Source organism: Humulus lupulus, chromosome X (assembly GCF_963169125.1).
Source record: "Humulus lupulus chromosome X, drHumLupu1.1, whole genome shotgun sequence".
In the NCBI taxonomy this organism is placed as follows: domain Eukaryota; kingdom Viridiplantae; phylum Streptophyta; class Magnoliopsida; order Rosales; family Cannabaceae; genus Humulus; species Humulus lupulus.
Genome location: NC_084802.1, coordinates 59,837,074 through 59,909,162, shown reverse-complemented (window position 1 = coordinate 59,909,162; position 72,089 = coordinate 59,837,074).

Genomic DNA, 72,089 nt, shown 5'->3' with positions numbered 1-72,089 from the left:
TCATGGTGTTCCTTGCATCATGGTTCCTTTACCCCGAGTATTAGGCAGGCTGAGTATGAGCCTAGTCCAAATGAGGAGCCTAGACCTAATAAGCCCCATGAATTAGTAATGTTAGAATCTCCCCTACCCCCCAACAATCCAAGAGTTAGAGGTTGTATCTAGCCCAGTCCATAAATTTGAACTGATCGTAGTAGCTTCCTCCTCTAGTTAGGAGGGTAGAGTTCTTGTTTTGTTACCTTTTACTTTGAATTATTTTTTACTAACACCTCTTAGACCTAACTCTTTTGCTCGCTTTTCTGCAGACGAAGACATGAATCTAAAAGAGATTTTCAAAATAAAACATGTCGTAAAGAGGTACAGGACTTTGAAGAAAGCCACTCCCGGAGCTGGAGCCGCCACTGGGTCTCCTGCGAAAAACAAGGGTGATAGCTCCACCCAGAAGCAGTAGCAGCCCTAGGTCACTGTAATCACGACCCTAGAAGATCCTCCACCACCTCCTCGCAACCCTTCGCATGTCCCGCAGGTCATCCAAGCCATAGCCCCAACCACCACGATCAGAGGTCCTCCCATCTAGATGGGAAAACATCCAGAACCTCTGTGTGGTTCGTTTCAGGAGATCGTGAACCATCTAATGAAGCATACAAACTTGGTCAGCACTGAAGAGATGCATGCCATAGAGACAAGACCCTTGATGACCATCCTCGATTCTGTGTTGAGGATGATTTTGTGTTAGGATTGATGCCCTGAAAGCATGTAAAGACATTTTATTGATTTTAAATAAAAGTACAATTTTATTATATTTGAATGTTATAATTATTGTTTGAATTACTTATATAATAATATCAAGAAAATTCCATATTCATTTATGAGAATATGATCTTGTATTAGTACGAGAGAATTAAGATCATATATAATGAATAAAATAGTCAGTAATATAATAAAGTATGGAGTCTTTAATGAATTGTTACTAGTACGGTTTGCTAAGCATACGAGATGCGAGTAATCTAGATTCAGATTACTGATGTGGATAGACATCATAAAGGTGTTGTATATAATAGAGATTATATATGACATGATCGATGAGAATTAATTGTCTTATAAACTTGCCGTTTGATGTAAAGATTTAATTCTTATCATAATAGATGATTATTTGTAGATCAATCTAAATCTTGAGTATTCATGAACTCATGTTTATGTTTATTGGATCTTTCAATTCACTCGTTAAGGTCTTTCAGAATAATGAGGCTAATGAATTTTGTTTTGGAGATTCAATATCATGAATGCCTGGGAACATGAATTACAATAATGGAATCCATGCTTCCTAACAGATCGAATATCGGTTCCCTTAAGGGTTAATTATGGAACTGAATAGTTATTGAACTCAAATCTATAATTAGATTATAGATTAATTATTCGCTAGTGAATTAATGGTATTTAAGGATCAAGAGGTAATTAGAAAGGTAAAACAGTAATTTTGACCAGCTCTAATTAACGAACCGAGAAAAAAACTACATATATTGATTATATGAATGGACTACAAGAGAAAACTCTATAAATACTTAGAGTGCAATTTCATATTTATAGTGGAGTAATCATGGAATTAATAACTAAGATTATTAGATTAAATAGTTTAATTAATAATTTAGTTTATTGGAGCTTCGTATTATAGGTCCATGGTCCCGAGATCGCCTCTGTCCTACATTGTCAAGGGTAATCATGTCAAAAGAAATATTTGTAAAGAGAAAGGGCTAAATTACAAATGAATTAATTTTCCACTTCAAGGAAATAATTATGTGATAATTATGCATAATTGATTAATTGTGAATTAATTAATTTTTTAATTATGTATTTTTTATTTTGAAAAACTATAGGTTAAAATTAATATTATTCTTGTTTGGATTAATATGAAGAGGTAGAATAATAAATATCTTATTTACAATTTGATATTTATTTATTTAATTTAAAACTGATATTTTAAGATAAAGTTAATTTTGAATTAACTGATATTTATGTTGGGATAAATATATTGTCTTAAAGATTTATTAAACAAACAAATGAGAAAATCAGGGAAACCTTGATTAGGTTGGGCGACACACTGTGCAGCACAGTATGTGGTGCCTAACTCAGGGATTTTTATCTCTGAGATTTAAATTTTGAATTTTAAATAATTTTGTTTAATTGGTTATTTAATTATTCTTTTTAAATATGATTTAAATAAATAATTACATGTAAATATTGATTAGTTTTAATTTGAATTACATCTTTAATAAAATAAAGGTTATTTAATTAGATTAAATATCTTTATATAAGTCTGATGGTACGTGACTTTTAGAATAAGATTTATGATTATTTTTTAGAATAAAAATATAGACTATCTCTCTCTAAAGCGATGGTTTACTCAAAACCTGAAAACTATTCTAAACCTTCTCTCTGTCAAACCTCTCTAGATCTCATGTGTTGAGTACATCTAGAGAGTCACATAAATCAACCTTTTGAATCCTACGTGTCCACACATGTCTTTGTGTGTCTGAGGATTGGTCTGGAAGATCAGGGTGTGAGCTTTCAAATTGCTGGATTGGAAGATCGTTGATTTTATACAAAAAGATTCAATGACACTTGATAGGATACAAGAGGTAATCCTTCATCTGTTTTGTATGTGATTTAATATTTATATATATATATGATCCTGACTGGTATTAATATTTATTAAAATGAGTCTATATATTCCGATGCGTACCTTTGATTTGATCATTTAATACCAATAATTGGTACCAGAGCAGTATATACATATATATATATATTAAATATTGTGTGGGTTTCTTGCATTTGTTATATGTATGTTGATATGTATATTGAATGGATGGATATGTTTTTTGAATGTATGGTTGAATGATGGATCGTTAATCATATGGTGCTATTAGGTTAAGAATTTTATTGTTTTTCTATATCTTGTGTAAGCCATAAAGGGCGTCGGTTTTTTTGTAAATTTTATTTGTGAAATATGTATTTTAAAATTTTGTACACAAGAGATGAGAAGGACCCAAGCCCAGCTGCATGCACCAGCCTCGGGACAGGCCTGAGCCCTAGCCGCGCACAAGCCCCGCGGCTCCTTGCGCACACCCTGCGTGCACGCCCAGGCTCCCGAGCCCCTACTCCCGCGAGCACACGCCCAGCCACGCCCCTGTCGCGCCCCGATGCGCGCGCGCCTCTGCACTCTGATCTCCTGCCGCACGCATCCCTGTAGTGCACCCAGCACCGAGCCCCTGCTGCAGCCATGCACCCGAGCCTAAGGCTCAATGGTGTGCCACCGGCCCTAGGATGGCTAAGGCACCAATCTTGGTGCCCAAACCCTAGTTCCTAATTTTGTGCAAAAAGCTTTTATTTAATTATTTTAAATTATTTGAATCTATAATTATCTTATCTTATTTTATTTTATTAGAAAATAAAATATCTTTTAGTTGATTAAGATATTTTAATATCTTAAGTTTAAATAATTATTTGAATTTTATTATTTAATTATTTAAATTCAACCAAATTAAAAAGATGACAAAAATGGTTATTTAATTAAAAGGTAGTTTTAATTAAATAAATTAATTATAAAGTTTGTTTCTAATTAATAGGTTGGGCGTAACAAAGTTCCTAAAGATTAGCAAGAAAGCCTAAAGGAGGAGGAACATTCTTGGAGAGTCTTGAAAGCTACATAGGCTTAGATAGTATTCGGTTCATCATTTCTTGTTTATTTATTGTATTTATTTAAATAAATGTTCATTGATGTTTGATTGATAACATGATCATGCATTAGTCAATTACATGCCATTCATGAAACCCCACACATATCTCATTAATCATGCATCTTTTAGAAAAATGATTATCTAGGGTCATCCTATTTGTTTATATGAATTTCTTTGGAGAGACTAATTGCATGTAAACTACTAAGTATTAAATTAGTTACAACTTGGTAACTCACACCATAACAAAAGCAATAGATTTTATAGGCCTTTAAGATAACCAACTTTATGTAAAAAGCATTTTAGTAGAGTTAAATGAATGTAATGGGTAATTATCCAGATCACATTAATTATAGAAACATACTCTTTTATAATAATAAATGTATTTTGTAATTAATTACATTCATAGGGTTATTAATAAACTAGTAATGGAATTAATTGATTGGTTTAATAAAACATATTTAATCCAAAATAGTAAGTGGGAGAAGGTGAACATCTCAATGTGACCTATGGTCTCCATTATTAGTACAATACCGTAAGATATGAATAGGCCTCGAGGCGGCTTTGTTTCTATCCCCCTAAGGAAGGTTTCTATACATATTAATACCAAGGTTGGCTTCTTACGAAGATAGGAAAGAGTGATGTATTTTAGGCTTGACATATCCTAAGGCGACACTCTCTAAGTTAAGTCATGAATTAAGAAATAATGGGTTACACTTACAAAGATGCAATTAAGCTTTTGCGGTGGATAATTGCATCTTGACCAAAACAATGGTACTTTATATTTAAAAGAGAAAATAAATAGTTATTTTAGTTTTAAATTATACAGATAAGATTGTCTTATAAGCTATCTGAATGTACCTTGACCGACCCTAAGGCGACACTTCATTTGTTGGGTAGTTTTATCATGGAAAAGTAAATGCTAATTTATGTGTTTTAATTGCTGCATTCATGCATCATGTTTACTTTCCAAAACAATGATATTTTTTCAAATGATAATATTATTGTATTTTATTTATTTCAATAATGTCGAACGGTGACAATCCAATAACTGCTTTACTATCACTTGAAAAACTTAATGGTGATAATTTTATAAGATGGAAATCAAATCTAAATCTTATGTTGTTCTGTGAGAACTAGAAATTTTTCCTAACTAAGGAATGTCCTGAAGAGCACGCTGCCACTGCCCCGAAGAATGTTCAGGACAAGTATGATGCCTAGATTCAATCCAATAATAAGGCAAAGTGTTACAAGCTTGTGAGCATGAACCCATGGAAACTGCGTTTGAGATAATGCATTCCCTGTAGGCTTTGAACAACAATCTGATCAAAGTAAACATGAGGCTACTAGAACCTACACGACTACTAAGATGAAGAAAGGTGTTTCTGTACGTGAACATGTCTTGCACATGATTAACATGATGCATGAAGCAGAAAAGCATGGGGCCATCATTGATGAGCATACACAATTAAGTATCATACTAGAATCGCTCACTCATGCCTTTTCTGCGTTCACAGCCAACTATATTATGAATAAGTTGGAATTCAACATGACCCAGACGTTGAATGCACTGCAGACATTTGAGTCTCTTAACAAATCCATTACCATAGAGACTGAGGCAAATGTGTAGAGGAGAAACCTTCAAACTCTGAGGAGAAATCCAAGAAGAGAAAGAAGAACAATGAGAAGGACAAAGGAAAGGGCAAAAAGTCCAAGAAAAGCAAGAAGGCACCAAAAGCCAAGGAGAACAAGAATGAAAACAACTCCAAGAAGAAAGAACCAAAAGGAAAATGTTTCCACTGTGGAGTTGAAGGTCACTGGAAGAGAAACTGTAAGAAGTAAATATCTGAGCTGAAAAAGAAAGGTAAATGGTTTGCTTGTACTTGAAGCTTGTGTATTGGAAGACGATATGCCATCCTGGGTTTTAGATTCAAGAGCCACTAGCCATGTTTGTTCTTCTATGTAGATACTTGAGTCATCAAGGGAGTTGGTTGATGGCGAGGTGACCATGTGAGTTGGAAGAGGAGCGCTCATTTCAGCAAGAGCAAAGGGAACAATCCGGTTAATTTTTGGGAACAATTATTTAGTTTTGAACAATGTTTATTTTATTCCTGGATTTTCTAGAAATCTAGTTTCTTTATCTATGTTGCATGACCAATTTTTTGATATTTCTTTTAGTAATAATGCGATTGTTAATTTGAAGAATGGTTTCAAAATATGTCAACCAGAACATAATAACAGACTGTATATAATCAAACTAAATGAATGAATGCTCAATAATCCTGAATCATTTAAAGTAGAAAAACTGCAAGGTAACAAAAGACAAAAAGTTTCAAATTAGGATGACACATATCAATGGCATCTTAGACTTGGTCATATAGGTCTAGATAGAATAAACTGGTTAAAAAAAGATGGACCTTTGAGAGAACTAAGAGTTGGAACTCTTCCATTTTGCGAATCTTGTCTAGAAAAAACAAATACCAAACGTCTTTTCTCAGCGAAAGGCAATAGAGACAAAGAACCTTTGGAGCTTGTACAGAACGATGTTTATGGTCTAATAAATGTACAAGCAAGAGGTGGGTATGAGTATTTCATCACTTTTATTGATGATTACTCAAGATATGGTCATACTTACTTAATGCTCAGTAAATTTGAAACCTTTGGTAAGTTTCAAGAATTCAAAGCTAAAGCTGAGAAGCAGTTAGGTAAGACTCTTAAGACACTTCGATCTGATCAATGTGGAGAATATTTGGATTTAAAATTCAAAGGTTTCTTTCTGAAGCATGGTATTCTATCCCGACTCACAGCACCAGGAACGCCACAACAAAATGGTGTTTCTGAAAGAAGAAACAAGACTTTGTTGGACTATGTTAAGCTACTCTTCACTTCCTCTCTCATTCTGGGGATATGCACTTCAAACAACGACTTACATTTTGAATGTAGTCCCATTTAAGACCATTAGCAAAACGCCACTAGAATTATGGAATGGAAACAAACCTAGTTTGCACCATTTCCGCATTTGGGGCTATCCTACTCATGTTCTTAGACCTAAATCAGGGAAACTTGAATCAAGGTTAGAAGTGTGCATTTTTTTTGGCTACGCTCCAGAGACAAAAAGTAGTTATTTCTATAGTCCCAAGGATCAAAAGGTATTTGTTTCCACAAATGCAACCTTCCTTGAACATGACTATAACAATAAATATAAACCTTGGAGCAAGGTAGTATTGGAGGAACTCACAGTTGATAAGATTCCATCACAATCATCTTCATCATTAAATGATAAATGACAAATCGAGGAACCATGATTCTTGGAAAAAAAAAACTCGGTGCAACGTCGTAGTGGGAGGATTGTGAGACAGCCTATTCACTACGAACATGAGGCACATGTCCTTGTTTCTGATATAGACATGGATGATCCATTAACCTTTAAAGAGGCAATGGATGATCCTGAAAAGGAGAAATGGCAAGAAGCCATGAACTAATAAATGGAATCGATGTATTCCAATTCTGTCTGGGAGCTTGTGGATCCACTTGAAGATGTCAGGCCCATAAGGTGTAAGTGGATATACAAGAAGAAAAGAGGTGTAGATGGGAAAGTAGAGATTTTCAAAGAGAGGCTAGTAGCCAAACATTACACTCAGAGAGAAGGTGTTGATTATGAAGAAGCATTTTCTCTTGTGGCCATGCTCAAATCCATTCGCATCCTCTTATCCATAGCGGCTGCCAATGATTATGAGATATGGAAAATGGACATCAAGACAACCTTTCTAAATGCCTATCTTGATGAAAGTATCTATATGGTATAACCAGAAGGGTTCATAAAGAAAGGGGAAGATCAAATGGTGTGTAAGTTGTTGAAATCCATTTATGGATTAAAGCAAGCATCTAGATCTTGGAATATATCATTTTTTATGAAACAATTAAAACATATGGCTTCGAACAGAATGTCGATGAAGCATGTGTATATAAATACATCAAAGGAAAAGTGGTGGTTTTCTTAGTTCTTTACGTTGATGACATTTTGCTCATTGGGAACAATGTAGAGCCATTGTCGAACGTGAAGAAATGGTTAGCCGAAAAGTTCCAAATGTCAGATTTGGGCGAGGCGAGCTATGTTCTGGGAATTCAAATCCTAAGGGATAGGAAGAACAAGCTATTAGCACTTTATTAGGCTAATTATATAGATAAAGTGCTTGAAAGATTCTCCATGGAGAATTCCAAGAAAGGTCAGTTACCAACCAGACATGGAATTGCTCTATCCAAGGAACAATGTCCTAAGACACCTCAGGAGGAAGAGGATATGAGAAAGTATCCCTATGCTTCAGCAGTTGAGAGTCTAATATATGCTATGTTGTGTACTAGGCCCGACATATGTTATGCAGTTGAGATTGTAAGTCGTTATCAATCAAATTCTGGTTTAGAACACTAGATTGCAGTAAATCACATTCTCAAGTATCTTGGATAACGAGAGATTATATGCTTGTATATTCAGGGGTGAGTTGAACCCCACTGGATACACTAATTCTGATTTCCAATTAGACAAAGACAATCAAAAGTTGACATCTAGGTTAGTGTTCACTCTTGGTGGAGGAGCTGTTGTCTGAAGAAGCATTAAACAATCAAGCATAGCTGATTCAACCATGGAAGCCAAATACACAGTAGCTTGTGAAGCAGCTAAGGATGCAGTTTGGTTAAGGAAGTTTTACACTGATCTGGAAGTTGTTCCAGAAATCGATAAGCCACTAATCTTGTATTGTGACAACAATGGAGCGGTAGCTAATTCCAAAGAACCGAGAAGCCACAAGAGAGGAAAGCATATTGAAAGGAAATACCATCTGGTAAGAGAGATTGTCCAACGAGATGATGTGACTGTTATGAAGATAGCATCGGAACAGAATTTGGTTGACCCATTTACCAAGACACTTCCTGCAAAGTCGTTCATGGGTCGCGTGCGTAATATGGGATTAAGGGAGATGCCTCACTTGCTTTGAGAGCAAGTGGGAGATTGTTAGGATTGATGCCCTAAAAGCAGGTAAAGACATTTTATTGGCTTTAAATAAAAGTACAATTTTATTATATTTGAATGTTATAATTATTGTTTTTTTATTAATTATATAATAATATCAAGAAAATTTCCTATTCATTTATGAGAATATGATCTTGTATTAGTACGAGAGAATTAAGATCATATATAATGAATAAAATGGTCAGTAACATAATAAAGTATGGAATCTTTAATGAATGGTTACTAGTACGATTTGCTAAGCATACGAGATGCGAGTAATATAGATTCAGATTACTGATGTGGGTAGACATCTTAGTAAAGGTGTTGTATATAATAGAGATTATATGTAATGCCCCAAATTCTCTGATGTGGTTTAATGGCGGGATTAGTAGGCCAGAAGGGCCATACATGTTTAATTATGCCATTAAATGATGTTATACATGTATACGTGAATTATATTATAATATGATGTTAAATGTATGCATGTGAGTCCACGTTTTTAATTACAGGGGTGTGATGGTAATTTGGCCCGTTGAGGGTATGATTGTATATTTGTATGCATGTTGATGATATATGTTGAGACCACATTATAATGTGGGTTTGTTCGAGCTATTCGGCATGAGACGATCTTGGAATATTGATTAGCGGTCTAGTCACAACAGGTTTAAGTTCGGGGCTCGGGTTGAGTCTCAGGGTGGTTTTAATGATTAGAGTGTTACCGGGAAGTAATGGGTAACAGGATATGAATTATTGGTGTTTGAGATTATTGAGAATAGCGGGAATTGGAGAGTGTTAATTATGATTAATGAGATAGGAGGAAAATACCAATTCTGCCCTTGGGAGCCTTTAGAAACCTTAAATTGACCTAGGGGTATAATGGTCATTTCACCCCTAGGATAGATAAGCCATTTTGGCTGTGAAAGAAGAGAGCAAAACAGAGTAACTTGAAGCTTCTCCCGTATCTTCTTTCTCCTTCAACTTTCTTTGAGATTTTTGAACCATTCTTGAGGATTCAAGCTTGGGAAGCAAGCCTTGGGAGTTTGGGAGTGTGTTCCCCCATTGAAGAGCATCATAAGCTGAGCTTTGGGTAAGTTTCTAACCATAGAATTCCCTGGTTTGCCCTGTTTTAGTTCTGTTTTGCAGTTGTGATTTCTAGTTTGAGATCTTGGTTTTGATGGGAGTTTTGGCTAGGGTTCCTATGGTTGTGATGTTTGGGGTATGTTAGGATGGTTTTTGGGTTTATTTGGCACCAAAAATGGGATTTGGAAGCTTTGGAATCAGGTTGGAATCGAAGGAGATGAAGAGGGTCATTTCAGGGGGTTCCTGGTCTGGAGGTAGCGCTATAGCGCCCACCCTAGGGCGCTACAACGCTATTCAGGGGGCATTTGGGCATGTTGGAGGTTCTGAGTTTAGCACTGGGGCACTAGGGGTCAGCGCTGTAGCGCTACTCTATTCCTTCAAAGTCTTGTTATGGGTGTTTTTAAGGGTTTTTGACTTGGGGTTTCAATCCTTAAGGCCCGGGATCGAATCTGCTCACCATGTGGGCATGTTTCAAGGTCCTGAGAGTGGTGCTTAGGTCAAGACCCTATCTATGTTGATTTTCATTAATGGAGGTTATAATTGGTTGTGATTAGGTAACCGCTAAGGAACCAAAAGATCGATCGTTCTCAGGGGTCGTCCTTATAATATTTCTCACTTGAACTTGAGGTAAGAAAACTGCACCCTGTGTATATATGACATGCGTATTTGTTATTGAGGCATGTTGAATGATAAATGTGGACATGGATTGCATATTAAATGCTATTGATTGTTGCTTACTTGTATATGGCACTGACTAGTCAGGGACACTGACCTATGAGTCAGATATGGCATAAGCGTCCTGAACGCAAGGCCGAATGAAGATTAGATCTAGTCGATATCAGTGTTGAATTGCTCTAAGGCATTAACACTGGACCGAACCTAAGGTCGATGAACTTATAAGCGCTTGGCTAGTCTAAGACTAGTTACTGAGAGCCAGGGCATAAGGCCTAGGTGACCGTTTGTCACATGGCTAGGGTGCAATGTTCCAGGGTTATGACTCTATGGTCATGAGGGAGGTTATGTTGGTGACCCGTCACCATGCACCTATCCTGGTTAAGCTAATGAGAGGTTTACTTACCTGTAAAGCCCCGGTGACCCTATTGTCACAAGGCTGACGGGAGTTATTCCCATTTTAGTGACTGTTGCGACTGTCACCTATATGTTTGGACTGATGGTCCTGAATGATTATTACGATCATCGTTGATATTATATCATGCTTTATTGTGTTTTCTTGCTGGGCCTTGGCTCATGGGTGCTATGTGGTGCAGGTAAAGGGAAAGAAAAGCTCACCCAGCCTTGAGTGGAGAGCTTATGTGGTGATGTGTACATATGTGGCCGCTTGACCACCACGGCCAAGGAGTTCTCAGAGGAACTAGGGGGTTTACCCTATTTTTGCCGCTTAGGCCAGCGGGGTTGTAAATTTGAAATAGTAGTGGCCATTTTGAGTTGTAAATAACTTGTAAATGTTTTAATAAGCTCATGAGCAGTTTATATACTTAATAAAATATATCCTTTCCTCTTTATTGTTTTTCACCTTAACCTGTTAATAACACTTAGAACACATTTTTAACCAAAGGACTCGGGTAGCGGGTCAAATTTCCAGTTCACCGATCACCGTAACTGTTCCGGGGTAACCAGGGCGTTACATTATATATGACAGAACCGATGATAATTAATTATCTTTATAAACTTGTCGTTTGACGTAAATATTTAATTCTTATCATAATAGATGATCATTTGTAGATCAGTCTAAATCTTGAGTATTTATGAACTCCTGTTTATGTTTATTGGATCTTTTGATTCACTCGTTAAGGTATCTTAGAATAATGAGGCTAATGAATTTTGTTTTGGAGATTCAATATCATGAATGCCTGGGAACATGAATTACAATAATAGAATCCATGCTTTCCTAACAGATCGAATATTGGTTCCCTTAGGGGTTAATTCTGGAATTGAAATCTATAATTAGATTATAGATTAATTATTCGCTAGTGAATTGATGGTACTTACAGATCAAGAGGTAATTAGAAAGGAAAAGCGGTAATTTTGACCATCTCTAATTAACGAACCAATAATAGAGGACATAACTACATATATTGATTATATCAATGGGCTACAATAGAAAACTCTATAAATACTTAGAGTGCAATTCCATATTTATAGTGGAGTAATAATGGAATTAATAAATAAAATTATTAAATTAAAGAGTTTAATTAATAATTTGGTTTATTGAAGCTTCGTATTATAGGTCCATGGTCCCTAGATCACCTCTGTCCTACACTGTCAAGGGTAAGGATGTCAAAAGAAAGATTTGTAAAGAGAAATGACTAAATTACAGATGAATTAATTTTCCACGGCAAGGAAATAATTATGTGTAATTGATTAATTGTGAATTAATTAATTATGTAGTTTTTATTTTGAAAAACTATAGGTTAAAATTAATATTATTCTTGTTTTGATTAATATGAAGGGAGAGAATAATAAATATCTTATTTATAATATGATATTTATTTATTTAATTTAAAATTGACATTTTAAGATAAAGTTAATTTTGAATTAACTCATATTTATGTTAGGATAAATATATTGTCTTAAAGATTGAATAAACAAACAAATGAGAAAATCAGGGAAACCTTGTGTAACATCCTCCTAATCTAGGACCGTTACACTATGTATTTTAAATTGTGTCAGACTTGCTAATGAACTCATTTGGGTATAAACGTGTAACTAAGGTTAATGTCAAGGGTTAGGGTTAAATTTTTTTGTCAAAGGAATTGTTCACTTTTATTTAAAAAGTTTCATACATACATGGGATCCCAAAATACTACAAACAAATGTTTAAAATGGTGTATATACATTAAAAGTTACAACTGGCCAACTTAAGCGGCAAAATTAGGGCTACAACCGTAGTTCTTCTGAGATATCCTCAGTCGTGGTGGACGAGCAGCCGCATATGTATACACCACCACCGAAGCTCTCCAACTCATGGCTGGTCAAGCTTTCCTTTACCTTTACCTGCACCACAAAGCACCCGTGAGCCAAGGCTCAGCAAGAAAACTTAAGCATGTGCATAAATAGAAAATACAGATTCCCAGATACTTACCTAGCATGTCCAGCAGTAATAACCTACTCATACAGTCATTCAATTACAAATAAATGGTCATTGGACCAATCTGGGGCTGCTGCCCTGAACAGTTGACCATGGAGTCAACCCCGGGGCCCTATGCCCAAGATATGTGACCATAGAGTCACCTGGGGCCCTCGCCCTCAGCTCTGAGTAACTAGCCATAGAGCTAGCCAAACACCTCTGGTTTTCTAATGACCATAGGGTCGGCCATGTAATAGTACGTTGCTAATTTAGGCCTAAGCCTTTCGACCAGCGCCATCATGCTATTGCAGTCCTTGACTAATAAGCAAGCCCTGAACCAGGTATTCGAATATCAATACAGAAGCAAATATGGATAGGCATACCCCAACAAGATAACACGCATGCATGTTAATCACATAACATCATCAAGTAATCGTAATCATAGTAATAATCGTGCTTATTTAACGGGACCACACCTTAGCCACGCAAACCATGCGAACAGTCATGCAACACTTAAGCAAGTAAGAATATTAAAGTACGTTTAACCAATAAGTGAAACGATAACTTAAACATAAACACTCTTAGGGCCCAAGCCCTAATCATAATTATTATTAACAGTTGGGCCAAGCCCTGATCACATATAACATGTATTGGGTGCAGTTTTCTTACCCCAGGTCCGAGTATAGCGTAAAGTAAGAACGACCCTCGAGCACGATCCCGATTCTGAGCCCCTAGCAATAAACTAGTCACAACTATAATATAGGATCCCATCAATAACGAGCAAATAAAGGCTTCTGGACCGAGCCTTAGCCTTCGGGATCTCGAACTCTACTAAATTGGGTAGTAGAATCATTCCCGAGCCCTAAGGAAAAGATTCCTGTCACTAAAAACTTACCATGGTCAAAACAGCCTAGGCGGGCTGTGACCTTCCCTTTAGGGTTGCAGTGCACCCCTCAAGTCAGAAGCCCTCCTCCCCTGATAATGGACACGGGCCGCAACCTGCCCCTTGAGGGTTGCGGCGCGCCTCCCAGACAGAACCCTCCCAAGGCCCTAGGTTCAGTTGGGTCGCAGTCCCTCAAGAACAGGGCCGCGACTTGGCCCTGTGAACCCAGATTTCCTCCATTTGTCATCAGCCAAATCCAACTAAAAGTATCCTAATTTCATCCTAAAACAATAATTCAATCCATATATCAGTTTTAAGATCTTCCCAACAACAAAACCCAACTAGAACCTAGATGCAAAACTCATCAAAACTCCCAATTCAACTCTTGGGCTTTAAGGCTCAAGAACACCTCAAGAACAGCCAAACTTAACAGAAAAACCAATGGAAATTAAGGTCCAAAGCTTACCTCATCTATGATTAAAGTCTCCCTAGTTGTAGCTAATCCAATCCCAAGCTTAAGCCTTCAATCTCTCAAGCTTCAGCCAACAATTTCCCGTTAATTCTCAAAGAATTCCCCTTAAAAGAGTTGAGAAAAAAACAGAGAGAGTTGGTTTGAGTGTGTGAGGTGTTTGAGTATTTCATTTCCTTGGGGCTTAAACGACTTAAGCTAATCCCGAGGCTCGGGGTACCAAAAACGTCCCCGAGGGAAAAATGGTCAAAATCCCTAGTATTCCCTCCTAAATTCACTAAATCCAAATATATCCTTAATTATTCATTCCCATATCCGATAACCTGATTTAATGATAAATACCTAAAATACCCCTTGCTCGCCCCGAGTCGGGTATTGGGTCCCGTTGTGACTTTCCCGCTAACTTGCTCCCTAGGATCGTCTCGTGCCGAGTAACCCAAATAAACCCACATAATAATGTGGTCTTTCACATATATGCACACTTGTACAATTATGCCCATAACGTGCCAAATTATGAAAGTTGCCCTTCTAATTAGAAACGAGCCCACATGCATATTTAATACTCCTAAACATGCACAACTAGTTATGTTATCATATAACTCACATAATCACAAAAAAATATATCAAATAAACATATAATTCTATATATTTCCATCCTGGCCCCCTAATCAAGGCCCTAAGTCTTATTAGGTAATTTTGGGACTTTACAACTATCCCCTCCTTACAAAAATTTCGTCCTCGAAATTTTACCTGAACAGCTCAGGACACTGAGTCTGCATATCTGCCTCCAGCTCCCAGGTTGCTTCCTCGACCTTGTTGTTCCTCCATAATACCTTAACTATAGGTATAGTCTTGTTCCTCAGGACTTTGTCCTTCCTTTCTAAAATCTAAACCAGTTGCTCCTCATAGGACAAGTCTGCCTCTAGTTACAAATCCTCGTAACTCAGTACATGAGTTCCATCTGACACATACTTCCTCAACATGGAAATATGGAATACATTATGCACACCAGACAATGCAGGGGGTAAGGCCAACCTATAGGCCACTTGACCGATCTTCTCCAAGATCTCAAATGGTCCCACAAACCTAGGGCTCAGCTTGCCTTTCTTTTCGAACCTCTTCACCCCTCTCAAAGGTGAAACCCTAAGGAAGACATACTCTCCCACCTGGAACTCCACGTTCCTCCGCCTTGGGTCTGAATAGCTCATCTGTCTACTCTGAGACGCGAGCATCCGAGCTCTAATCTTCTCAATAGCCTTAGTGGTCCTCTGAACTACATCAGGACCTAAATATTTCCTCTCACCCATATCATCCCAGTGAATGGGCGATCTGCACTTCCTACCATACAAAATCTCATAAGGTGCCACTCCAATGGTAGACTGGTAGCTGTTGTTATAGGAAAATTCTATCAGAGCCAAATATTTACTCCAGGACCCTTCAAAGTCCAACACACATGCTCTCAGCATGTCCTTCAGTATCTGAATAGTCCTCTTAGACTGACCATCAGTCTAAGGATGATAAGTTGTACTGAACTTTAGCTGTGTACCCATCGCTCTTTATAAACTTCCCCAAAACTTGGAAGTAAAGATAGGGTCCCTATCAGACATGATAGACATTGGGGTCCTATGAAGGCGAACTGTCTCTCTCACATAGAGATTTGCATACTGGTCAACCGTGTAATTCGTCCTCACTAGTAGAAAATGAGCTAATTTCGTATATCGATCCACGATGACCTAAATAGAATCATGCTGGCCCATCGTCCTAGGAAACCCTACCATGAAATTATTAGGAAAATTTATACAGGATCTTTATTTATTTTCATGTAGATTTAATATTAAACAAATTAATATGAGATAGCCTAGAAAATGTTTCTAAAATTGAATTCAAAGAGAAACAATGATAAGAATACTTACAGTATATGCAACGGAATGAATGAGTCATTCCTTCAGTTTCTCTAACCCCTGTATCCTTTCTGTCGTAGAGTATTATCAAGAAACTAAATCGATCTTCTATAATCTTCCAAAGTATCATTGGAATCACCTAGACTAGAGTGGGCAATTCTCAACACATGAGATAGATACAGAGAGAAGAAGAGAAAATAACAAAGAGGCTTAGAAAAGGACTTGTGTTTAGAAAGAATCTAAAAACTATCAGAAAATCTAACTTGTGACTTTTCAAACTTATCAGAACTTATGTTTTGACTTCTCTCTAAGCACTCCTTTTATAGACTCAATTAGGCCATTTAATTTAATTAAAAAATCAATAAAATAATAGCCAATTTGAAGCCCTAGGTCAAAATTATCAAGGGCTTTAGGCCCATGAAATTTCCCATTTGATTATAAGCCCATTGGACTTAAGATCAAGGTCAGTATTATTTTCTATTGATTTAATTAATTAAATCCTTTATCAAATTAATTATTTATAATTTTAACCTTGATTTAAACTTATTTATTAATTTAGATACCAATTTATCTTAATTAATAAATCTGCCCTAATTTATCTTTTCTTCTCAAAATTACATAACTCTGTGAAACTATCCAAAATTGACCTAATCAACTTTGATAATTCTAATTGATAATTAAATCAATTAATTGAGACTATCTAGATGATTTTATCCAAGGTAGAATGAGGACCATGGGCCTATGAAATCAAGCTCCAATAAGTTATTATAAATCTAACAAATAAATTTACTAACCTATTAATTCCTCGTGACTCCACTATAGACTCAGAATTGCACTCTTGAATTCATAGAATGCTCTATAAAAAATATAGATACACTATTAATTATCCATTGTTACAACCATAATTGTCACTCAATCCTCTATAGACGGTCTACAATGAGAAGGGACTATAATACCGCTTTACCCCTTGTTGACCCTGATTTTGGTCAACGACACGGAGTCTAGGAAACGACAAGAAAATGATATAGAGCTTGAAAATAATCCAATGGAAAGATAAAGAACACAGTGATTTATAGTGGTTCGGCCCCAAGAATTGGTAATGACCTACGTCCACTTGATACTATTATTAATATTGAACTCCCAAGGTGTGATCAAAGAACAAGGGTTCTTGAGTTTCACGGACCTTAGAAGAAGAAAACAATACAATGATGGATAATAGTAATATAATCCTCTCAGAAAAAAGAGATCGATCCCCTTCCTTGAGCTATCTCTTGTGTATTTATAGGCTTAGGAAGAGTTACATAAATTAGGAAATAATATCTATCCTTAATGATCAGATCTGCAGGTCATAATGAAGAGATATTCTCGGATATCATCACAACTGTACAGATTTTTACATAAATGAACGAACATACGACGAGGCTGGTCGTACACAAAACTTGATCTCGTCGTGCAGAAATAATGCTGGTCGATAAGTGAGCCGTATCTCTACTACGTGTCCGCCACGTGTCAAAAATCATTGCCATGTCATCAGCAACTGATTTATGGATAAACATTTGCCCCCCAAGTTTATTTATTGCAACCAGCAATAAGTAAACTTAGGAAAACAACTTTTCATATGCCTCATGAAATCTGTTAGAGCTCTCTTGCGTTTTTTAAAATAGTGACCTAATCACGTCTAATCAAGCCTTTTCAGTTTTCAAGAAACCATTTCGACGGCTGTTACACTCCTCCATGCCTTGAAAAAGGTAACTCATGATTACCCCTTTTCGGCACACATCAGCTCTATAAATAATCCCCACAATCTTCTTTTAACTCTTTACACGCCATCTTTTGCCAAGAACTCCCAAGAAAAATATCTCAGAGCCCCGAACTTTACGGTTTTCAGATGCTTTGTCAAGGATCTCTCGCCTGCAAACTCAAAGTTCCTCCTCTCCAATCTTCACTCAGGTAAACTTTCTTCGATGTTTAACCCTTTGAGATGCCATGCATGATGCTTCTGTGCTCTAAGACTTTTCGTGTTCTTGGGTATAAATTTGTGAAGATTTTGCATATACCATTTGATGCTTGATAGGGTAGTGTACTTTTGCTCTATATAAGTTAGGAATCAGTTTGATAGTCAGGATCATGGATTTAGGGCATAAAATCGAAGTAAAAATTCGATTTTTAGGCTAGCTGAAAAACTGGGTTTTTCCCGCCCCTTTGGAGTTGAAAAAGCTTTTTTCATAAAAAACTTTTTACTTTCACTTTTTGATCCGTTTTTCAAACTGCTCGCATAAAACTTAGTGTTTTGGTTAGAATGCTGCTGGTCGATAGACGCGAGCAATGTTATTCCAACTTTCAACATAAGCTCTCAGGCTGTGCGTCTTATCTCCCCCTTTGTCTATTTGCAATTTATATGCAAGACTCGTGGGGCGGAGAAAGACCCATTGACGACGATCTATTGGCTCAACTGCTCGAGGAGGAAGAACAACCCTCAATATTGATACCTGATATCCCCTTTTCTCGTATTAATCCAAACACTTCCCCAGTTTTAACTCGAAACATGGCTCGCATCAAAACTAAGGCCCAGAAAAGAAAAACCTCCAACACTTCTCATCAACCTGCTGCTAATGCTCCCTCGACTAGTGGTCGAGACAAAAATGCCCCCGATCCAAATATCCAAAGACATGCCTGCCCTCGACACGTTATTCAGCCAGATGTCGAGTGTCATGTAGTCTCTGAGAGTAGGGTGACGGTCAGAATGATCGCCAACTACTTAAGAAAATACAATCTGACAGGGGTGACCCTTGTCAAGCCCAACCCAGACCAAAGGGCTAATCTGCTTGGAGGCGCCTACAGCGCCTGGTCGCGGTTTCATGTTGAGGCAGGGGCCACCTTGCCTCTTCATCCATCCTTTCAGGGGGTGGCCAACTATTTTGGAGTTGCCCCCTTCCAAATTACCCCAAACAGATATAGGATGCTTGCTGCACTCTATATCTTGTATAGCCAGAAAAAATGGCCCGTGTCGTCGCCACATGAGGTCAACTATCTGTTCGACCTCAAATCTAACCCCAACCATGAAGGCACGGGGTTCTTCCATCTTTGCCATCAGAAAAATGGACGCACTTTCCTGACTGACACGACCCACATCTCCAACGTGGGGAGGTACTACCAAGAGTACTTCCTTACGCCTGATCTGGTCACGGACAACCTGGCTTTCGCACGAGGAGGTAAAACTTTGGCATCGCTGGCTGGCTTCTTCACTTAGTGTTTTCCTCCACAATGTCTTAAACTTTTAATGTCTTTCAGGCCCGTGGCTGCGACCAAACCCAACTCTGGGAATGGACAAGATCGGCACTCTTAGCCAGCATGTCAGATGCTGAGAAGAGTGTCAAGAATCTAGTTACAGAGGCTAACCTTAGGTTGGCTGGCCTCTGGACCCCTCAATCAAATACGAGGGGGCCTTCGGCAGGGAGTGCTCGTGCCGAAGAGGAACCCGAGCAGCAACCCCAAGCGTCTCCTCCGCGGAGGAGACCAACTGGGGTCACGATCAAGGAACCTGCTAGCACCCCTTGAGTAGAGAGGCCCCCAGCCCCTAAAGGAAAAGGAAAGCAGAAGGCCACCGAGCCTGCCGAACTCTCTGACGACTCGTCGGATGACAACGGTATAGTAATTTTGCTTTTAAACAATTTTCCAATTCCCTGTCATCTGTTCGACGGGGACGACAATTTTAAATATGCTCCACACTTAGGGCCAGACTTCTTCGTATCAAAGAATGAGTGTAAGACTAGTAGAGTCTGTAGTGTAGCGACCAGTAATAATAGCTCGGGTATTGGACTTTGCAATCCTTTTTTGTTTCTTTTTCTGATGTAATGTGTTTGGCTATTCATGCTATCTCATGGCTCAACTTTGTTCTTGCTTTTCAGGTATGGACTCTACCAATGTATTTGATCTATACAGCACCCCAGAGGCTGCTGCTGCCCCTCAGAGAAAAAAGAAAGCCAGCAAGAGACATGCTGGGGAGAGCAGCAAGGCACCTCAGCAGGCCCTTCGGAGGACGGGCCCTCTACCATCACGACTCTGGATTCCCCTTGTGAGCAGCAGACTCCATCTGCTGCGGCCGGGTCAACTCCTTCTCCTGCTGCCCCATCTGACCAAACCCAGCAGGAAGGTCCTGCTTCAACTGGGAACCTGATGGTTGGCTGCTCCTTCAAATTGATCAAGGAGAGGCTTACAAAAATCGCCAAGCACGATCGCTGCTGAGCAGCAATGGCGGCTACGGAGATGATGGGTGCTGACCCAATTCTGAACTGAGCCCTGAATGAGTTCACCAGCGTAAGTTGTCTCCTTTGTGAAATCAGGTCTTCGGTAATTTACTGCTTGTTTAATATTTGTTCTGAATGCAGGCCATGCTAACCCTCACTGTTGGCCGCATCCGCCTGGGTGCCATCACCGAGGAGGCCAGGACCTCGGATCAACGGCATGAGGACGAACTCAAAGCTGCTGAGGCCAGACATGCTGATCAGTTGGCGGTGGTGACTGCAGAAAAGGTCCAACTGGCCAAGGAGTTGGAGGAGAAGCTAAAGTCTCTGGAAAAAGCCCGCGAGCTGAGGGAACAATATAAGGAGTCCAACTGCTCTAACTATAAGGTGGCTAAGAAGCTCGAGCTGGACTTGATCATGAGCAGGCTAGAAACCAGAGACATGGAGGACCGAGTTAAGGACTTGGAGAAGACTAACGTTGCCAACTTAGAGAGGTAAAAAAATGCCACTCTGAGGTGCTTCTATGACTTCTGGAAGCACAATCAGGGTGCCAATTTTGATTATCTTCCTGAGAACGCAAGGGAAGCTGAGCTGGCTCGTTGCGTGGCTCAACTGGCTGAAGATGAGGGATCGAGGGTCCCTGCTTCCCCCAAAATCTTGCTGGCCGCCGGGATGGAGGGTGCAGATAATGAAGCCGTCGACCAGAACCCTCCCCAGGATCCTCCAGCTCCTCAAGCTCCATAATTTTTTCTCTTTATATTTCTTTTTTAATTACACGACCTACGGGTCGTGATGTAAAGACAATATAATTTTTTGGTTTGCTGCACGGGCAGCTTTTACTTTTATAAAAGGATCGCTTTGATATTACAATATATTTGCATATTATTATAACATCTAATTGTTCGCATGACCAAACTTAGCATAACACTTTGGTTTGATTTAACAAAATATTACAATTTTGAAAAATACTCTAAGTGTCGTAGCATGCTTTCCCTTATTTTGCTCATGTGTTTACATACCTTTTAACGATATGCTTTGCTTACTTATACCTCGTATGTCCCCCAAGTGATCGGGGAGCTTTAGGTCCTTGGTCACTTGCCTTGACTAGAACTTGCCCGAACGTTATTGCTCGTAGCAATGTGATTAGAATTATAATACAGCAAAACAACACACGTAATGAGCAAATACTTGTAATAAATACAATAGTTGGCAAGAAATGACTGGCTGAGCACAATCCCTTTTATTCTCATAGTAAATGGACTAAACATGTCTTTACGAGTGATAAATAAGATCTTACACAATACTTGTAAAAAGTAAAATTTATACAAGCCAATTCTTTAAGAAGAATTGTTCATTGATAATATTTGCGCAGGTGTTCTCCATTCCAATATCGAGGAACGAGATCTTCGTTTAAGCGGGCAAGTTTATAAGTGCCTGGGTGAAGGACTTCATCAATCTGGTAAGGCCCTTCCCAATTTGGCCCGAGTACTCTAGCGGCTTGGTCGCGGGTGTTAAGAAAAACTCTTCAGAGCACAAGGTCTCCAACACTGAATTTTCTTTCTCGAACTTTGGAGTTGAAATACCGAGCGACCTTCTGCTGGTATGCAGCTACTCGGAGCTGGGCTTGTTCACACCTTTCATCAATCGAGTCCAAGGATTCCATGAGTAACTGGCTGTTAGAATCCTGGTCGTATGTTAATCTGCGATGAGAGGGCGGATCCAACTCAACAGGCAACATGGCTTCATACTCGTATGCCAAGGAAAATGTGGTATGACCTGTTGCTATTCGGTGGGAAGTTCTGTATGACCATAGGACTTTAGGCAACTGTTCTTACCATGCTCCCTTAGCTTCTTCAAGTCTTTTTTTCAGTGTATCCTTCAACGTTTTGTTGTTTGGATGCTGGGTGCGGGCAGTCGCTTGACTGGCACTATGTTCAGAGTATCAGCATCTTTTGCACTTGCCAACTTTGCCAAAGCGTCTGCATTGGAATTCTGATCTCGAGGCACTTGCTGTAGAGTATATCTATTGAACTGGGCTAAAAGATCCTTTGCTTTGTTCAGATAGGCGATCATTTTTAATCCTCGCGCTTGATACTCTCCCAAGATCTGATTCACGACTAGCTGAGAATCACTATAAATGTCAAGCGCTTTTATGTTCATATCCTTGGCTAACCATAGTCCAGCGAGCAGTGCTTCATATTCATCCTCATTGTTAGAGGCAGTGAAGTCAAACCTTATTGCACAGTGAAATCAATGCCCTTCTGGCGTTATCAATATCACTCCTGCTCTTGCGTGGGATTCGTTAGATGATCCGTCGGTGAAAAATTTCCATGAGGGTGCTTGGATTTGACATTTAGGCTCGCTAGGCTCCTCGATTTGCTCGCCACCCGCAGGCTCTGTGAACTCGGTGATGAAGTCAGCTAAGGCTTGTCCCTTTATCGTTGCTCGTGGTAGGTAAGATATGTCGAACTGCCTGATCTCGACTGCCCACTTCATTAATCTCCCTACAGCCTATGGCTTTTGCAGGACTTGCCGAAGAGGCTGGTCGGTCAATACCGTAATTGGATGGGCTTGGAAGTAAGGCCGCAGCTTCCTAGAGACCAATACTAAGTAGTATGCTAACCTTTCGATGGGGGGATATCTCAATTCTGCCCTGATCAGCCTTTTGCTTACGTAATAGATAACCTTTTGCACGCCTTCTTCTTCTCTCACTAGAACTACACTAGCAGCATAATCCGTGATTGCCAGATAGATGAACAAAGTCTCTTTATCGACTGGCTTCGACAGGATGGGTGGCTGTGCCATATGCGCTTTCAGTGCTTGAAAGGCCTGCTCGCACTCGTCTGTCTATTCAAATTTCTTGTTGCCTCTATTCAAATCTAGCTCAGCCCAAAAATTCGCCGATCTGCCATGAAATGATAAACCATTTGTTCTTCTCCAGAAATGCTCGATACCCATCGAAAAAATCAAAAGTCAAACTTTTCTATTATGATATTGATATATCTTACCGTTATTGCTATTTATTTACTCTATTTCTTTTTTTCTTTTTTTCAACAAGTTTTGATCTTATCTTGCTAGATTGAAAAATGGGACACACTTGTCCGTTGATTTTGAAATAAATCTACTGAGGGCGACAATTCTCCCAGTCAAGCTTTGGACATCTTTAATCTTCACTGGCGACTTCATCTCGATCAGGGCTTTTATCTTCTTGGGATTAGCTTCAATTCCTCTTGAGTTAACTATGAATCCCAAGAACTTCCCTGATCCAACTCCAAAGGAGCATTTGAGGGGATTCAGCTTCATCCTATATTTATTAAGGACGTTGAAGCATTCCTGCAAATCCCTTACGTGTCCTTTTGCCTTCTTCAACTTAACCAGCATGTCGTCGACGTAAACCTCCATGTTTGCCCCGATTAGCTCCTTAAACATGTGGTTGACGAGTCTCTGGTAAGTCGCACCAGCATTTTTCAAACCAAAGGGCATCACCTTGTAATAGTAGAGCCCTGTATCGGTTTGAAAGCTAGTGTGCTCCTCATCAGGGGGATGCATACTAATCTGGTTATACCCAGAGTAGGCATCCATAAATGAGAGGATCTCGTGTCCTGCAGTGGCATCGACCAGCTAGTCGATCCTCGGGAGTGGGAAGCAGTCTTTAGGGTAGGCTTTATTGAGCTCTGTAAAATCCACGCACGTACGCCACTTTCCATTTGGCTTGGGCACGAGTACGGGATTGGAGACCCATGACGGATAAAACGCCACCCTTAAGAACCCATTCTCCTTCAGCTTCTCAACTTCTTCCTTCAAAGATTTCGATCGGTCTTTGTCGAGCAACCTTCTTTTCTGCTGCACAGGTGGAAAGCTTTTGTCAATGTTCAGGACATGGCTGATGATTGTAGGATCTATCCCAACCATGTCTTTATGCGACCAGGCAAAGACGTCCTGGTTCTTTTTTAAGAACTCCACCAGTGCTTGTTTTGTTGTTGTCTCTAAGTTTTTACTGACTTTCAAAACTCTGGTCGGATTTCCCTCATCGAGTTGGACTTCTTCAAGGTCCTCGAGGGGCCTACTTCTTCTTCGAAATCCCCAAAGCGAGGATCTAAGTGTAACGCCCTGGCTACCCCAGAACAGTTACGGTGAACGGTGAACCGGAAATTTGACTCGTTACCCGAGTCCTTTGGTTAAAAACGTGATCTAAGTGTTATTACCAGGTTAAGGTGAAAACCAGTAAAAGGAAAGGGTACATTTTATTAAGTAAACAAACTGCTCATGAGCCTTTTAAAACGTTTACAAGATGTCTATAATACAAAAGAGTCGCTATAGTTCCTGATTTACAATCCCCGCCGGCCTAAGCGGCAAAAGTAGGGTAAACCCCTAGTTCCTCTGAGAACTCCTTGACCGTGGCAGTCAAGCGGCCCTGTATGTACATCACTTCGCCCAAGCTATCCACTCAAGGCTGGCCAAGCTTTTCTTTTCCTTTACCTGCACCACATAGCACCCATGAGCCAAGGCCCAGCAAGAAAACACAATAAAGCATGATATAATATCAACAACGATCATAATAACCATCCAGGACTATCAGTCCAACAAATAGGTGACAATAGCCAAAAGTCACAATAATGAGCATCGCTCCCTCTAGCCATGTGACGATAGGGTCACCAGGGCTTAACCGCTAGGTGATTTCTTTCATAAGCTTGATTAGGACAGATGCAAGGTGATTAGTCACCAACATAACCTTCCTCACGACTCTAGAGTCGAAACTATGGACAACGTCCCTTAGCCATGTGACAAATGATCACCGGGGTCATATACCTTGGCTATAGTCATCTGGTCGTAGACCAGGCAAACGCTTATAAGTTCTTCGACCTTAGGGTCGGTCCTGCATTAATGCCATAGAGCCATTCAATGCGTGATCTTCGACTTTAGAGTCGGTCCCTGGCTAGACAGTGTCTCAAGCAGGTAATCAGCATTCGCTAGCATTTAATATGCAATCCATGTCCACACATATACCAACAAACATGCCTCAATGTCAAACCATGCATGTCATATACCTATACAGGGTGCAACTGTATTCATACACTGTTTTCTTACCTCAGATTCGAGCTAGAAAGATTAAAAGAATGGCCCATGAGAGCGATCAGCCTTTAGTCCCTTAGCGGTCACCTAATTAAAACCAAACATGAGACATCATTAATAATAATGATCAACATAGATTCCCACAACAATATCTAGCCTCCGGAAGATCAATCCCAACTAATCCAAGAAGTAGGAACACTCCCGAGGCCTATAACTAAGTTCCCGGGGTCAAAACAAGCAAACGGGGCGAAAACAGGGCAAGGGCTGCGGTCCTAGCACCTTGGGCCGCGACCCCCAGGGTTCCCAGAAGCAAGGGCCGCGGCGCCTCAAGAACAGGGCCGCGGCGCTCCACCCTGGGCCATTCCCATCCGCGTTTCTAACACTCCAAAGCCTCCGAAATCATCCCTAAACATTCCCCAATCATCAAAGCAAAGTTCCCAAGCTTCCCCATACATCAAAACCCTCAAAACCCAAGGCTCGAACGAACCGAAAACTCAATAATTCACAAAATCAATTCAGAGCTTAGAAACTCGGAAAAACTCAAAACTTAAACTTCGATTACCTTCAATTGGGTTGTTTTCCGTCAAATCCTTCGGTTAAGAAGCTTCTAATCTCTCCTAGGATTGCTACGCCTCAATCCTTGCTTGATTCTGACTCCTAGAACTCGAGATATCTTCGAATATGCTCAAACGGTAAAACAGGCTATCAAAAGGGAGAACGAGAGGTTTTTCTTTTCGTACGATCTATCTGACAGCTACTTCAAGCTTAAGTAACCTCAAATAAAACCTAGTGCTCGGGGTCCCAAAAACACCCCCGGGGACATTATAGTCAAAACCTCCGAAATTTCACCCTGATCTCAAATATTCCCAATTTATCATCAAATGAACATTTCTATTACCCCAAAATTGACCCCGTTATGACAAAACCGCTAATCCATTATATATGACCGTCTCATGCCGAATAGCTCGAATATATCTCCATAATAATGGGATCTCATTCACAAATCAAGTTATGCACCCAAACACACAAATTCACCCTCAATGGGCCAAATTATCAGAATAGCATAATTATTTAAATGTGGACCCACATGCACGCATATAACATCATATCATAATATAATTCACATATACATGCATAAACACATTTAATGGCATAATTAAACAATTATGGCCCTCCCGGCCTACTAATCCAGCCATTAACCATAACAGAGAATCCGGGGCGTTACACTAAGTCTTTATCCTCACTTTGGTCAACACCCTATTTGGTGAAATTATCACCTGAGCGGGCTTGAACATCAGATGCCATTTGCAACTCTTTTTCGGCGGCATCCCTCGATACACCCTTTTTTTCCTTGGTGATCGAGGCGTTGTAGCACTCTTTTGCTTCTCGCTGATTTCCCAGTACACATCTTACTCCTGCGTCTATTGGAAATTTCATGGCGAGGTTCCATACAGAAGTGACGGCTCAAAGGTCAACCAAAATAGGTCTCCCTATCACGGCATTATATGCCGAAGGACAATCAACCACTATAAAAATGGTGAGTAATGTCCTGTTAGCAGGTGCGGTACCTGCTGTGACTGAGAGTCTAATTGACCATACTAGGGCAAGCCCTTCTCCGGAAAAACCATAAATGGTTTGGTTGCATGGCTCTAGGTCCTTGATGGACAGTTTCATCCTTTCCAGCGAGGGCTTATATAGGATGTTGACCGAACTTCCTGTATCGACCAACACCCTTTTCACCATCATATTTGTGATTTGGACATCCACGACTAGCGGATCGGAGTGTGGGAACCGCACATGCTGGGCGTCGTCATCAGAGAAGGTGATCGGTTCCTCCTCTGTTTGGGCCTTTTTGGGTGCACGATCCTCGACATTCATCATCTCGATGTCCTGGTCGTGGCGTAGGGTTCGAGCGTATCGTTCCCTCACTTTTTCACTATCTCCTGCGAGATGTGGGCCTCCACAGATGGTGAGTAGGGTACCTGCCACAGGAGCTGGCTGTAAAGGTGGCGAGCACTGGCGTGCAGGCGCGGACTCGTTGCCACCTTGAGCCTCTCGCTGAGAACCTACCGCGACTCGTACATATCTTCTTAAGTGTCCCTGTCTTATTAGGAACTCAATCTCATCCTTCAGCTGGTTACACTCGTTGGTGTCGTGCCCGTAGTCATTATGATAACGACAAAACTTTATCGAATCTCTCTTGGAGATATCCTTTCTTATAGGCGCGGGTCGTCTGTAGGGCACGCTCGAGCTGGTTACTTGGAACACCTCGGCTTGGCTATCGACAAGGGCGGTGTAATTGGTGAATTTCGGTTCATACTGATTATTTTTGGGGCGTTTACTCTCGGAGGTCGAGGGTTCGCCATTCGTCCACTTTCCACCATTTTTTCCGTTGCCATTCCCGTTGCCTTTGCGTTGCCATTGGGCTTAGACCCGTTGGCGGCTTTGGCGGGATCTTCCTTGGGCCCCTTGTCCTTTGCTGGCGACTAGCCTTCGTTGGCAATCACGTCCTCGAGCTTGATGTATCGATCAGCTCGATCTAAAAACTCCTGGGTAGTATTAACCCCATGCTTCCTGAGGCTACTCCAGAGAGGAGAATGGTGCCTAACCCCAGCGGTTAGGGCCATCATCTTGCCTCATCGCCCACAGTCTTGGCTCCTGCTGTGGCTCGCATGAATCGCTGAACATACTCCTTCAAAGGCTCCCCTTCTTTCTGGCGTATGCTTCAGTGGGGTGCACACGACCTGCATAGAACTGTCCGTAAAACTCCTTCACGAACATTTCCCAGGATATTATACTTGCAGGAGGGAACTTAAAGAACCACTCCTGAGCGGCATCAGAAAGGGTCGCTGGGAAGATCCTGCAGCGAGCATCTTCAGAGACTTTTTGAATGTCCATTTTATATCAAATTTGTTTACATGAGATACCGGGTCTCCGTACCCGTCAAAGTTTGGCAAGGTCGGCATCTTGAACTTACTGGGGGTTTCTGCCACAGCAATCCTTTGGATGAAAGGGGTACCTCTCCTCCGATCGTACTCGATATGTGATGTCCGCCCCTCGACTAGCTACTGTACAGCCTGGTTCAGGGCATCAATTTAATCTTGAACGGCTTCGGGAATTGCTGGGGCCTCTGGTGCCGGGGGAATGTACTCATCGTGCCTTTCTCGGTGATCGTTGAGTGCATCCCTCAAGTTTTCGTCTCTTCGCCACTGCTCACTGGCTCCGAGCCGGCTAAAGACGTTGTTTTGTTTGGGCTGCCCCCCAGCATTACGTCCTGCTTGTTGGTCTTCTCTAGGTGGTGGGCTTCTGCCTCCACCTCTCTCCTCGTTTCTCTGACCAACATTCCCTCTACCTGAGTCGACCTCATTGTAGCCGTGGCCATCTCTGAACCTTGACTGGCTATGGTGGGACCGACTGTTTCCTCTATTGCCTCATTGGGCTGGAACGACCCGAGCGTTAGGGGGAGGCCTGCGCTGGTCGGTGGGTCCTCGTGCATTGTCATGCTGTGGAGGGCCCTTGACTGCAGAGTCTGTCTCTGAATTCCTCCTGTTGGCAAAAGGATGTTTCCCCCTTCTCAATGTGTGTGGTTCTTCACCCCTTGGGCGTCTAGGGCTTCGGGGTTGTTGCCCGGCCCTATTTTTCCTGGGACGCGGGGGATTGTCTCGACCAGCCTGGGATGGAGGCTGCGTTTTAGGGTCCCTAGGTGGGACATCATCCTGAGGCATTGGTGGCTGCTCCGGCCTTTGAGGGCTTGTAGGCTGGAGCGGAGGGCTAGGATTGGAACCTCTTTAAGGTGGTCCACTCGGGGGTTGATCAGGCTGCGAGATAGGTGCAGCCTGATTCCTAGCCAATTGGAGGGCTGCTTCGAGGGCTGCCATGGCATCCCTCTGACGACGGTCCATCTCCACCTATCTCTTGCTCAGCTCTTGGCGCTGGCGCTCTATCTCTCTCTGCTGTGACACCATTATCTCGGCGGCACTCTCTTGATTGGCCCTCAGAGCAGCCGATTCATCTTGCAACACCCCCAGTGTTGTCTTCAGGGCCTTAGAGTCTACTTCCTCCTCATCGAACTCCAAATGAGGTTCGTCTTCAGCCATGTTTGGTGGAGGAGGCTGGGATGGAGCGGCAACAGCCTGTCCAGTTTTCTTGGTAGTCTTTGCCATTAAACTTTCTCGGATTCAAGGCTCTCAATGAAAGCACCAGAATGTTGACCCTGATTTTGGTCAACGACACAGAGTCTAGGAAACGACAAGAAAATTATATAGAGCTTGAAAATAATCTAATGGACAGATAAAGAACACAGTGATTTATGGTGGTTCGGCCCCAAGAATTGGTAATGACCTACGTCCACTTGATACTATTATTAATATTGAACTCCCAAGGTGTGATAAAAGAACAAGGGTTCCTGAGTTTCACGGACCTTAGAAGAAGAAAACAATACAATGATGGATAATAGTAATATAATCCTCTCAGAAAAAAGAGATCGATCCCCTTCCTTGAGCTATTTCTTGTGTATTTATAGGCTCAGAAAGAGTTACATAAATTAGGAAATAATATCTATCCTTAATGATCGGATCTGCAGGTCATAATAAAGAGATATTCTCGGATATCATCACAACTGTACAGATTTTTACATAAATGAACGAACATACGACCAGGCTGGTCGTACACAAAACTTGATCTCGTCGTGCAGAAATAATGATGGTCGATAGGTGAGCCATATCTCTGCTACGTGTTCACCACGTGTCAAAAATCCTTCCCACGTCATCAACAACTGATTTATGGATAAACACCCCTCATTGTATTTTATCCTTAAAACACTTAGTTCCTTGTAAATGATATTTCAGTAAACTAATTTAATTACTGAAATGAGATCTCTATCATTTAACACCTTAAACCAAACTAAAAGGAAACCATCATTTCACTTCTTCATCAGAAGCTATAGATGTTCATATCTATCGTTAACACTCCCACTCAATTATACTACTGAGTTCCCAAGATGTAAGTATGGGCTAGTCCGTAGGGTAAGCTAGTAACGAACAAGTCAAAGAACTCAAATAATGCAATCAATTAGAATACTAACCACTCAGAATTGAGATTGAATTGACCTATGGTCAACTATATGATATGACTATAATAGATAATAACAGCATGTTTACTTATCTTATCAACTGTCAATACCGGTCCTGTCCAATGTAACAAATACATCTGATCTTATCTACTTTGCTAATGTTATGGAAAGAACATAACACCATAATGTGTAAGTAGATCATATCATAGATTGGCAAGTAAGTGTAAATCCTGTCCACTGACTAATCTTAGGACTAACTTATTTTGAACATATAATCATATTTAAATTCCACTGTGATTACGTCACTATAAATACGATTAGTTATATGCTCGGGATTTAATAGAAATTTATATTAAACAAATAATCATGAAAATAAAACATGTGAGCAAAGTGATTGACCAAGTCAAAAAATGATTTATATTCTTTTATTGATAATAAACGAGATTACAAAGAAATTGGGTTTTAATTAGGGCATAAAACCCCAACAGAAATCCATCGTGATGTTTACCCACTTCCAATCTAGGATATCCAGAGGCTATAACAGCCCTGCTAGCCTCTAATGCTCACCCTTGACCTGCTGATAGGTTAGGTACTTTGCCACATACTCAGTCACTTCCCTCTTCATCCCAATCCACCAATATAAAACTTTCAGATCCTGGTACATCTTCATGGTGCCCAGATGTAGAGAATAAGTGGTAGTATGAGATTCATCCAAAATCTTCCGTCTGATCCCAGTGTCCATCGAAATGCAGATCCGATCCTTGTATCTCAACAATCCCATGCTTGATACCGTATAGTCCTCAGCTACTCCAGCTAGGACATTCCCTCTAATCTTCCCCAACTGTGGATCATCTAACTACTTCTCCTTAATCCTCTCCAAACGAGTAAACTATAGGGTGATGTTGGCTAGCTGGCCCACCACTAACTCAATTCCTGCTCTAGCCAAATCATTAACCGATTCCCTTGATATCTGCCTGGCACTATATAACTGTCCTGGACCCTTCCGGCTTAAGGCATCTGCTACCACGTTGGCCTTCCCATGGTGATAGAGGATCTCACAATCAAAATCCTTTACCAGCTCTAACCAACATCTTTGCCTCATGTTCAGATCCTTTTGGGTGAAAAATTATTTTAAACTCTTGTGGTCAGTGTATATCTCACACTTCTCACCATACAAGTAGTGCCGCCACACCTTTAGTGCAAAAACCACTGCTGCAAGTTCTAAGTCATGTGTGGGGTATCTCTGCTCATACTCATTCAGCTGACATGATGCGTAGGCAATCACCTTCCTTGTCTGCATAAGTACATAACCCAGACCCTGCCTCGAGGCATCACAATACACTACAAACTTGTCCTGATCTGTAGGAGAGCTCAAAACCGGAGCGGTGATCAAACTCTTCTTGAGCTTCTAGAAGCTATCTTAACATTTGTTTGACCATATGAACTTCTGATTCTTGCGTGTTAACTCTGTCCATGATGACGCAATCTTGGAAAACCTCTCCACAAAGCGTCTATAATACCCTGCTAATCCCAAGAAACTACTGATCTCTGAAGTGTTATTTGGTCTTGGCCAACCTCTAACTGCCTCAATCTTCACTGGATCCACCTTAATTCCATCCTTATTGACTATGTGATCTAAGAAAGTCACCTATGGCAACCAAAACTCGCATTTCTTGAATTTCGCATACAACCCGTGTTCTCTTAACCTCTGTAGTACCAATCTGAGGTGCTGCTCGTGTTCTGTCTCTGACTGAGAGTATATCAATATATCATCAATAAAGACGATCACAAATCGGTCCAGGTAATCTTTGAACACCATGTTCATCAGATCCATAAATGTTGTTGGGGCATTAGTCAATCCAAATGACATCACCAAAAATTCATAATGCCCGTACCTGGTGCGAAAAGTTGTCTTCGGTATATCCTCCTCCCTGATCCTCAGCTAGTGATAGCCAGATCGAAGATCTATCTTGGAGCATACCATCCTACCCTATAAATGATCAAACAAATCATCAATCCTCAGCAGTGGATATCTATTCTTGATAGTCAACTTGTTCAGTTCTCTGTAATCGATACACATCCCCAGAGAACCGTCCTTTTTATTCACAAAGAGAACTGGTGCGCCCTATGGCGAGAAACTGGGCCTGATAAAAACCAAGTCTAGTAACTCATGTAGTTGAACCTTTAGTTCCTTAAGCTCAGCTGGAGCCATCCTATAAGGTGCCCTAGACATTGGCGCCAATTCAATCACAAACTCAATCTCCCTTTGTGGAGGTAACCCTGGCAGATCCTCTGGAAACAAGTCCAAAAACTCACAGACTAATCGGGTCTGTTCTAGTCCCACTGGCACGACCTGAGTGGTATCCACCACGCTAGCTAAGAACCCTATTCATCCCCCTTGTAATAGGTCTCTAGCTCTATGTACAGATATCATAAGTATACGGGTCCATCCACAGTGCCAACGAATACAAAGGGGTCCTCACCCTCAGGCTCAAAGGTTACCATCTTCTTCTTACAATCTATCGTTGCCCTATACTTCTCTAACCAATCCATACCCAGAATTATATCAACATCAGTCATTACCAATTCCACCAAGTCAACTGATAATTCCCTGCCATCCACTATAACTGGTAGTGATCTAACCCATCTCCTAGAAACCACTAACTCCCCAGTAGGCAGGATAGTACCAAACCCCATAGGATAGAAGTCACATGGTCTACACAATCCATCTATAATCCTAATAGCAACAAAATAGTATGTAGCACCCGAATCAATCAAAACAATGTAGAGGGTTCCAGCACTAGAAAGCTGACCTGTAACCACCGAGGGACTAGCCTCGGCCTCTGCCTCGGTCAAGGTGAAAACTCGAGCTGGCATCAGGCTGTCCACCTTCTTTGGCTCTTCCTTTCTGGCTCTCGGGAAGTCCTTCTTCAAATGCCCCACACTGCCACAAAAAAAGCAAGCCTTCGCCCGACATTCCCCAATATGGCGCCTCCTGCATCGGGTACCCTTTGGGAATGCTCTCTAGGTCTCACTACCACCCTGGTGGGCCATCTGTATGCCCCGTGGCCTCCTATCTGGACCTGGAGCTGAAACTGTATCCGAAGCCTTCCTCTTCTGGTCACTGGGGCCTCCGCCCTACCAAAACTTGTAAATGGAGATCTCAGCCTCCTAGAATCCCTTTTAGCTGCATTGTCACCCCAGATCTTGTTCTCTGCACTCTCAGCTGTAAGCGCCTTCTCCACAGCCTGTGCATAGGTAGTCAATCCTGACACAATGGTAATACGAACATCTCGGGCTATCATAGGTTGTAGCCCCAGAAGAAACCTCTCTCTTCTGGTCCCATCAGTGGGCACCAGATCCCCAAAAAACTTTGTCAGTCTATCAAACTTCAGGAAGTAATTAGTCACTGTCATGTTACCCTGAAGTAACTTGCTGAACTCCTCAACCTTCGCAACTTTAACTGCGTCGTTGTAGTATTTCTCATTAAACAAGGTTATGAACTCTTCCCATTCCATGGTGGTTACTGATCTGGTTTGGGATACCACCTTCCACCATATTCGGGCGTCCTCCCAAAACATGTAAGTGGCGCAGGCCACTCTCTCATTACCATCCACCCTCATAAAATCCAGGATAATGGTTATCATGGTCATCCACTGCTCAACCTTCAGTGGATCTGAGTCGCCCTCAAAAACTAGATGGTGTTGTTTCTTGAACCTTTCATACAGGGGTTCCCATCTATCTTCCCCTGCCTAGGGTTGCACTACCGCAGGTACCTCTGGTTGTATCACTGCTGGTATTGCGGGCTGTGGGTTCCCTGCTGGAACTTGTTGCTGTCTCTAGAGGCGTATCTTTTCTTCCTACCTCTCTAGCCTGGCTTGCATACCAGCAAGCACCTGTTGCCACTTTTCTAGAGCTGGCAGTGGGGCCTGGCCCTGGTCATTCCCTTCCCTGGCCTGTAACTCTTGGCCAACCAATCTCTCTGACCTTCGAGGGTTCATACAGTTATCAAATCTACTCTGCAGTGATCAAATCGGCTATTAGGTAAGTAATAACCATACCTCTTGCCGCCTGACGATCCAAGATCAAACAGACAAACTACAGATGCAATGCTAATAAGCATGCTAACACATAACATGCTCATTCATGGTGCTAATAAGCACTTCCTGATATCCATCAGCAAATAACAATGCACATAAACATATCCAAACATTTACGCAAGTGTAACATTGCTAATAAGCATGTTCTTTAATCCCTGCCAGTGTTAACAATGCTAATAAACATTTCCTGGCCTATATACAAATAATAATGCTAATAAGCGATTTCCTTGCATTCATAAGCAGTAACAATGCTAATAAGCATGTACTTTATCATTCATGCAATAGTCAAGGGCCAGGCCCTATCAGATTATCGCATGATTCCTAAATAGGCACGCAGATAAGACATTCATATCATATTTAAGCACTTAAACACATAACCACATAATAGTTATCGAACCTAGAGTCGAGCTTGTCTTTAGTGGCGAGTGTACATGCCCGACCAGTCTTCAAGAACCCATAAACCTTGGTATCTTTGATACCAAGTTGTAACATCCTCCTAATCCAGGACCGTTACACTGTGTATTTTAAATTGTGTCAGACTTGCTAATCAAGTCATTTGGTTATAAACATGTAACTAAGGTTAATGTCAAGGGTTAGGGTTAAATTTTTTTGTCAAAGGAACTGTTGAATTTTATTTAAAAAGTTTCATATATACATGGGATCCCAAAATAATACAAACAAACGTTTAACAAGGTGTATATACATCAAAAGTTACAATCGACCGACCTAAGCGGTAAAATTAGGGCTACAACCCTAGTTCCTCTGAGATATCCTCGACTGTGGTGGACGAGCAACTGCATATGTACACACCGCCATCGAAGCTCTCCAACTCATGGCTGGTCAAGCTTTCCTTTACCCTTACATGCACCACAAAGCACCCGTGAGCCAAGGCTCAGCAAGAAAACTTAAGCATGTGCATAAACAAAAAATATAGATTCCCAGATACTTATCTAGCATGTCCAACAGTAATAACCTACTCATACAGTCATTAAATTACAAATAAATGGTCATTGGACCAATCTGGGGCCGCTACCCTGAACAGTTGACCATAGAGTCAACCCCAAGGCCCTATGCCCAAGCTATGTGACCATAGAGTCACCTAGGGCCCTCGCCCTCAGCTTTGAGTAGCTAGCCATAGAGCTAGCCAAACACCTTTGGTTTTCCAACGACCATAGGGTCGGCCAACGTAATAGTACGTTGCTAATTTAGGCCTAAGCCTTTCGACCAGTGCGCTGCGCACTATTGTCGTTCTTGACTAATAAGTCAAGCCCTGAACCAGGTATTCGAATATCAATACAGTAACAAATATGGATAGCCATACCACAACAAGGTAAACGTGCAAACATGTTAATCACATAACATCATCAGGTAACCGTAATCATAATAATAATCATGCTTATTTAACGGGACCACGCTCTAGCCACGCAAACAGTCATACAACACTTAGGCAAGTAAGAATATTCAAGTACGTTTAACCAATAAGTGAAACGATAGCTTAAATATAAACGCTCTCAGGGCCCAAGCCCGAATCATAATTATTATTAACAGCCAGGCCAAGCCCTCACCACATATAACATGTATTGGGTGCAGTTTTCTTACCTCAGGTCCGAGTATAGCGTAAATAGAACAACCCTCGAGCACAATCCTGATTTCGAGCCCCTAGCGATAACCTAGTGTTGGGCCCAAAATGTTCGGCCCGAAAACCTTTTCCTCATTTATCGAACATTCAAAACGATTCATTTTAGCATGTAGAAGCTCTGAAGGCAGAAGCTACGGGTCAGAGGCGGTCTGCGCCTCTGACCTCTGAACAAGACATTCAAAGACAGTATTTTTGGAGGGAAATTTGGTTATTTCTTCCCACCATTCCAGGGTTTGCTTGAACTAACTAACTGCTTTACATATTTTTTCCTATAAATATAAGATTCATAGAAGGGAAAAGGGATCGAAATTTGAACTGACTTAAGCATCAGAGTGTCTTTCTTGTAGGTGATCCCGACGAGTCAAAGGCAAACTTCATCACCGGAATAGTGACAGAGTATCGTCCATCGTAGGGTTGAACCTCCAGATATAGAAAGACAAATTGTTGCCCCAACAATTGGCGCCGTCTGTGGGAAACGAAAAACATTTCGGCCTTAGCCACATCGTTGAACCAAGAAATCAAGAACTCCCTTTTTGCGTCCAAGATCCTCTATAAACCAAGGAATCATGCCACCAAAAGGCAACAGAGTGTCGGGTCCAGTCGCACAGAGCGTCCCTCCGGCGGACGTGGGCGACCAGATCGATAGGATGTGTCACCCGCTGGAAGCGAGCCAGCAATGGTCCGATGAAGCAATCAGGACATTGACCGAAGCTCAGGCTAGGCTCGAAGCTGAAATAGCTGAACTGCGAAGATCTGCTGACACCACACGTAATGCCCAAGTCAACAAAAATCTCGAACCTGGTAGACCCGAAGTTCCAATCGACCACATCGGTTCCCCTCAGCAAAACACATACCTTGGTAGTGAAAGATCCCAAGGTCTCCCGCCACCCTCTGGGGCTGAAGAATGACGAGCACCACTCTCTGACGCACATATGCGGACGGAAGCAGACCCCATCGGATCCGCTCAGCCAACAGCCGAAATCCGGCCTCAACAAACCACACATCACGCCATCCACGATACATAAACTGAAGATCGTGTTCCCTCGATCCGGTTCTTAGACAGTTGGAAAGAAGATATGATGAGAGAAATGATGCAGAAGTTCTCAGACGGGCGATCCGTTTACGCCACCGAGCATTTGGATCTCGTGTCAAGAACCACTGAGAAATCTCTTTTCTCAGAGTGGATTCAGAATGAGCCTAAGCCCCGGGACTTCATCATCCCTTCTCTGCCTGCATTCAATGGAAAGAGAAATCCGTTAAACCATTTATTCCAATTTCAGAATAAAATGGCATTAGAAGCTAACAATGAAGCTATTCAATGCAAGGTCTTTTCAACGACTTTCTCTGAGCCAGCTTTGTTGTGGTTCCGACAATTAAAGCCAGGATCTCTCAACAGTTTTAGTGACCTCCGACGGACCTTTTTACAACAATATAGTGCGAACCGAGAGGCACCAAGAACAATGGCTAACCTCTATCGGATTGAGCAAGGGGAAAATGAACACCTGAAAGCATATTTGCAGCGTTTCATTGACCTTGTGCATCAAATCCACGACGTCAATCTAATTACCGCAGCCAATCTCTTTGTCAAAAGCTTGCAGGTGGGATCTCTTTTACATGAGAATCACACCATGACGCCACCCTACGACATGGCAGAAGTGCAGACCCGAGCCGAGGGCGTCTTCAGGGTCTTGGAATTTTGAGAACGTGCATAGAAGAAGTCTGCGCTCATCTCTGCTCCACCAAAAAATAACCCTCCACCACTTGCTAGAGATGACAAGAGGAAGCAGAACCAAACATATCACGCTAAGGAAGGAAAAAGGCCAAGACAGGATCGACAATCATCACGATACCCTTCCTTCGGATACACCGTCCCGCAAGAAGTCATTTATGAAGAAAATAAAGACAGACCTATCTGGCAAGAGCCCTATAAAATTACCACTCCATCTGACAGGAAGGATAAAAGCAGGTACTGCCTCTTCCACAAAGATCACGGTCATACGATCGCTGAATGCCATAACCTGAACAATCAGATCCAAGCTCTCATGAGGAGTGGGAGGCTTACCCAATACATCAAGGAGGCGGGTAGACCCGGCACCTCGCGGCATAATCCCGCTTCTGCCCCAGCATCACAAGCGTCAGATCCCATGCACGCAGCCTCTGATAGCACTCAGGAGCCTCTTAAGCAGGTCCCTATGATCCACGGGATCGTGGAACTCACTGAGAACCAAGAGCATATCACCAAAATCCACAAGAGGATGGAAGTGTTGGAAATGTGCCCTGAAAGCATATGTAGTAGACATTATTTTATGAAATAAATAAATAAATTGAATTTGTTATGCATATATTTTATGGACTGTATTATTCTATGATAATATTATGTAAATATCAGGAAAATTCCTAAGTTCATATATGTAATCTCAAACACGTATTGGTACGGGAGGATTGTGTTTGAGATAAATGAACTTGAATAGTTCGCAGTAAAATAAAGTTATGGAATCTTTAGATTAATTACTGCAAGTACGGTCCACTAGTATTATGAATACATGTGATCTAGATCCGGATCACTAGTGTGGTAGGACACTTTAGTGGAGGTGCTTTATATATTAGAGAATATATAGAATTGGACCAGATATGTTTATTAATACTTAGTTAAATACCGTTTCGAAGTATTAATTAAATATATCAACTGATGATCATATACAAATAGATCTTAATCCTGAAGTTACTATGAACTCCTGTTTATGTTATATGAGTTCTTTGATTCACTTGTTAGGGTCTGTCAGAATGATCAGGCTAAAAACTTTTATTTTGGGAACTCATTAATATAGATGGCTGGGGACATAGTATACAGATATGGAATCTATACCTTCTCGTAAGAGATTGAATGATGGTTCTCTTAAGGGTTGACTTTTGGGACTGAAAGGTTATTGAGCTCAAATTCATAATTTAGTTATGAATTAACCTTCACTAGTAGAGTCAATGGTACTTAAGGAAACAAGAGATAATTAAAAGGGTAAAACGGTAGTTTTATTCCCGATTAATTATGAACCATTATTAGAGGGTCAAGTTGTGTGCAATGATTATATCAATGCACGCTTTATGAATATAAAATACTTAGTAAATGAAATGTCTATAATTACAAGAGTGCAGTCTCATATTTATGGTGGAATAATCATGAGATTAATACATTTAGATTATTTAATTAAATAGTTTAATTAATAATCTCAAATTTATTGGAGCTTGGAATTATAGGTCCATAGGTCCCCATAGCGGCTCTATCAACACTATTCAAGGTAAGAGTTGATATGAAGGGAAAATAGTTTAAAGACATATTTAAGAAGAAATTTGTTCTTCAGGCCAAATATGCAATTATATGATAATAGTGATTAATTAATTAATTACAAATTAGTTGTAGTTAATAAAATTAATTAATATTTAATTATTGTATAATTTTCGAAATTGTATTAAATAATTAAATTAATTTTCGAAATTTAATTAAATAATTAATTAATTATAATTTTCAAAATTATAATAAATTAAATATTTATTTTCGAAAATTTTGGATTTAATTAATTGGTAGAATTAATTAAATATCTTTATTTGAGTGGGAGATAATGATCTGATAAGTTCAAATTGGATTTGAATTTAAAAGATTAATATTTATTCAAATAGTTAATTATATTTGATAATTAATCAAAAAGATAATTAATTTGAATTCAAATTTGAATTAGTTATCAGGTTGTTAGATCTTATCTGACAAAGTAATTTGAATAAATAATTAAATAAAATTTGAAAAACCAATATCCCTAGAAATTAGGAAGCTACACGTTCACACATAGTGCAGGACTGTGTGTGGCGTGTAGGACCAGCATTTTTCAGGGATGAGATTTTCAATTTTATTTATTTAATTAATTAATTAATGGATAATTCAAAAATTGGTTTTTGGATTTTTTCATTAATAGAATAATTAATTAATTAAAAAGTAAATTGTAAAATAGTTACAGATTTATTTTTTAAAATTTGAATATTTTTTGTTAAGTATGACTGATCAGAAAATTATTCAGATAAGTGAAGAGAGTGAGACTACTCTGAATATTCACTCTATGAAAAATAGAACGATAGTTTTCTCTCCCTGAAAATAAAAACCAATTCTCAGGCCTATTCTCTTGATCTCATGAGTTGAGTACATCAAGTAGAATCACAAATAAACTATCATTCATTCTCTAAGTGCCCACACATTTTTTGAGGTGTAGAGAACGCTTTGGAAGATCTTAGTGTGAGTATGCGGGAGCGGCTTGGATAGGAAGATCGTTCTAAATACGAAAAGATAGCAAGGACACTTGATAGGCTTCAAGAGGTATGAATTCTATCCTTACCTTGTTTATGATTAATGTATGTATATTAATGGATCCGCATATTTAAAGGTAGTTTAAATATGTTACAAAATTTTTGTTGTACACTGGGCCAACCACACCACCATTCCGATGCATATTAGGAAACTCGTTCCTAACAGGAAGAACGAGTGAAGCGATACAAATCATTAGGCCACACGGTCAATCTCGTCACTTCAGAAGACAGAAGTTATCCAGCCTCTGCAATCACCTTCACCGATGATGACCTGAAGGGCATACACCTACCACATTATGATCCACTCGTCATTTCCCTACAGGTTGACCATAGCCACCTGGGCAGAGTTCTAATCGACGGGGGTAGTGGGGTCGACATCCTCTTCTGGGAAGCCTTCCAGAAGATGGGGCTAGAGGAGAATCAGATCCGGCCCTCCACCACGCCCATTTTGGGATTCAACAGCCAAAGAGTATATCCGAAAGGCGTCGTTCGGTTGACTGTGGTGGCCGCGGAACGCACCCTGCCAATAGACTTTCTCATTATAGATTCCACCACAAGCTACAATGCCATCATGGGGAGAAATTGGATCCACCGGATGCAAGGGGTAGTCTCAACTCTACATCAGGTGATGCGGTGTCAATCACTCAACGGGCGCTACACCGTCGACATCAAGGGCTGCCAGAAGCAGGCCAAAAAGTGCTTCCTTACCTTGAAAGAAATAAATAGTTCTGGCGTTGCCTCCCATAAAAACTCCCCTGACAAATAGCAATTACAGCAGGACCTACCAGCATGCCTCAAAGGGATCGATCTAGAGGAAGACCAAGAAAAACCCCTTGTTACACTAGATACCTTAGAAAAAATATGTCTAGATGACGTTGATCCATCTAAGACAGTGCTGGTAAGTACCAAGCTCTCTGAAGAAGAAAGACAGACCCTCATACAATTCCTTAAAGCTAGAATGGGAACTTTCGCCTGGTCTCCGCACGACATACCCGGAATAGACCCCTCCGTCATGAATCACAGCCTAAATATTTCAAATAGCTTCCCACCTGTTAAGCAGAAGCAGAGGAGGTTCGCTCCCGAAGTAAATCAAGTCATACAAGAGGAGGTGCAACGGCTCCTTCGCACAGGGGCAATTGAAGAATGCTTATATCCCAGTTGGCTTGCCAACCCCGTCGTGGTCCCAAAGAAGAATGGAAAAAAGAGAGTATGCATAGACTGCACAAACTTAAATAAAGCATGTCCCAAGGATAGCTACCATCTACCAAAAATCTATCAGATGATAGACTTCATGACAGGGTACGAAAGAATGAGTTTTCTCGATGCTTACTCTGGATACAATCAGATCCCCATGAAATCAGCAGATAATAATGCACGTTACCCACACCTACACTCCAATAAACAAAGAGCAATAATAATGCACGGTGAGGTGCTGCATCCCACCCCGCACGTTGGCACAAGGTTGAATCTCAGCAGATCATGGCAGTAAGGCCACTTCACACAATCTGCGTACACGATCCTACTGCCTCTGACGTTTCACTGGATATTGTGTCGCATTCTAATTTGACTTGACTAAGCTTACAGGGAGCTACAGCCAGCCATTTCACAGTCTAATCTGCCTTGACTATGCCGATCTGGCCGTCCAACGGAGGTGCACTGCAAACCCTACCCTCTTACCTGCATAAGAGGAGCACCTCCTGCTGTTTACTCTGCCCTGACTATCACAGCAGAACCATCAGCTATCACACTTCAGATTCGTCACCAGTACACACTAACTGGTTTGGAAATCCAAGGCTGGGAGGAACTTTTCCCGCAGCTGCACCCATATCCTACACAATGGGTGCCTCTGACAGAATACAAGACAACCCAAACAAGCCATCACTATACTACACGGTATGGATGCATTGGAAAGATATCTGCCTCGCAATCTTAACCACTTTGCCTCTGCCTCGACGCCCAATTCTACGCTTTGTTCCCCGTATTCGGCCTGAATCACATTAACCCTCATGCCATATGGGAAAGTATCAGCCACACTCTTTCATACAATACCAGAGGCTGAACCCGCTCCGATCAGATTGCTACACAACTCCCTACGCATAAGAAAGTCTACCACTCAACAATTATGACAACGTCGCAGGAGTACAATACTCTTATCACTATAACTTAAATTGGTAGATGCTAAGCGTGGGCACACATATTTGCTCAATTCCTTTCTTAATAAACAAAAAATGAATATTTGTACTTTGCACAATCAGAAGGCCACGTGTACTCAAAAATGGCAATAAATCAGAAGTTGTTATTTATAAATTATGTTACATTAACGACAATATTAATTTCTGATTCCATAATTGACCTATTCTCTATATACAAATATTCTCTTGCCCATGTTTAATCCCATTCAATACGACGCATGTACTCTGCCATCGCACTCTCTAGCTTCGGATGGCCTAACCCATAGCGTTCACCCGATATGTAGTACGGGATGCCACTTCTGATAAGTTCCTCCATCGCCCACGTTGAGTAAAGCCACTGTGGGTTATCAAAGATTCTCCTCAAAAAGGGAACCTTCATCCCCTCATGGTGCTCACCTGCAACAACAATGTTGTCAGCTCCAACCCATCACCAAAACTCTAAGACGAATCGTTCACACAACACTTAACTGGGCATTCTCTCCCACCATATGTATGATCTTTCACTGTATCTCGCACGCAATGGCCTGAAGGGTCTATGAAGCTTCTGATCTGAATAAATCATATGACCCTCACCTGTCATCACGCCTTCAATTAAGTTCTAAACGAAAACGAACACATCCAATAAACACACCAAGACAGCCAACATGAAACAAAGCTCAACTTGTATTGATAATTTGCTCAATTACAATTGTCTACATACTAGCGCCCAAAAAAGACCAAAAAATGCATATACAAAAATTAATGCAAAGCAAAACATAACAGAATTTAACAAAATGAGATTGTGTCGTTCATTCTACGACACCTCTTTCACCATCTGGCTTGGCCTCTGCAACTGGCACGGATTCTACTGCCTTCTGTTCAGAAGCCTCATTGACAACACCATCTTCAGCAGCTTCCCCGTTGGCATTATACATCGACCCCAGCACGTCGCCCCTCAACTTCAATTTTTCAAGATGACACGCCGGATAGGAAATATGTAGATCCCCGAGTTCATTCAAATACTCATCGACATCATATTCTCCTATTCTCACATCGACGCTTTTACAATACATCTCGAGTTTTGCCCATTTCTCTTCTGGGGTCTTCTTCTTATTGCGTAATGCCATATCAAGATATTTCGCAGTATCTATCTCAGCCACCCTCGCAAGTTTGCGTTCGGTGATCTCACGATCTCAGATGCGCTGCCTTGTGGCTTCAACCGCCACATCTGCTGCCCTCTGCAAAAGTAAAAACATTATGAAATCAACACTCATGCCTTATGGACACATTAATTTTCCATTACATTAATAACTAAAGAAGAGTCGCATACCTCAGCCATCTCCTCCAACTGCTTCTTGGCTTCGATCACCGCCTCTTCTGCTTCCTTCAACTTCTTCCCTAGAAGAAGTTCAGTCTCCAGCTTCTGCTTCTTGGTGTCCGCCGCGTTAGCCTCAAGATCAGTTGACTTTTGCTGCAGTTCTTTTTTCTCTTTTTCTAAGATCTCTTTATCAGTCTGCAACGACACTATATCCTCCTCAAGGCCGTTCATCATACTGCTAAGCTTCTCCATACGGGCTTCATGCTGTACGCAGACTTGATTTTTCTCCATCCACTTATTGGTCATACCCACCAAGTCAGCTTTTAGTTTGTCTCGCTCTACTTCGAGTCCGACAGTGCCTACCAACTTCTCCTCTGTGGCGGTCACCTTCTTTTTAGCCTCTGCCAGCTCTGCCTCTAACTTCTTGATGGCCTCCACGAGCACATCCCGATTTACTTCAGCCATCATTCTCCCCGTCCGCTCCTCTTCTAATTTCACCATCTTCTCCGCCAGTTTAGAGCCGTTCTGTATGGCCGCTGCATATTCTCGCCTTGCAGCAGAAGCACATACATAACTCTGTGACACATCAATTACGCTCATTAAAAATAACATTATACACATATCACGAGATATAAAAAGGGCCTAATTTTTTAACCAACTTACCATCCAAATGTGGTCTGATACTTGATGCAGCAGATCACCTTGCCCGCTCAACGATCCAATTGCTTCTATAGGTAGACGGGGTCTGCTTATGCGTAGAATTTCCTCCATCACTTCCATAGACGCAGAAGGACCGTACTCCGACACTACTCCTGCTCTGTCACTTGCTTCTCCCCCTGCTAATGCAGCAGCAGAAGCAATGGAGGCAGCCGGCTTCCCACCTTCTGCTAACGTCGACACCATAACACTATCAGACGCTAGCACAATTGTTCCCACTCCAAAAGAGTACATCTTGGAAGGGCGTACAGGTACGCTATCATCTTCACCCAAATCACTTGGAAGGTACACCGGCGTCTGCACGAAAAAAGACGTTAGCTGCTCCAAGAAAGCACTAGAAGACTCAAAAGTACTAGTACCCTTCGGAGACACAACAATTACATCTCCTAGATGAGACTCAGAAGCAGCAGGTGGTAATAAGGAAACGTCAACATTAAGAGTGTCAACACCTGTTACTTCGGCAGCCCCTGATTCCTGACATCTAGGGGTAGTTTCAGAAACGACGGTCATAATTGGCTCAACCAGCAGAAGAGGGGTGCTCGTGGACTCGAAACCCCCTCCGAAAGCATCCTCCAGAAGCCTGTTCTTACGAGAGGTAAAGGAAGGACGTCTCCCCTCTGAGCCACGCTTACGGCCAGTGTCAGACCCTTCAGCCAAAGCAGAAGCAGAGGGTAAGGCCTCTGATGGCTTCATATAGACAACAGGAGACTTCACCTCAATTGGTAAGCCACTCTGCACTCCATCTCTAGTCAACACTTCTGGTGATTTAGACGGAGAAGAAGAAGCATCCGCTGCATGAACCACCCCTTCTGAGCCTGCCTCCAAGGAAGACCCAGTTACATGCGAGGTAGAAGACGCCCCAGGTAAAGACCCAGCGGGGGCAGATCCTCGTGGCTTCTTGCACAACGTTAGAGCCTGGCCTGTTGGTAACTTTCCTGGGGCAAGTTTGGGGATTGCAAGGGGAGATCCTTGAGCAGTGGAGACAGAACCCTTTGGGATCCGAAGCTTGGACGAAATGCACTTCCCATCATCCGAATCTTCACCAGAGGATTCCTCACGCTCCTTTCTTTTTCCTAAGGCGTCTGTAGGCAAAGGCACTTGTTGAAGAGGCTAAATCTAGAGAACGTCAGAAGGCATGGACGATCGCCCTTGAATACGGGAAGATCTGCGCGATAAGCCAGACTTATCAGGGGACGACTCCACAGCAGAAGCTAGACCAGAACCCTCTTTCTTTTTACCTTATGGGACCCCTTGACATTTGGCACATGTGGCGTAAGTCTCAGAACACGCCCTTTCACACTCGGTCTTCGACAGAGACAGAGTTGAAGAAGTAGGAGGAGAATTCTTCATAAAAGTTCCCAGCTGCTTCGCACATGTTGTTGTAATCTTGCTAAGGGTCATGTCACCCTTCTGCGATCTAACTCGCATGGCGCCAGGATCGACTCGATCCACAAAGCAGAGCTGAGTCATAATCTGCATGCAGTAGGGGTTCAGCACACCCCTGATACTGATGGCATTCTCCTTAGACTCGTGCAGAAGCCCCTTCTCTGTCAGCATGCTCTGTCGTTCAGGACTCATGTTAACCTGAGGCCAAGAAAAATCTGACGCAAAGAAGCAAAACAGTAATACACAGAGTTAAATTAACAGATAATCATCCAGATATGATTATTTCACCTTAAAACCAATAAGGAACAGAATGAAAAATGTAACTAACCTTTTATAAACACCCTGGCCAAAGGAAAAATTTCTTGAGGCAGGTATTCAGGATACCACGCTCCTCCAACAGCAAAGAAATATTTATCCCAATTTCGATGGGAGCTATCGAAATCGGTAAAAATTGTCCGATCCTTTTTGGGAGAAAGGAGAAGGTTTTTCCAAGGTTTTCCCTCTATCACCTTGTTCGTGGACTTGGTAAAACACGCGTAAATGTCGTCTGATTGAATGTTGACATTCCTGAGGCTCCCTATCATCTGAGCTCCGACTATTGACTGAATAGCATTTGGGAGTAATTGAGAAATGTGAGCTCCAGAGTTTGAAATTATCTGAACTAGCAGAGCAGGAAGAGGGAAGCGGAGCCATTCGATATGTCTTAGACTCATGACGATTTCAGAGGGCTTGACTACATCCTTGAATCGCCATTCTCGAAGCTTAGCATCCGAAAGCATCCTCACCGTGACATTGTCAGGAATGTCAAATGATTTGCGCATGCGTTCATACGCATTCTTGTATCCTTCGCGATCCAAAGGCTCGGGAGATGAACGGGAAGACATGATTACGCAGGTTGAGATGATTATCGAAGGATTGAGCAGAGGGGAATCTTTAGGGTTTCTTCAGAGCTTTTTTCTGGAAGTTAGAATAAAGTTTGGAAATTTGAATGAAAATTATTTTGAAATAAAACTATTTAAATGAAAGGTAAAATTCTGAACCAAACGCTTCACTCGGTAACTGTGTTTGCATTAAGTGTAGCTTGTCATGCAATCAAATGATCATGCACCTACAAATTACCTCGATTTGCGGAGAACGACGGCTTTAGGCAAAGTTTTTGGCATTGTAGAGTCGGCCCAAGATTTGAATAGATTAGCACGCCTCGCCTGTTCGAAGCTTGGGCCAGGGGGCATCTGTTGGGCCCAAAATGTTCGGCCCGAAAACCCTTTCCTCATTTATCAAACATTCAAAACGGTTCGTTTTAGCATGTAGAAGCTCCGAAGGAAGAAGCTACGGGTAAGAGGCGGTCCGCGCCTCTGACCCCTGAACGAGACATTCAAAGATAGTATTTTTGGAGGGAAATTCGGTTCTTTCTTCCCACCATTCCAGGGTTTGCTTGAACTAACTAACTGATTTACATATTTTGTCCTATAAATATAAGATTCATAGAAGGGAAAAGGGATCGAACTTTGAACTGACTTAAGCATCGGAGTGTCTTTCTTGTAGGTGATCCTGACGAGTCAAAGGAAAACTTCATCACCAGAATAGTGACAGAGCATCGTCCATCGTAGGGTTGAACCTCCAGATATAGAAAGAAAAATTGTTGCCCCAACACCTAGTCACAACCATAACATAGGATTCCATCAATAACAAGAAAATAAAGGCTTCTGGATTGAGTCCTAGCCTTCGGGACCTCGAACTCTACTAAACCGGGTAGTAGAATTGATCCCGAGCCCTAAGGAAAAGATTCCCGTCACTAAAAACTCACCATGGTAAAAAAGCCCAGGCGGGCCGCGACCTGCCCTTTTGGGTCGCAGCGCGCCCCTCAAGTTAGAAGCCTTCCTCCCCTAATAATGGACATAGGTCGCGACCTGCCCCTTGAGGGTCGCGGCGCGCCTCCAAGACAAAAGCCTCCCAAGGCCCTGGGTTCGGTTGGGTTGCAGTCCCTCAAGAATGGGGTCGCGACTTGGTCCTGCGAATCAAGATTTCCTCCATTTTTCATCAGCCAAATCCAACCAAAACTATCCCAATTTCACCCTAAAACAATTATTCAATTCATATAACAGTTTTAATATCTCCCTAGCAACAAAACCCAACTAGAACTAGATGCAAAACTCATAAAAACTCTCAATTCAACTCTTGAGATATAAGGCTCAAGAACACCTCAAGAACAACCAAACTAAACAGAAAAATCAATGGAAATTAAGGTCCAAAGCTTACCTCAGCTGTGATTAAAGTCTCCCTAGTTGTAGCTAATCCAATCCCAAGCTTAAGCCTTCAATCTTTCAAGCTTCAGCCAACAATTTCCCCTTAATTCTCAAAGAATTCCCCTTAAAAGAGTTGAGAGAAAAACAGATAGAGGGAAAGAGAAATAAAGAGTCGGTTTGAGTGTGTGAGGTGTTTGAGTGTTTCGTTTCCTTGAGGCTTAAATGACTTAAGCTAATCCCGAGTCTCGGGTACCAAAAACGTCTCTGAGGGAAAAATGGTTAAAATCCCCAGTAATCCCTCCTTAACTCACTAACTCCAAATATATCCTCAATTATTCATTCCCATTACCCGATAACCCGATTTAATGATAAATACCTAAAATACCCCTTGACTCGCCTTGAGTCGGGTATTGGGTCCCGTTGTGACTTTCCTGCTAACTTGCTCTCTAGAATCATCTCGTGCCGAGTAACCCAAATAAACCCACATAATAATGTGGTCTCTCACATATATGCACACATTTACAATTATGCCTATAATGAGCCAAATTACGAAAGTTGCCTTTCTAATAAGAAAATGGCACACATGCATATTTAGTACTCCTAAACACGCATAACTAGTTATATTATCATATAACTCACACAATCACAATCAAATATATCAAATAAACATATAATTCCATATATTGCCATCCTGGACCTCTAATCAAGGCCCTAAGCCTTATTAGGTAATTTTGGGACGTCACACCTTGATTAGGTTGGGCGACACACACTGTGCAGCACAGTGTGTGGCACCTAACTCAGGGATTTTTATCTTTGAGATTTGAATTTTGAATTTCAAATAATTTTGTTTAATCAGTTATTTAATTATTCTTTTTAAATATGATTTAAGTAAATAATTAAATGTAAATATCTGATCAATTTTAATTTGAATTATATTTTTAATAAAGTAAAGATTATTTAATTAGATTAAATATCTTTATATAAGTCTGATAGTACGTTAATTTTAGAATAAGATTTATGATTATTTTTTAGAATAAAAATATAGACTCTCTCTCTCTCTAAAGTGATAGTTTTCTCAAAGCCGGAAAACTATTCTAAATCTTCTCTGTCAAACCTCTCTAGATATCATGTGTTGAGTACATGTAGAGAGTCACATAAATCAACCTTTTGAATCCTACGTGCCCACACATTTCTTGTGTGTTTGAGGATTGGTCTGGAAGATCAAGGTGTGAGCTTTCAGATTGCTGGATTGGAAGATCGTTGATTTTATACAAAAAGATTCAAGGACACTTGATAGGCTACAAGGGTTAATCCCTTATCTGTTTTGTATGTGATTTAATATTTATATATGTATATGATCCTGGCTAATATTAATATTTATTAAAATGGGTCTATATATTCCATTGCATACCTTTGATTTGATCATTCAATACTAACACTCTGACCATAAGTCTTATCCTTATCCTTTTTCTCTAGTTCCATGTTTTCATAAACTGACCCCTCTTTAATTATTGTTTGCAGTCTTGCATGGCTCAAATATGTGGTATTGCTCGGATCTGAGCTAAGGTTGATGAGGCCAGGACTGCCTTGGGGGAGGCCCAGATCACCTTGGAGGAAGCCAATGCCACAAAGGCAGCACTGGATGAGGACAACAATGCCCTAAAGACCTCCCATGAGAATGAGAGAATTGCCAAAGCGCAAGTCTCGGAGGTAATCCAACGGCGAGACCAGCTTCGGCTCGAGGTTGATGATCTTAAGCAGAAGCTTGTGGAGGTAGACAATCTCAAGCAGAAGCTTGTGGAGGTCGAAGCCAAGGCCAAGGAGGATGCTACCGAAGCGAAGAGCTCTATGGAAGAAATGTTCTATCAGTGTTGGGCGTACAACCATGAAGGGGATTTCTTGTTCCTGGGCGTGAAACTTTGGGGGCGCTACACCAAGTTCCAGGACCGATTATCAAAAGTGCCTGCGGAGACAATGGAGACTTTAGGAGCTACAGCAAAAGACAGGGAGGAAGAGGTGTTATCTCAAGAGCAAGTTACCGGAGCTCAGGGAGGATAGAGGCCCTCTTTTATGTTTTTTTTCTTTGTTTGGGCGCTTTGAGCCCTTTGTATTTTGGGCCTTTTCGGCCGAGACACTTGCCTTGTGCTTTACCTCGAAGTTATTTTTATCCTCAATATAATTTACACATTTTGTATATGTTTCAACTTGTTATATTTGATCTTTTTCGTTCACTCCCCTTTTTATCAAGTATTTATGTTTATGAACCTTGAAAGTCCTTATACATCCAAATAGTTATAGGGGTAATTTAAGATCGAGATATTTTGCATGATGGCTCGCCTAGTTAATTTTTGGTCGATGACCTGGTTATTTCCAAGAGTTTGATCGCCTAGTTGCGTATACCTGTTAGGGATCCGACCTTGGACTTGATTTAATTCCAAGATTTTTGTACCTAGTTAAATTCTAGGATTATGTTTATTATGCTTTGAATTTTCTTAACTTAGTTTTTATTCAGAATTTCTTTGAAACTCGAGCTTTAAGAAGCCGTAGAGTAATCAATTTTCCAAATTCTAAGTTGTAAAAATTTTAACCTAAATTTGCCAAATGTTTCAAAGATTGTTCGAGGGTTATATGTCGCACAAGCGATCATAATTTATAAATATTCTAGATCGCTTTTACATAATCAACTCATGCTAAACTACAAGAATAAAATGAAAAAACTAGTACCGCATTTAAAATATGTAGCAACCCTTTATTATTCAAATTCAAACAAAATGAAATGGTTTTATAAATAAGCCTTACAATATGAGCATACACTAGTAACCTAAATTTGAACACACGACTAATCTATGAGCAGCCACATTAGACGAACAACAAACATGGATTAAGGACACTCATCGAAATCTGGACCATAAAATTATAATATCTTCTTACAAGGACCCAAGATTATTGTAAAAGGTATCTCACTTAGCAAAAACATACACAAGAGCTAAACAATTTGTCTCTATAACATGCATCGAAAGTCTAAAAGAGAGAAGTCAGTCCAACGCCACCATCAACACCACACATTCTGCTTGAGTCACCGAGAAACAGCCTACAAAATAATAACATTAAGAAAATGAACCAACATTAGTAACCTTAAATAAATATTAGTAACCAACATTAGTAACCTTAAATAAATATTACAAATTAAAATAGATAAAAAAAAAAACGAAGTAAGATCAAGTAAATTAAGATATAATTAGTCATATATATATATATGAAATATAATACGAAGTAAGATCAAGTAAATTAAGATATAATTAGATATATATATATATATATATTTATATGAAATATAATGAAGACAGTAGTTAAATTATAATAATGAAACCGAAGGGGGCATGGTTTCTACTTTCTGGTCAACCTATATTACATGAAAATAATTTGTGTGACACATATACACAGATTGTGTTAACACAACACATTTTTTTTTTAAAGAAACTCAATACAAGTTTGATTACCAATATTCTGATATTTTAAATTAATTTTTAAACATGCTTTTTTCTGTAGAAAATGTTATGGGGGGCACATTGTTTTGGCACATAGTTTACCCCCACTTTTCTATTGCTCTCCATTTTAATTCATGTTAAATGGGGATTTTGTTAAATAATATGTTGAGAATATTCCACTCTAATCGGTGCTTCTTTCTTGCCCGGCCCTGCTTTTAATGGTTCCATCTTCAAAACTTCTACTTCTTTAGGATTACGTTCGAAATGGTGTTCTAATTGTTCGAAACAAATTTTCCGAACAATGAATATTTCAGAAATAGAAGTAATCATACCGAATATTTTTGAATTTTTACTACACTTTGCTACACATACCCAGTTGACTATATCAATCTTGGGGTATGTTCTTCAAAAGAAGTGAACTTAAATAGGTACCTGCAAGAAAATCATCTAATACTTAAGTCTCTCACAATCTCAACAAAATAACAGTACAGTAATGATTAAAAAAGAATCCTCCATCATTATAAGAGAGTTTGCTATTTATAGAGTAAAAGAAAAACAGAGAGTTTATAATGACTTATTTCCATTGGTACACGTGTCTCCTTCGCGATTTTTGTTTCCCGCTTATTTTAACTGACATTCTCCCGCCTCACAGAGGCTCTCGCCTCTTCATTAAGGACCTCGGTTTCTCTCGGTCTTCTTACTCTCCTCTGATTTCTGCAAGGCTTCATACTCTTTTAATGTGTGTTTAGAAATAACTGTGTAATTACTTGACTATGTAATTACTAGGGTAGTAATTATATATCATAGTAACTATACTATTATTTAAAATACAAGGTGAGTTTGGATATCAAGTGGTAGTTACTTATAAATTTTTATTGTCATGTTTGACAAAATAATAAGTAATTACATAGAAAAAGTATATTATGTAATAAATATTATGTTTTTTTTTTATATAAAATAAAAATGTATTTGGTAACCATTTTTGTTTTTTTGTTTTTAAAAATAAAAATAAAAATACGTTTGGTAACTTTTAATTTTATTTTTTGTTTAAAAAATAAAAAATAAAAAACATGTTTGGTAAACATATTTTGTTTTTGAAATGTTTATTTTTTATTAAAAAATAAAAATATATTTTGTGACCACTATTTATTATTCTAAAATAAAAAATAAGAAAATTATAGTAAAAAAAGATCATATTAATAATATACAAGTAATCTCAAATTCAAAACTTAATATCTATCTATGAGATAACACAAAATCGATAAAGTCTACATAGTAAAATAAAAACGTATGAAGTGATAATTGTCCAAACTTAAAGTAAAGTATTAAACGAGTCATTACAATCAAGTAATGTCTTTACTCAATCTCACTATCGTCGATTAGCTCTCCATATATGATCATCAATTCCATCACGAACATGAGCCATTTCACGTATATGAGTCTGAAAATACTGAACTCTACACTATCAGTCGAAGTTCCATCCGTACTTTGTAAAGTAGTAGTCTGTACTTCAGAATTTCTTTCACATCTATCAAAATATACATCTGCTTCTGCATTAGTCCTTATAAAATTGTGAATCCCACAACAAGTAATGCCAATGTACTTTTGTATTCTTAGATCCTAAAACATAACCTTCTTCCATAACTTCAATAAAAATTTCATCATGTATTTGAGTCCAAATATAAGCCATTATTATTCTCAAATAATAAGAACTTCATAATCAACTTCTACTATCTATGTAAGACCTAAGAATTCAATAAGAATTCTACATGCAAATACAAGACTATTCCTAAAGAAAACAAATCCCTATGAGAAGATAAAACATAGAAAAAATAAATAAAAATATAGGCCATACAAAAAGAATATAGGACTCACCTCGTCACAACAATGTCATCCATGAGGCTAAACTTGTTAGTGTCGATGAGGCTAAAGACTCCAAAAATAATTGTTAGCAAAACTATACACTATCATCGAATTCAAACAAACAAATATATATATATATTAAATTATTCAGAGCAAGAAGAACTTGTACTTTGATCAAATAACACTAATGGTCAAACTATTTTCTATAAGGTGCAGCATATGATATACACAATTATTTTTCTTTACGCTTATATGATAGTAGTTTTTGTCAAATATGCAATTAAATAGTAAAATAAAGAAGAGCAATTGTCACGACCTGAGTCCTAGGCCGTGACAGATTTGTAATATCCATAATTTGGGTGGTCAAAGGTCAAACTTTGATTCTCGTTGAAAAATAGTCTTTATAAATGATCATTTAATTTATATTAAATCATACTATAATTATAAGTTAAAATAATGAAATAACTCCTATAATTATATATAAAAATATTAGTAATAAAAGTATGATCATTTATCATTATATATAAAACGATAATATTCCCACAGTTATGTAATCACCAAATAGTTAAATTTAATAAGCCATACACATCCAAAATAATACTTAGCATCCACCATTTCTCATCCCTAACTATTTCATAGCTCATTCAGATATATCGATCATTAGATTCGAAGTCGAATACATATATAATGCTCAAAAGATAAGACAATGACACAAAATAGAAATAGGCTAAACACATTGGCTCCATCGATAATTCATCTTTTCCACGTTCGCGTCACTAGGATCCTGGAATGGGAGAGATAGGGGTGAGCTTATAAAGCCCAGTAGGAAAACAACTAATAACATAGGACCCAAAAGTTTAATACAACCCCTGCATGGTTAGCTTTGAAAACAAAATGTAATGCCCCGGATTCCCTATTATGGTTAATGGCTGGATTAGTAGGCCGAGAGGGCCATAACTGTTTAATTATGCCATTAAGTGTGTTTATGCATGTTTATGAGAATTATATTATGATATGATGTTAAATGCATGCATGTGGGTCCACATTTGTTTACGGGGGTGTTTTGGTAATTTGGCCCGTTGGGGGGTATAATTGAATATCTGTTAGCATTTTAATGATATATTGTGAGACCACATTATAATGTGGATTGGTTCGAGTATTTCGACATGAGACGATCTTTAAACATGATTTATCGGTTTGGTCATAACAGGTTTGAGTCTCGGGGTGATATTTATGGTTATGGCGTTACCGGGGATTTTAGGGTAACGGGATATGAATTATTGGTGTTTGAGGATTTTGAGATTAGCGGGAATTGGGAAGCGTTAATTATAATTGACGGGATAATCGGAAAGTACCAATTTTGCCCTTGTGATGTTTTTAGAGGCTTAAGATGACACAAGGGTATTTTGGTCATTTTAGGGAGGATATATGTGACTTTAGGTGGCTGATGGCTGTAGAAAGTGGTAGACTAAACAGGACAAAAACAGAGACTCTCATCTTCCTTTCCCGTACACAATTTCCTTCATTCTTCCTTTGAGGTTTTTGAGTTCTAGGTGGGGATTCAAGCTAGGAAACTCAAGGGCTGGCTTGGTGGTCTTGGTTCAACCATTGAAGAAGGTTCAAATCTGAATTTGAGGTGAGTTTTAGTCACTGGTTTCAGGTGTTGCTCTGTTTTCGTTTTAGTTTTCAATTCATGGTTTTTGATTTGGGAAGTGAGAATCAAAGGGGTTTTTTGTGTTGTTTTGATTGGGGTTTGATGAGGGTGAGCTATGGGTGTTATTTGGGGGTTTAAATGAGTGTTTGGAGGAGGTTTGGAGTTGGTTCGAAAGGTTAGTTCCAAGGGAAAATGCAGGGGAGAGTTGGCTGGTGCGTGCTGGTTTCTTGGCTGGTTTGCGTAATGAGCCACGGCCTGTCTATGGTGTGTCGCGGCCTGAGTTGGCTTAAAAGGTGAAAATGGCCCTGTCAGGAGGGTGAGCCGCGGCATGGCTCTGGTGAGACGCGGCCCATCAGGGAAGATTTAGCCAAAAAGGTGTTTTTAGCTTGGGGATTCAAACCTTAGGCCTCGGGGTTGAACCTAGTACCTAGTTGAGTTATGTTTGATGTCCCGGAGGCTAGATCTTGGTTTGGGAACCCTCAGTTATCATTTTTATTGATGAATCCTATATTTTGGTTATGACCAGGTGACTGTCGAGGAATTTAAAGGTTGATCGTTCTCAGGGGTCGTTCATATTTTAATTCTCGCTCGAACCAGAGGTAAGAAAACAATGTATGATTACAGTTGCACCCTGTATAGGTATATGACATGCAAGGTTTGATATTGAGGCATGTTGGTTGATATATGTGGACGTGGATTGCATATTAAATGCTGAAGTACGCTGATTACCTGTTTAAGACACTGACTAGTCAGGGACCGACTCTAAAGTCGAGAATCACGCATTGAATGGCTCTATGGCATTAATGCTAGACCGACCCTAGGGTCGAAGAACTTATAAGCGCTTGCCTGGTCTACGACCAGATGTCTATAGCCAAGGTATATGACCCCGGTGACCGTTTGTCACATGGCTAAGGGACGTTGTCCATAGTTTCGACTCTAGAGTCGTGAGGAAGGTTATGTTGGTGACTAATCACCATACACATGTCCTGACCAAGCTTATGAAAGAATCACTTATCAGTTAAGCCCTGGTGACCCTATCGTCACATGGCTAGAGGGAGCGATGCTCATTATTGTGACTTTTGGCCATTGTCACCTATTTGTTGGAGTGATAGTCCTGAATGGATATTATGATCGTTGTTGATGTTATATCATGCTATATTGTGTTTTCTTGCTGGGCCTTGGCTCACGGGTGCTTTATGGTGCAAGTAAAGGGAAGGAAAAGCTTAACCAACCCTGAGTGGAGAGCTTGGGCGATGTGATGTACATACAGGGCCGCTAGACCGCCACGGTCAAGGAGTTCTCAGAGGGACTAGGGGTTCACCCTACTTTTGCCGCTTAGGCCGGCGGGGATTGTAAATTTGAAACTGTAGCGACTCTTTTGTATTATGCACATCTTGTACACATTTTAAAAGGCTCATGAGCAGTTTATTTACTTAATGAAATGTACCCTTTCCTTTTTACTGGTTTTCACCTTAACCTGATAATAACACTTAGATCACGTTTTTAACTAAAGGACTCGGGTAGCGAGTCAAATTTCCGGTTCACCGTTCACCGTAACTGTTCTGGGGTAACCAGGGCGTTACACAAAACATACATCATCATGTATAAACCAAAATAGAGAAACCACAAATAATCATAAGAGCATAGCTACAAGTGCACATCACACCGTCCACTAGATCCCTAGTTCCCATTACCCACCATAGAAAATCCGACATCCTAAACAAGGTAGCCGGACCTAATAACCACCACAAGGGGGAGGATCAGAACACTTCATGTATACAGATGCTAGGTCTTTACACCTACAGGTGAGTGGACACCTGATCTACCTATGATGACACAGAGACTAGGTCGTGAAACAACAACGTGCACTAATCATGATCACTATGGCTTTCATCGGTATAACCAAATGCAAGTAAACATGAAAAGAAAGAAACATATTCCCTTTATATTTTAGAAAATTAGGCAGCATAACAGCTACATTTGAATAAACCAAAAAATCATAACCTGCATAAATAAGTGAACAAAAATATATATTTGGCACTCAGTGCCCTCAGAACAGATTAGAAAACATGCAGGTTAAGTTTTCAATTTTTCAAACATCTTATAAATATCAAAATTGGAATATGTTGAATGCAATTTAATACGAATAAAATAAGTCCAATAGTCTAGTTGAGTCCCTACCTCTTTAGAATTTAATCCAAGCCCAGAGCGACGCTCCTAAGCTTAACGATGATCTTAGAATGATTTAGTCCCATTTTAATATCACGTTTTTCCTACGTGAACCAAATGAGCAAACGATTATCATCATAGCATTCCTTATTCAAATTCGTGTCCAATGACATATAATATGACCATATTTAAAATTTCAAGTTCCGGAACCTCACCCAAGTGGTGCACAATAGCGGTTGGTGGCGGTACCGGAAACATCAACGAATATATGCATGGCATATATCAAAACGATCCTCTCGATGAGTACATCACGAAAGTACAGCTCCTTCGCCCAAATGACCTCCGGTGTCGCCGGAAAATGCTTCCAAAGGGGCGAATATACCCAAAATCTCACCGGAGAAAAATGGCGAGTTGACCGCAATGACCTAGTAGGCGACGATCCTCTCACGATGCTGATTCCAACAGTACCACCCACTCGCCGAACGGTGGTCGGAGTTCGCTGGAAACCCACCTCAAAGTTTCGACAGTGAAACTTCGGAGTGATCGCACATGCGCGTCCTTGCTCCAATGGTCACCAAATTTCGGGGTTGTCGTCGTCGCCGGTCAGGGAAGCTGCAGCTCCGGCGCGTGTTAGAAATGGTGCTCCGGTGGTGGCTGGTCTGAAGCTTGCCGTGCGCTGCTTTGGAGAGAAAAGAAAGAAAGAGAAAGAAAATAGACAGAGAGTAGTCGAGGAAGAAGAGGGAAAAGGAAAAAAAGAAAAAAAATGGGACTTTGACCCAGGTGGGTCCCACCTCTATATATAAAAAAATATTATATTTATTTATTATTATTTTTTCCTGAGACTTTACATTCTTCCATCCTTAAAGAAATTTCGTCCCGAAATTTTCAAAGTACAACCTCAAGTTGAAAATTAAACAAATGAGGATACTTCTCATACATCTCCGACTCTGACTCTCCAATAGTCTCATCTTCTCTATGGTTCCGCCATAAGACCTTGGCTACGGGAATCCCTCTATTCCTTAACACCTTTAACTCTCTCGCCAGAATTCTGATAGGTTGTTCTTCATATGTCACGTTCTCTTGAATAGGGATAGCCTCATACTCAATGATGTGCGATGGGTCTGGAGTATACTTCCTCAGCATCGACACTTGGAACACATTGTGAACATGCCCCCAACTGTGCTGGTAAGTTCAATCGATAAGCGACCTCCCCATCCCTCTCAATAACCTCAAAAGGTCCAATATACCTCGGGGCTAGCTTACCCTTCACTCCAAATCTCGTCACACCAATCATGGGAGTAACTTTCAAGAAGACATAGTCACCAACCTCAAACTCAACTTCTCATCGGAGGAGATCGGCATAACTCTTCTGACGACTTTGAACAACCTTAAGTCTCTCTTGGAAAAGAAAATACTTTGATCTTCCCAGTAGTACTAGCTGTTGATGCCGTTTTTCGTCAACAGTGAAATAAGAGCACGGAAACAATAATTGGTTGTGGCCAAAACAAATATGATAACACAAATGAGATTTTTACGTGGTTCAACAGTTAACTCTGCCTAGTCCACGAGTCTTTGTTATTAAACTCAAGATGATCTCTGAAAATTCTTCAAGAATGAATTCTCCAGAGTTTTCTCTTAAGATCACAAAAATTTGGTCATTTACAATGGTGGATAACCTCTCTATTTATAGAGAAGATTTCAGAATACTATCCCACATATTTCGGGAAGTTATTCTTTATATGCAAATAAATTTAATGGCATTAAAAGCCTGTAATCCTATATACAAGGAAACGTCCCCTAAAGATCAGGGGGCGTATAACTGCATAATAAATATCCCTTTATTAAAGGGGATTTACAACAATCAATGTAGACCGTGTCTCTCTAAAATGACTCACTGGAATATCCCAAGTTATCGATCTACATTGTCAGTGCTGTTCCCACCTGGGTCTTCTCATTAACTTTCGAGCTGTGACATCTTTCGGAGATCACGCTACTTCGAGCTCATACTTATGTCAGGTTCGGAGCCCCTGATCCGAGGCCATCCGAGATCAAACGTGTTCTGGTGTGTGTCTTTCGAGCTTGTAATGGCTTCGAGGCTACCATCTTCGAAGTTGCGTCTGCTTCGCAGGCTCGGTGCCTAGGTTGTAGACATGTGTTCCAGACATTACGAGTCCATTCCTTACGAATCCAGCTTTCGAGATCACAAATCTTATGGCTCGAAATCTGGGTGTAACATTTTGCCCCTTCAAAAGTATTTGTTCGAATCCTATGAGAAAGAAACTTTTGAACTGCTTTCATCGGGAACCGCACCGTCACACACTTGAAAATGGACACGTGTCAGTTGGGCATTGCTTATTAAAGGTACTCGAGTACCTTGGAAATCCGCCCACGATCGTTCGCCTGCCACCTTTTTGGTACCATCATGTCATCAATCCCTATCCGTTGGATTTTATAAGGATTCTTTTCAATGGCTCAGATTAATCCTCTTTTTTTTTACCATCTATATATAAGACCCCAGTCATCGTCTTCCTCTTATTCTGCACTCATCAGAAGAAAGAAAAGAGGCAAAACCAGAAACCATCCCAGAGGACCTTTTGCTTGTGCATGTTCTCCCAGCCGAAGAGACAAAGGACCAGTAGTTTACTCGAGACCGTAAGGTCATACCTGCAGCCTCTCCTTCAATCAATGATTTCTCTGCAATTGCCGTCATTGTGTAAGTATCTGATGATCTTTTTATTCTCCTTTATGTCGGTTTCTGTCTGTGTTGTTCTTTTATTTCTGGGAATGCACTAGTTTATTTTCTTAGTTTGTCACGCTAGGAAACTTTTGACCGATAGGCTTTCACGTTTAAGTCTCCATGCTAGGTTTAAATCACTGGTTCTAAATCCAGTTTTGGTGTAGAACAAGGTCTCTTTTTTCTGGGTTTCAAAATTTAAAAGACATATCTTGCACTCCAAGATATCGGGTACAAAATCTTGGTTTTAAAGAACGCACGATACCCAAGATTACCATTTCTGAATAACCATCACCCTTTTTCCCTGATATTTCGGGATTTTCAAAAAATTTATCCACTCTCCTCCTTTTACTCGTAGAATACACGTTCCGACTCTTTAAACGGGTTTTCAGTATCGAGCTCGTTTCGTACCCAAGCATTCTCCGAGCTTGTCCTGTCAAGCTCGCTATTCTTGAACCCTTGCATGCATGGCCCTCACCATTTTTTCTTTCTCGCTAGATGTCACAGAATCTGGAAAGATGGTGGGGGTCGTTGCTGGCAATTCCTTACTTGCCAAAAACCCCGAGCCCAGAGTCGCTGTTTGTTCAGAATCAACGTCTGGTTCGTGAATACGATCTCGCGCGCGAATAGGAGGAGACCTGAGCTCACTATCACCGCCAAATCGTTGAGGTCATAGAAAGGAAGAGGAGAACCCTTCGTGAGGCCCTTTATCCGGAATCTGATTCAGGACCCAAGCCGATCCCCCTCGACCCTAAATTAAAAGTCACTATCGCGTACAGTCTGGGAGAGCTCCAATTCTTGCTGATGGGTGAGCCTTCTACCTCGCAACCGAGGAGGGATTTCTTCGAGGCCGAGCACTACTGGAGCTCAGTTACCTCGATAAACCAGGTAACTGATATCCTGGCCTTTCACGGTCTCAGGCTGTCAAGCACCCTAAGGTGTCGAGCTCCTACCTCCGGTGAGCGAAGCTGTCGTGCCCCAGGAGATGGAAACCCTGATAACAAGCTGAGGTACGCGGCTTGGAGCCAAGAACATATGAGGGCAGGAGCGCTACTGCCTTTGAAGTCATTCTTCAAGGACTTCACGGACTTTGTTGGGCTGGCTCCATTCCAGCTCAACACCAATTCTTACAGGGTTCTGTCTGCCCTGAGGTCGTTATACCACGAGTTGAAGTGGAAAGGACCTTCACCACAGGAGATTTTGTATCTCTTCTGTCTGAAAAGCCATCCCTCCCGAGCTCAGGGAGGAGACGACTTCTACTATCTTTCGAGCTACCCCAAAGAGAAAAAGGTGTTTGAGGACCTTCCTAACCATCCACCTGACTTTAAGAAGGCCTTCTTCTGGACAGATGGCCTGTCCCCGTCTCGATATTACTCATTCAGACGGATCCGTAAGTATCCAAACCTTATTTATCTCTGTGCTCAGACTTTTGTTTGTAGGTTCGTACTTAGTTGAAATGTGTCTTATTTTCCAGCCAACTTTCACCGTCCTACTCCCGACGACGCGATGAAGGAGCATAGAGAGACTCTGCTCCAACTCCCTTATGGCAGGAGGTCTCTTTCATATCTTTTGCATGAGAGTAAGTTCTGAGCTTGCGGGCTTTTGGGAGATGGCCAGTCCACCTCAGATTGGTCCAATAAAAAGTACCACCTCTGGGAGCTCGTGCCACTGCCAACTGGCATCCTCCCTCCGAGGAGAGAGGTGAGGCCCCCACCTCCGGTTCGCTGGTGGAGCCCGCAGTCGGGGAACGAGGCCAATGACGAAGCTTTGAGCTCGGGCTCGGATGATCAAGGTACAGTCATCCTTAGCTCGAAAATGTGGTCCCCCACCTTATTAAAACACAAACCTGATAGGTTAGTTTTATGCCCGGATAATAGGGACCACTTCTATATATGGACTTGGGTAGATGACCGAGTTCATAGGTTTGATAGTTGGCTCGGGAAGTATGACATTATGTACAGCCTGAACGAGGTGTGGGACGGGATAGCCGTCCAATATGGGACCTTTCAAGGTTGACGTCCACCTATAGGGAAGGTACTCCCCCCGCCTCTTCTGAAGATGGGGGAATTTCGTGGTCTCCGAGCTCAAGCTCGGGGGAGAGTTCCAATTAGGTCTTTCTTTACTTGGTTTTTTTTTTATCTTCCAAGTTTATTAGCATTATGTTTAACTTCGATTGGAACTGTGCAGGTTCTATGGATCCTGACCTTGACGCTGTGCTTTTCAGTGATGAGGGAGCTGGAGCTTAAAAGAGTAAGCGCCCGAGAGCTTCACGGAGGTCCGATCGACCATCCAAGGTCCCCAGACGCACCGAGAAGACCCCAACGGCTCAGGCTATTGTGAGCACAGCCGAGGAGGCGAATGTCCAGGTCGATGCATCTGTTTCGGCCGCGCCCACCTTGCTTCCTCCAGCCGACACTCAAATAACAATCGGCCGGCCTCCGAAGAAACCTTCCATCTCCAAGGTCCTACTGCCGATGACCCGACCTCATGCTGAAGAGTTCGTGCTTAATGGTGCTGCTGGGACCCAAGGGGCTGTGCTTAGCTCGGACGTTCTCTCTCGAGTGGGTCAGAGTTTTTCAGGGTTCGGCGCTGACCACTGGGATCTTGTGCACAAGGCCCCAGACTGTAATACTCTGTATGATAAGAGTATTGAACTTACTGCCGTGGTAATTTTCGCAACTCTCCTTTAATTGTTTACGTCTTGGCTCGTGACCTAATTCATCCTTTGTGTTTCAGGCCCTCGTCGTTTCAGCACAGCTTAATTATAAGCTGACCAACGAGGTGCATTCGAGCATGTCTCTGGCCCAAGAGTCGAGAGATCTCCAGCTTAAGATGGATGATGAACTCAAAGACTCGAAGACCGAGCTTGAGAAGGTGAAGGCCGAGCTCGAACAAGGGAAGACTCATCTTGCGGAGCTGGAGAAGATAAAGGCCGAGCTTGGACAGGCGAATACTCGTCTCGCGGAGTTGGAGAAGGCTAATGCTAAACTCGAGGAGGAGAAAGCTGCCACTTTCGACATCATGGAAAGCGAGAAGGCCTGCCTCCTTGACGAGTTCAAAGAGCAAAAGGAAAAGGTGGTCGACCAGGCCATGTACAAAATTTGGGTTGACAATGCCGACCTCGACACTAGCTTCCTGGGTCCTCTTGAGAGCGGTGGAATGCCCGTCTTGAGGCCAGTGAAGCTGCTTGGGAGGCTGCCCAGAAGGATAGTCATGCTATTCATCCTGGGGGTCTAGTGCCGTTGATGCTGAGAAGGCCAAGGGAACTGCTCCTTCCTGAACCTCACCTCGGGGCTGCGTCCCTTTATCTTTGTAATTACTTTAATTTATGCCCGTAGGGCTGATACAATTTTTCTTTATTTTAATACATATGCTTTACATTTCTTGGTTCGAAATATTTTGCACATTTTATATTAAAGAATCGTATATGTTTATTTATTCGTACAAACATAGTTTGGATTTAGGCTCGAGACTCAATGCATTCCTGCATCGTTTGCTCGAATTATCCGCTTCCGATCTCGTTATTTATCATGGTCGAATATTACTTTAACCATGAACCCGAAAGTACTTGTATGGTGTGTAATGCAAACGGTTTAGTTATATCTTATTACTTAGTTACTTTTTCTCGTCCTCAGTTATTTCTCCGAGGTTATGAGTTTGAAACTATTTTCCCATAAGATATTCCAGCCTCGATCTCGACTTACCTCGAAGTAGGTTTAGGTTCCAACTTATCGTCGATTAGTTTTAGCTGGTTTGTTCCAAACCTTTTAAGGTTGTGATTGGTTTGTAATCCATTCACTTGTATGTTTTTAATAATTCAGTTATATCCAAATTATCCTAGCTCGTGCATTTGGTTACATCCAAACACTTGTACGTTTTTAACGGCTTGGTTTTTAACAGCTTGGTTATATCCAAACCGTCCCAACTGGCGCATTTGGTTTTCTCCAAATGCTTGTATGCATTTCGTGTATGTTATTTTATTTTTCAAGCTAATGGTATATATACCAATGATGCCCCCTTAATATCCTATGAGTGTGACCATAGGTTATTAAATTAAGAGAGATTGCAAAAATAAAGAGAAATATAACATATGGAACGAAATGGATCTTTATTTGATGGAATTCAAAAGTAAACAAAATAGTACTAATAAATAATCATGGTTACAGGCGACATCCTTCCTATACTATTGGTAGTAAGGTCTTAGGTGTTCGCCATTCCATGCTTGCGGTACCAAGCTCCCATCCAATCTTGCTAGTTTGTAAACACTAGGCCGGATGACTGACTCTATCTGGTATGGTCCTTCCCAATTTGGCCCGAGCACACCAGCTGCTGGATCTCGCGTTGCCAAAAATACGCGTCTTAACACCAGGTCTCCCACACCGAACTTTCGGTCTCGAACCCTCTTGTTGTAGTATCTGGTAGCTCGTTGCTGGTAGGCAGCGTTCCTCAACTGAGCTTCGTTTCTTTTTTCTTCAATCAAGTCTAAGGTTTCTTTGAGCTGAGTGTGGTTCGAGCTTTGGTCATAAATGTGAGTTCGTATTGTTGGGATTTCGACCTCGATAGGCAGCATAGCTTCGCAACCGTATGCTAGCGAGAACGGGGTATGTCCCGTTGATGTTCGAGCTGTAGTCCTATATCCCCATAGGACTTGGGGCAATTCTTCAGGCCATCGTCCCTTTGCTTCCTTCAACTTTTTCTTTAGCGAACTCTTGAGAGTTTTGTTTACAGCTTCGACCTGGCCATTCGCCTAAGGATGAGCCATTGATGAAAAACTCTTTATTATTCCATTCTTCTCACAAAAGTTGGTAAACAAGTCGCTATCGAACTGGGTTCCGTTGTCGGATACAATCTTCCTCGGCATCCCATATCGGCATACGATGTTTTTTACCACGAAGTCAAGGACCTTTTTGGAAGTTATCGTTGCCAACGGTTCAGCCTCCGTCCACTTTGTGAAGTAATCCACGGCGACTACAGCATATTTCACACCGCCCTTGCCAGTTGGGAGAGAGCCTATGAGGTCGATTCTGTTATATTATTTCATATAATATAATATTAGATTAAATAATGTGACAAAATGTGATTTGTCACACCTTGTAACATATTATTGAGAGTCACAAAATTGGACAAATGTGTGTGCCCAAATGTGACATATTTTGGAGTTACAAAATCAGTTACAAATTTGTGACTCCCAAATATTACCCAATAATGTGTATATTATATGTTACACATTTGAGATTGGATTTCATAAAGTCATGATGATATATGACTGTTGGAGACATGTTTTTAACTCCCAATAGGTGTTTGGAGGTTACAAAATCATCTGGGAAATGATTTGGGACGTTTTGGAACGTTTTGGAAAAATGACTTTTTTGTGCTGAAAATGGCCTGTGGCTGCGGCCTGGGGGACAGAAGCTAGTGGCCGTGGCCACTGAAAAGTCGTGGCCGCGGCCAGTGAGGCTAAGAACCTATGTGAATTTTCAGTTTTTTCCAAATTGAACAGCTCTAACATCCCAAATAACTCCTAAATCTCAATTTTAATTCCATAAACATCCAATTAAACATTGGTAACAACCATGAGGGTTGGTGGAATTTGAAATTCAAAGGGGTATCTCAAACTCTATAAATAGGAGCCTAATGCTCACTTGTAAGACAACACCATTTTCCATCCACAAAGCACTTGGCTGGAAAATACACCAAAAGGCTTGATAATTCCAGAGAGCTATTTCCTAGAGAGATCCCTTAGTGCTTAGAGAATAGGGGGAAATAAGCTTTTGGACAAAGGTCTTGAACCTTGTTCAAGTTGGTGATCCCCACTACTCTACACTTTGGTTGTGTGAGAGTTTGTTTGTGTTTTCATTCTTTTGATCTTGTTGATCTTATTTACTTGTATTGTTATAGTATTGAGTTTGTAATCTTCTTCTTATACATATTTCTATTTACTTGTATTTTGAGCAATTGAGTTGTAATACTTATTTAATCAATATTATCTTGTCCATTGTATTTTTGCATAGAGCTGTATTTGGTTTTTCCATAATTCCATTGAGCAATAATATATATTCTCTAACAATCAAAAGCTTATTTTTCTTTTCAATGGAAGGAGAAACCATGAGATCATATGAGGATCCAACTTTGAAAAGATGGTAAGATAAGGTAATGCTCTTCTTTGGTTTTCTTAGAAGATCTAGTAGTTTTCATATAGTGATAGATATGAGAAGAAGAAAATTTTATAAATGAGGTTCATTGTTTTCTAATATATTTTGTTTTTCAAATATAGTGGTTAGATTAGAATATAATTCAACATCTTGAGTTTTATGATATGTGATTAATATGTAAATAACCTAGTAGACTATTGGGTAATATGCTTCCATGTCATAGAATTGTCCTATTTTGTGTTAATGAGAAATTATTAGAATGACAACTATATGAGGTTTATATGACATGCCTATATATTGATTTTGTGAATCAATAGAAATGTGAAATCATATGTGGATGATATTATTAATTCATGTTTCATATTAATAAAGAGCCATATTAGTTGACAACAATGTGAAATTATATTGAAATATAATCTTGTAAACATTTGTGAGATGTTAATATGTTTTATCCTATATTGATGAGAATTATCATGATTATTGTGGTGTGCCATATAATATGATTATTAAGGTGATCATAATATTAATATGTTTTATTCTCTATTATTGCAATGTGTTGAGTTACCATTCATTTGGTAAATAAAAAGAATTATTTGAGAAATGAAATTTCCCATTTAAGTGTTTACCATCTCACTTTATGAGATAAGAAAAGATGAAACTAAGGGGGTTACATCTTTTAATGGTTGTGTCTTGCCATTACAAGAAAAATGGATCAAAGTGGATTCAAAAATTGTGGGATGACATATTGACTCAATAGACTTATAGTCTAAAGAATGGTCAAAAGAGAAAATATTTGAGAATTATTTAGTGACAATAATTCTTAAACATTGAATATCTCAATGAGGAGACATTACAAAATTGGAGAAGCAATTTTGAATCTTTACACAAATGGTGAATAAAAGATAACTTTATTCATTTTGGTTAAAGATGGTGATATGTTTAAATTAATCTCAGTGAGGAGATAATTTAAAACAAAACATAAGAAATCAAAGTGTTTAAATAAATCAATGAGGGTTTATTTTCTTTGATTTAAAGTGTTTAAAAAAAAATTAACATTTTCATTTTGATTTTGATGAGAAAATCAATGGATGTCAAATTGATGTTTTCAAAAGAATCTCAAACAGACTCTTAAGAAATACACAAAAGTTGTTTGAGTGATTTATAGATTATTTAGACAACTAAAAATGAAATTTGTGATTATTTGTTTGAGAAATTTTCACATTACATTTGTGTTCACATTTTATTTTGTGAAATATATAAAAGAAAGCAACCATGTAAAAGTTACTTTCAAATAAGTGTGCCTTGCTTTAGCAAGTAAATGAATCAAGATAAACATTGAGGTTTTTTATTTTGATATATTGAGTGTTTATCATGAAGCTTAAGGACTCATGATGAACTTTGAGAATCATAGGTCTAGATTTATCTTGGAGGATAAATGACTTATTAGAAATAAAGAGATTTCTATTTTAAAGTGATATTTTATTATCACTATGTGAGAAATGTGGGGGTGATGCTCCAAAGTTAATCAATTTATTTTGTTGTTAATCAATTGATTAATTTGGTCATCCTATCAAATAGGTGATTTGGAATTCCACATTCTAAATCACATTCGCTATAAGTGTATAGAATGGATAAATCTAGATATGCTTGGTGTCTAAAGTTACTGTTTGTAATATTTTGATTCAAGAAGGAATCAATTTAAAACATAAAGGAGAATTTTACAAACAAAGAGGTTTCTAGAATTAATATTCAAATGTTTATCTTGGATATAAAACTATAAAATAGTGGGGGTGTTGACTATGGTCAAAATCACTATTTTAAAGGGGTAACTATTTTAATCAAACTATGGCTAGCAACAAAATTTGAATAAAATAATGAGAGTGTCTAAGTATGCATACATGAGAAAAGAAATAATTCAAATGGAATCATTTCTACATCTCAAGGGGTGGGACTTAGACTCCCTAAAGAGATTCACGGTTGATGGTAACCTATCTCAATACTAGTAACCAAACTAGTATTAGGTTCAATAGGTAATAACAAGTCAATCAAGTGAATAAATAGTAGTACTCAAATTTTTTCCCATCTGAGATATGAGTACTAGTGTGTTACCAAAATGAGGGTTAAAACCGAAAGGTTTTTTAATAGAATTCAGTCTTGAAAAGATAAGTATTTTAGGGTAACAAAATACTGTAAGAGTTCTACCTATATAGACCTAGGGGTGGTGCCGCCCCTCATGAGAATTGGGAGTCATTCTCAAGAAAAGTCTATGAATGGAATGTGCACATGGCCATTAACGATGCAAAAGTGAGACATTGAGGTCTCAAGTGAACATAGCAAAGGTGTGTGTGTTATCACCGGTTTGTTATCAAGGGATAGTGGTTCAATGCTTCGGCAACCAAAATTTCAACAAACTTTGTGATAATTACACTAAGGTAAAATTCAAGTCGAAAGACATTTTACTTTATGCACCAATGCAAAGGTTTCTATAGAGAGTGATTATTTAATCAAGTGGGTGAATATTATATTTTAATATAATGTTTGATTGATTAAATAAGTGTTACAAAAAGTGATTATTTAATCTAGTGGGGGAATGTTATATTATTTCATATAATATAATATTAGATTAAATAATGTGACAAAATGTGATTTGTCACACCTTGTAACATATTATTGAGAGTCACAAAATTGGACTAATGTGTGTGCCCAAATGTGACATATTTTGGAGTTACAAAATCAGTTACAAATTTGTAACTCCCAAATATTACAAAATAATGTGTATATTATATGTTACACATTTGAGATTGGATTTCATAAATTCATGATGATATATGACTGTTGGAGACATGTTTTTAACTCCCAATAGGTGTTTGGAGGTTATAAAATCATGTGGGAAAGGATTTGGGACGTTTTGGAACGTTTTGGAAAAATGACTTTTTTGTGCTGAAAATGGCCTGTGGCCGCGGCCACTGAAAAGTCGTGGCCTCGGCCAGTGAGGCTGACAGCCTATGTGAATTTTCAGTTTTTTCCAAATTGAACGGTTCTAACATCCCAAATAACTCCTAAATCTCCATTTTAATTCCATAAACATCCAATTAAACATTGGTAACAGCCATGAGGGTTGGTGGAATTTGAAATTCAAAGGGGTATCTCAAACTCTATAAATAGGAGCCTAATGCTCACTTGTAAGACAACACCATTTTCCATCCACAAAGCACTTGGCTGGAAAATACACCAAAAGGCTTGATAATTCCAGAGAGCTATTTCCTAGAGAGATCCCTTAGTGCTTAGAAAATAGGGGGAAATAAGCTTTTGGACAAAGGTCTTGAACCTTGTTCAAGTTGGTGATCCCCACTACTCTACACTTTGGTTGTGTGAGAGTTTGTTTGTGTTTTCATTCTTTTGATCTTGTTGATCTTATTTACTTGTATTGTTATAGTATTGAGTTTGTAATCTTCTTCTTCTACATCTTTCTATTTACTTGTATTTTGAGCAATTGAGTTGTAATACTTATTTAATCAATATTATCTTGTCCATTGTATTTTTGCATAGAGTTGTATTTGGTTTTTCCATAATTCCATTGAACAATAATATATATTCTCTAACAGATTCCCCATACCGTGAATGGCCATGGGGAAGTCAACATGGTCAGCTCGGATGGTGGAGCTCGAGGAATTGTGGCGAATCTCTGGCATTTGTTGCATTTCTTCACGTACTCGAAAGAATCCGATTTAATGGTAGGCCAGAAATATCCTTGGCGTATGATTTTCTTGGACAGGCTATGCCCCCCGGTGTGATCTCCACAAAACCCTTCATGAATCTCTTCAATGATCTTTTTGGCTTCGGGTGGAGTTACACACCGTAGTAAGGGCATGGAATACCCCCTTCTGTACAGCTTTCCGCCCAAAATGGTGTAACGGGGAAGTTGATACATTAACTTTCGAGCCTGGTTCCGATCTTTTGGAAGGATTCCGGTCTCGAGATATTCAACTATCGGGGTCATCCAGGTAGGCTTGGACTCAATCATACACATGTCTTCCTCCTCCGGCTCGTTAATGCTAGGTGCTGAAAGGTGTTCTATGGGCACAACATTTAGCTCATCATTCTCGGTGGAAGTAGCGAGCCGAGCTAAGGCATCTACATTTGAGTTCTTCTCTCGGGGAACCTGTTCGATTACATAAAACTCGAAATGTTCCAATGCAGATTTTACCTTCTCTAAATAAGCTGCCATTTTCGTGCCACGAGCCTGGTATTCTCCCAAGATTTGATTAACCACAAGCTGGGAGTCGCTGTAGCAATGTATTGCTTTAGCTTTGAGCTCTTTGGCTATGCAAAGTCCCGCCAATAAAGCCTCGTATTCGGCCTCATTATTTGATGCTTTGAAGCTGAATCTTAAGGCGGAATGAAATCTGCTCCCTGCTGGGGTAATCAAAATGACCCCTGCCCCCGATCCATTTTCATTAGATGAGCCATCGACGTAAAGTTTCCACAGCTCGTGGGCCGGGGTTATCACTTCATCGTTGGTCATGCCAGTACATTCCACTATAAAATTTGCCAATGCCTGGGCCCTAATGGTCGTCCTCGGGTGGTAAGTGATCTCGAACTGTCCGAATTCAACTGCCCATTTAAGAAGTCGACCTGAAGCCTCTGGTTTAGATAGGACTTGTCTAAGTGGTTGATCAGTCAACACATGGATGGGGTGTGCCTGAAAGTAGGGTCGAAGTTTACGAGACGAATGAATTAAGCTGAGAGCCAACTTCTCCATCAAGGGGTATCTCGACTCTGCCCCCAGTAACCTTTTGCTGATGTAATAGACGGGTCTCTGTACCTTCTATTCTTCTCGCACGAGCACTGCACTTATTGCGTGTTCGGTGGTGGAAAGGTATAGGTACAATACTTCTCCCGTAACAGGCTTTGATAAGATGGGGGGTTCTGCGAGGTGCTTTTTAAGCTCCCGGAAGGCCAGCTCGCACTCCTCCGTACATTCAAATTTCTTGCCTCCCCTCAAAAGGTTGAAAAACGGAAGACAATGGTTCGTAGATTTTGATATGAACCTACTTAGGGACGCCATCCTACCGGTCAAACTTTGGACATCCTTGTGCTTTCAAGGTGAGGGCATGTCAATTAGAGCCTGAATCTTGTCAGGGTTGGCTTCTATTCCACGGGCATTCACAATAAAGCCCAAGAACTTTCCTGAAGATACACCGAAGGTGCACTTATGAGGATTTAGTTTCATGTTATACTTCCGGAGCACGCCAAAGCACTCTTCGAGGTCATCAACAAGGTTATTGTTAAGTTGAGACTTGACAAGCATGTCGTCAACATAAACTTCCATGTTGTTCCCTATTTGTTCTGAAAACATCATATTCACGAGCTGTTGGTATGTGGCCCCAGCATTTTTGAGCTCGAATGGCATGACCATTATAGCAGTATAGCCCCTTATCCGTGATGAAGCTCGTATGTTCCTGGTCGGGGGCATGCATGGGAATCTGGTTATATCTAGAATAGGCATCCATGAACGACATCAGTCCATGCCCTGCCGTGGCATCCATGAGTTGGTCAATCC